This window comes from Ascaphus truei, chromosome 2 (genome assembly GCF_040206685.1).
Source record: "Ascaphus truei isolate aAscTru1 chromosome 2, aAscTru1.hap1, whole genome shotgun sequence".
Lineage (NCBI taxonomy): Eukaryota > Metazoa > Chordata > Amphibia > Anura > Ascaphidae > Ascaphus > Ascaphus truei.
Genome location: NC_134484.1, coordinates 427559384 through 427631472, shown reverse-complemented (window position 1 = coordinate 427631472; position 72089 = coordinate 427559384). Strand labels below are relative to the sequence as shown.

Below are 72089 nucleotides of genomic sequence, written 5' to 3'. Positions count from 1 at the left end.
AGGAGAAGAGGACTGCGTCCAGTGATGGCGGTGCTTCAAGAAAAGGGTATTCGATACCGGGGGGGCTTCCCGTTCCATTTGGTGGTAAACCATAGAGGCAGACAGGTCTCCCTTCGCTACCCAGAGGAATCGGCGTCTTTCTTGGCGGCTCTGGATCTGACTCCCAGAGGGGGCTCGGGACAACACAGAGGACCCCGTGAAGATAGTACGGATGACGAATGATTGGCTTAGGGTGCGGTGGCCCGGAGATAAAAGATTCAAGACTAATGGTGGTTTTGAGGGTCCCTCGGCGAGTCTGCGGCTATCTTCTTGATCGCCGACTCGGCAACCAACAGCAACTCAGGGAATGAGTTCCTGATACGCAGCTATATTTGTTTTCTTTTCTCTGTTCTCTCCGCTCCCTTTCCAGTCTCCCTCTATATTTTTTCCAATTTATTACAGGTTCAGCTTGATATACGGTTTGGAGTCGGCGGTCTGTTTTGCAAGGGCCGGTTGGCTAAAGCTGAGCGTCAGTCGAAACCGGAGAATACACGGAGTGAGACTTCCGGTGATGGGTGAAAGGCTTTTGACCCAAAGACTTAGAAGAGCTGTTTTTTTTTTTGCTTGATTATAGATTCAAAGGACATTAAAACTCAACAAGAAACCAAGAACAATTAACTAATCTGGAAAATTCTAGGGCTAAAAGACACTGAATATGTAAAGATAAAATGTGAAACTGGGGTTTGATATTTTTATATTTCCAGCCGGAAAGTCTATCCCCTAAGTATATATCAACACGATACGTTTTATACCTTTATTTGTCTCACGGGTAATAGGAATTGATGTGTTTTCTATTTAGAATATTTTTTTTATTATGTATACTCTAATTAAACTGTGATGAGAGCGCGATCGGGTGAGATAGAGTACATAGCGGCGGGGTGTGCAGGACGAGTGAAAGCTCTGTATGCCCGGCGTCAGGCCGCCCCCAGTAGGGCCATATGCCCGCCAGACCAGGCCACATAGGGTCTGGTCGCAAACCTGGAATGAGTGGCTGGTTTCACTCATCTTATCTTATAGTTTATTTTTTGTTTTTTCCCCAAGTTTCAGAGGTGGAAAATCCCTTTTTTTTGTTTTCCACCCTTTTTTGTTTGTTTACAACCATTGCAACTATTAAAGCATTTTATACACAACTATCACATGAGAGAGAGATATGATATAGGAAATGACTAATCAAACACCATTGAAGTTAGTATCCTTGAATGTCAAAGGCCTCAATAGTAAGCGTAGACTGGCATTAAAAGAATTTAAAAAGCTGAATGCAGATATTGATTTCCTACAAGAGACCCATTTCGACTCCCAAGAGCAACCAAATACTTTTAGCAGGACATATCCTACTGTATTCTACTCGTCTTTCATTAGTAAGAAAAGGGGGGTGCGATCTTGATAAGACAGGGCTTCCCGTTTCAGACGCTGGAGGTTAAGAGAGACCAAGGAGGGAGGTCACTGGTAGTACACGGTCTTCTCTCAGGCCAACATATTATATTAGTGAATATATATGCACCTAATGAGGGACAATTTGATTTTTTAAAGGAAAGATTGGAATCATATACAGTATATATATATATATAGTAGGAGGCGATTTTAATATGGCCCCAGACACAGATCCAGATTGGTAATTAAAGAATTCGGCCTGTTAGACGCCTGGCGCTGCTCGCACAAAGGGAGGAGAGATTATTCTTTCTATTTGCCCCCGCATGATTCATACTCTAGAATTGGTAATATTTTGGTATCTCCAAATATTCTAGAAGTATTGGTCCACTCAGAAATAGGCCCTTTCACCTGGTCGGACCACGCCCCGGTAACTATTCTGTTTGATCAACCATTCGCTAAGATTCAGCCATTTCATTGGAGGATGAGTGACACTATCCTGGTGATCGTGGATAGATTTTCCAAGCAGGCCCATTTTATTCCTCTCAAAGGGTTGCCCAATTCTGCCACCTTGACAGACGTCTTCATCAAGGAGATTTTCCGTATCCACGGGGTTCCACTGAACATTGTATCCGACCGCGGCTCGCAGTTTATCGCTACGTTTTGGCGAGCCTTCGCCCAAAGGATGGACATCCCCCTTCACTTTTCCTCAGGGTACCACCCTCAGACAAACGGTCAGACAGAGAGAACAAACCAAACACTGGAGCAATACCTGCGGTGCTTCGTCTCCGATAGTCAGGATAATTGGGTGGACCTCCTTCCTTGGGTGGAGTTTGCCCACAACTCCTTAAAAAACAGTTCCACGCAAGAATCTCCATTTTTTATAAACTACGGCTTCCATTCAGTACGACTTCCTATTTCTTCAATCCCACCGGGGATTCCGGCAGCAGACGACCGTATTAAAGTCCTACAGGAATCTTGCAGGAAGATCCAGAAGGCACTGAGAGAGGAGATTCACAGACAAAAGTCCCAGACGGACCGTTACCGCCGAGAGGCACCTGATTACAAGCCAGTGGACAAGGTATGGATCTCATCAAAAAACATTAGGCTGAAAGCTCCCAGCCTTAAACTGACCCACAGGTACCTGGGTCCTTTTACCATCTCGGATCAGATTAAACCTGCCGCATATCGACTCCAAATTCCTTCATTTATGAAGATTCCATCTGTCTTTCACACCTCCCTCCTGAAACCCGTATCCCAGAGCCCGTAATTTCATAAAACACCTATGAATCCCAAACCTGTGATGATACAGGGCCAAAAAGAATACAACGTCCAATCTATTATAGATTCTAGAAGGTCAAGGAAATCCGTTCAGGGGTCCATTGGTCTATTGGAGGAGTTTTGGACCTGAGGAGAGATCTTGGATACCTCATCACCAGATGATACACGCTTCCAGACTATTGAAACACTTTCATACCAGGCATCCCCACAAGCCATATTGGAGCCGTCCTGAGGCCGCTCCTCAAGGGGAGGGTACTGTAAGGGATCTGGTAAAGCCTCGCTCCAAGAGGCTTTTTCCCTTACCCGCTGCCGCTCTTCATCCAGCTGATTCCCCTCCAACTGCGCGGTCTTCACTCCTGCAGGACAGACCCTCGCGTCCGTTGCTAGGCGCGCGGGCACAGGCCAGGACTCTTCCGCATCCGTGCAGGGTTAGGCTCCGTCCCCCTTCGATGCCACACGGCTGCTCCTCCACACAGGACGCGCGCAGGGGATGCACGCTTTGTTCTCAAACTGTACTCCCACACAATCATCTCTACAGCTGATCCCCTGTGCCCTGAACTATCCCTGGTTCCCTGTGGTCTTCCCTCCATTCCGCCTCTTACCCTCATTGGACTCTGGCTCCTATAAATATTCTGCTCAGCCTCTCCTTCTTTGGCTGAGCATAGTTTCATGGTTCTCCTTGTTTCCTCATCTCTGCCTCACTTTGTGTCTTGTGCTTTGAACCTCTCGCTGTCTTCTCTCCTCTGTACCAACCCGGCTTGACTTTAGGACCCACCTCTGGAACTCGACCTCGGCTTGCCTCTGACCATCAGCTACTCTCCAACCCTCGACCTCGGCTCTCGGTCAACTACTTTCCTCCTGGCTCCAACCTTTGACCTCGGACAACTGCTTTCCTCCTGGCTCCAACCCTCGACCCCGGCTCTCGGATAACTACCTCTCTCCTGACTCCGCTCCACTACCCGGCAAGTACTATACTAACCCACCTTCTCCAACCAGCACTCGAAATTCTAGACTATCCGCCTACCAGGCCTGCACCCACTGCCGTGGGTGCATGGTGTCATATTCCCACCTCAGTACCAGGGTCCAATCTAGTTTGTTGTGAGCGCAGCCTAACAGGCTAGTTGCGCTGTACAGCGGCCTGGAATAAGATACTCTCGCCTCCAGAAGAGAGGTTATTAGAAGGGTTAATGATGTTCAATTGATGGAGGAACTTACCTCATTTCTGAACCACTCCACTAGGAAGTATGACAGGGTCTGGGAGCCCTGGGATGCTGGATAGGGGTGCGCCCCCAGAGGGAGAGAGGATTTGGGAGTGTTGTTTGTAAAATATGATGTTTACCAAAAGTTGTATGATTTGTAATGTGATTGTTGTTGTTTGTAATTTGATACAAAATGGTTGTTTCTCCCCCCCTTTTTATTTTTGTATCCCCCCATTTATCTGCAAAAACTAATAAAAATATAAGTTAGAAAAAATAATATATATATATATATATATATATATATATTTTATATATATATATATATATATATATATATATACATATATACATATATATATATATATATATATATATATATACACACTGTATTTAAAATACTTGTATTTATGTAATGTGTATTAAAATGACAAATAAATGTAGGCATCAGTGACCTGCACTTAAACTATAGGACATGCCACTGCCCTTAGTTCACTTTGGTCCTGGGCTCCTTTAAATGTTTGTAATGACCCGTTGCTGGCAACACAACATATTACAAAAGCAGAACACATAGAATGTATCAAATTGAATCCATGGGGTGCGGTTTGGCGCAGTCACATAGAACTAGTTGCAAACTACTTATGTAATAATGTGGCTAAAGTGGTAGCACAGTTTAATATCTCAGACAACAATAAGGCTTCGATTATATCAGCTCCGGATAGGCACGTGCGTTCTCGTGATGTCATCAATGCTTTCCGGCCGAGCGACATGTACACTGCAAGCAGCTGGAGGAGACAGGGAGGCGTGGCCGTGAGCAGTTCGACCCTCATTGGCTGAACCGGTCATGTGATGCGGCCGTCGCCTTCTGAAAACAAAATCCCAGGTCTGTTCTGTGGTCTGCCGCCCTGAAGTTCGTGTCTGAGCGCGTGTTGCGCTTGGTATATAAACCGCAATTGCATTCTAGCAATTTGTTATTGTGCCACGCGGCCCGTTGTTTTTGCTATAATCACGGCCAACGTAGCCAACCGCTGCTTAATGCTGCAACAGCACAATGATCTTTTTCATGCTGTCTGTTCATTAAAATATCAACCTGAATTTGTCCATAATCAGTAGAGTTGCAGGAAGGCCATGCACTGTATGATCGTGTGGTGTAACTGAAACCATGTGTTCCAGTGAGGTACTCCGCAGTGGTGACACCGAGAGGAAACCACAGGCATATATTTTAATAAGTTTCTGTTCGCATCATAATAATCATTTTTTTTAAATTAAGCCTGGATAACTACATTCAGGTTATTACAGGCTAGTTGAGGAAATAATGCTAAAATTGCAATAATGGGGGCTGAGAAATAAAGCAGTTTTTAGAAGTTCTGCAATTATACATATTTATTTAAGGTGCAATGGCAAAGAAAAAGAAGCAGCTATAAATATATTTTACCAGGACTATGCTGACTATTTTAAAGAAAAGGTAGAATCCATACGTCTGAACATTCCCTCTGTTTCTTCCTCCCATCCTACACTTCTTCCTAACTCTCCTCCTGCCTTCCTTGACTCTTTCTCACAGTCTCAGAGCAGGATGTGTCACTGCTGATCTCCTCTTCCCCTCTACCACTTGCTCTCTGGACCCAATTCCCTCCCATCTCCTAAAACCTCTTGGTCCTACTATAATCCCTACCCTCACACACATTTTTAACTCCTCCCTCTACTCTGGTACCTTCCCCTCCTCCTTCAAACATGCAACAGTTATACCATTATTCAAAAACAGCAAGCTTGACCCTACCTGTCTTTCTAACTATCGACCTGTCTCCCTCCTGACTTTTGCCTCCAAACTCCTTGAACGTCTTGTATTCTCTCGCTGCTCCACTTTCTCAAAACTTATTCTCTCCTAGACCCTCTACAATCTGGCTTCCGCACTGCTCACTCCACGGAAACAGCCCTCACTAAAATAACGGATGACCTCCATGCTGCCAAAGACAGAGATCATTACACACTGCTCATATTACTCAACCTCTCTGCCGCATTTGACACCGTGGACCACCCTCTTCTCCTTCACATTCTTCATACTCTTGGTATTCGTAACAAAGCTCTATCCTGGATCTCCTCTTACCTCTCCCATCGTACTTTCAGTGTCTCTTCTGCTAACAACTCCTCCTCTATTGATCTCTCTGTGGGGGTACCCCAGGGCTCTGTCCTGGGACCTCTTCTCTCTGTACACACTCTCTCTAGGGAACCTAATAACATCTGTTGGGTTTAAATATTACCTCTATGCTGACGACACACAAATTTACTTTTCAACGTCCGACCTTACACCTGCTGTACAAACCAAAGTTTCTGAATGTCTCTCTGCTATATCATCCTGGATGGCCCTCCGCCGACTTAAACTCAACATGGCAAAAACAGAGCTCCTCATACTTCCTCCCTAACCTGGCCCTATTCCCTCCTTCCACATTACTGTTGGAAGTACGATCATTCATCCAGTAGCCCAAGCACGCTGCTTAGGGGTCACACTCAACGCATCTCTCACATTCTCCTATGACATTCAGAACGTTTCTAAAACCTGACGCTTTTTCCTCCGCAATATCACTAAGATACACCTGTTTCTCTGTTGCTCGACTGCTAAAACTCTGACTCAGACCCTCATTCTCTCCCGTCTTGATTACTGTAACCTCCTGTTGTCCGGCCTTCCTGCCTCTCACATCTCACCCCAACAATCTATCCTAAACGCTGCTGCCAGAATCACTCTACTCTTTCCTAGATCTGTCTCCACGTCTCCCCTCCTGAAATCCCTCTCCTGGCTTCCGATCAAATCCCGTATCACACACTCAATTCTCCTCCTCACTTTTAAAGCTTTACACTCTTCTGCTCCTCCGTACATCTCAGCCCTAATTTCTCGTTATGCACCATCCCGACTCTTGCGTTCCTCTCAAGGATATCTTCTTTCTACCCCCTTTGTATCTAAAACCCTCTCCCGCCTTAAACTTTTCTCGCTTACTGCCCCGCACTTCTGGAATGCCCTTCCCCTCAATACCCGACTAGCACCCCCTCTATCACCTTTAAGACCCATCTTAAGACACACTTGCTTAAAGAAGCATATGAATAACACTGTGGAATATACTGGACACATGATACATATAGCTTGGCCCCCTGCAGACGCACTTACCAAAATGCCCTCCTACTGTCTCTGTACGTTCTCCCTACCTATCAATTAGACTGTAAGCTCCTTGGAGCAGGGACTCCTTTTCCATAATGTTACTTATATGTCTGAAGCACTTATTCCCATGACCTGTTCATATTATCTGTTATTTATATTATCTGTTATTTATTTGATTACCACATGTATTACTACTGTGAAGCACTATGTACATTAATGGCGCTATATAAATAAAGACATACAATACAATACTTTACAGTAATATTATTCCAAAATAGAAAATACTATAATTCAAACTAGTGAGACCCAGATCAGGCAGCTTTTCGTGGCCTCCCCTATTAACCAGAATGGTTGTATTATTTTTTTGTCATGCATACTGTATGTATGTTAGGAATGTGAGCACACAGTGCCACAGGCGGAGCTCACGGCTCTCTCCTTACACTGCTCAGACCCTTCCACTACAACCACGCAAGCCTCCTTCAGTTGCATCACTTACCCCTCGGCATGGTGGGACGCTCCACGAGGTACTTCCTCTACGCTCTGCGCCGCAGCCGTCGGCACAGAATCGCCGCCCCGCGCGCACGTGTGCACCCCACGTTGCTTCCTCTCATGCGCACGTTGGACTTACAGTGCACACACGACAGCCCCTGAACTTATCTTCACTCAGGCTCCGCCCCCAAACACCACACGGTTACAATCTGGCTCTTGCTGAGTGTCACCTGGGCTCTAAGAACAGCATCCAATGCGCTGAAGCTCCCTGGGCTACTCCGGCGTAACATTATGACGAGCCCACAAAACGCAGACCATGCCGAACTGAGGCAAGCAATCTCTACGCTGATACAGCAAAACCAGGCCATGGCCGATCAGATTGTCGCCCTAACACGCCAAATGGCCACACTTTCGGCTCAGGTACCGGAAGCACCTGTTCCTCTTTCTCCTCCACAGGCTGCAGAACCAGTCAGACCCAGCAGTCAGGACGTGAAGATATCGCTTCCCAAGCCGTACGCCGGCAACCCGCAGGAGTGCAGAGGTTTCCTTAACCAGTGCAAGGTTCAATTTGAAATGGCACCCCTTCAGTACGACACCGGCTGGAAGAAGGTAGCCTACGTGTACAACCTACTGACGGGCAGCGCACTGGCATGGGCCTCGCCAGTCTGGGAGTTGCGCCTGGACCTGACACAAGACTACCTAGTCTTCAAGGGTGAGTTCCGACAAGTCTTTGATTCCCCTGCACGCCGGGAGATGGCGTCTGTTTCCCTCCTCCAGATAACTCAGGGGCGAAGATCGGTGACACAGTATGCGGTGGAATTTCGCACGCTCGCCGCCGAGACGAACTGGGGACAAGAGCCGCTCGTCTCAGTCTTCTGGCAAGGTCTCTCGGAGTCCATCAAGGACTTGCTTGCTCAGCAACCCAGGCTAGACCAATTGGAGGCGCCCATCGACTTGGCCATATGCATTGATCAACGCATCCAGGTACGACGTTCGGAGCGTCAGCATGCCCGGCCACTAACCTTCCAAGCACCCTTACCCAACTCTCCTCTGGTTCCTAGACCGCCGCCTTCGCAGCAGCTGGCACTGGAGCCTCCCGAGCCAATGCAATTAGGGGTGCAACAGATCCGGAATCCACTACGACAACACCTCTACGCCGGCGGACTCTGTTTCTACTGTGGATCCCCTGAACATCTGGTCCATGCATGCCCTTTGCGTCCGGGAAATGGGAACACTCAGTGAGTATGGAGGGGCTCTCACTGGGTTTTATCCTCTTCTTGTCCCCTTCCCAAGGAGGTACTGCCTAAGAAACTTACGATTCCTATTTCTCTTGCAGGCGCTGAGTTTCGCACATCTACTGCTGCCTTTATCGACTCAGGTGCTGGAGGAAACTTTGTAGACCTCGATTTCGCCAAACAGAACCGGATACCTTTGGTGAAGAAGGCCCAACCTATTGCCTTGGTTGGGATTGAGGGACGTTCGCTGTCTCCAGCCTTTATCTCGCTACACACCGTACCTCTCCTCCTATCTACCTACTGCCACAGCGAGACCCTGGTCCTTGACGCCATCCAGGCCCCAGGTACACCGGTAACCTTCGGCCTACCTTGGTTGCAGAAGAACAACCCTCCAATTGACTGGGTCTCACCTACTCCCATCATCTGTAAACCGAGGTCTGGGAAGTCTCCCAAACTCTTGGCTAACACAATGACTCAGGATTCCATTCTTCCTCCCGTGTACCACCCTTTCCGCGAGGTCTTTAACAAGGTCCGCTCAGAACAATTGCCTCCTCATCGGTCCTACGATTGCCTCATCGATTTGGTCCCAGGATACACCTTGCCCAAGTCCAGGACTTACCCATTGTCGATACCTGAGTCTCAAGCCATGGAAGACTACATAAAGGAGAATCTTGAGAAAGGATTCATACGGCCCTCCAGTTCCCCGGCGGGAGCAGGGTTCTTCTTCGTAAAGAAAAAGGATGGTACTCTGAGACCTTGTATTGATTACCAGGACTTGAACGGTATCACCATCAAGAACCGCTATCCTCTCCCCGTGATCACGGAACTCTTCGATAAACTGCGTGGGGCTAAGATATTTTCCAAATTGGATCTCCGTGGGGCTTACAACTTGGTCCGCATCAGACAGGGCGATGAGTGGAAGACGACCTTCAACACCCGCTGTGGGCATTATGAGTACCTCGTCATGCCTTTTGGTTTATGTAACGCCCCGGCCGTCTTTCAGGACTTTATTAATAACGTATTTCGTGAGGTGCTCAACATTTTTGTTATTGTCTATTTAGAGGACATTTTGATCTTCTCCAAAAATCTCCAGGATCACATTCGTCACACCTCGTACGTCCTCTCACGTCTACTCAAACATCACCTGTACGCCAAACTAGAGAAGTGTACCTTCCATCAACGCTCTACCCAATTTCTGGGCTACATTATTTCGGACGAAGGCTTTTTGATGGATCCAGGTAAACTCCAGGCAGTTACGGAATGGCCCAGACCAGAAACTCTCAAGGCTATCCAGCGCTTTTTAGGATTTGCAAACTACTATCGGAAGTTCATTCGTAATTTCTCCACTCTAGTGGCCCCCATCACGGCGTTGACTAGAAAAGGGGCTGACCTTTCTGCCTGGTCCTGAGAAGCTATCTCCGCCTTCCAGGCCCTTAAAGAGGCATTCGTCACGGCACTGATCCTGCGCCATCCCAACACGGATCTTCCCTTTGTAATAGAAGTTGACGCATCGGACTGCAGTGCAAGGGCTGTACTATCACAGAAGTTCTCGCCCCATGAAAAACTTCACCCTTGTGCGTATTTCTCCAAGAAATTCTCCTCTGCCGAGAGGAATTACGACGTCGGCAACAGAGAGTTATTGGCCGTTAAAATGGCACTACAAGAGTGGAGACATCTGTTGGAAGGGTCAAGGGAGCCATTTTCTATCTTAACGGACCACAAAGATTTACTGTATATCGAAGGAGCACGTCGCCTTGGTCCTCGACAAGCTCGCTGGGCACTCTTCTTCTCTCGCTTCAACTATCACCTATCGTATATCCCTGGAACGAAGAATGTGAAGGCAGATGCGTTGTGCAGACAATACTCCGCGGAAGACAGTCCTGAGGCAACTTTGGAACCAATCCTACCTCCCGAAAGAATTTTGGCTACTTCCACCTTCAAATCGCTAGACAAGATCAAAAGGGACCAGCAACAGATCCCTTCAAACACGGCGATCCCCTCTAACAGGCTCTTCGTCTCGCCCAGATTCATTCCAGAGGTCCTAGATTGGGGACACTCTTCTAAACACGCAGGTCACCCGGGCTTCAGAAGGACGTTGGACTTAATTCGTCTGAACTTTTGGTGGCCCAGTATATCTAAACACATTGCGGAATACACTCACGCTTGTCCTGTATGCGCCCAGAACAAGACACTTCCACAGAGACCTCAGGGACTTCTCCTCCCATTGCCAGTGCCTGCTCGTCCATGGTCCCATATCTCCATGGATTTCATAGTCAACCTCCCTAGGTCTAGGGGCTACAACACCATTTTAGTTGTCGTAGATAGGTTTTCGAAGATGGCCCACTTCATCCCCCTCAAGGGACTGCCCTCCTCTCCAGCCCTAGCAGACATTTTCTCCGAGCATATCTTTAGGATCCATGGCATTCCATCTTCCATTGTCTCTGGCAGAGGATCCCAGTTCGTCTCCAAGTTCTGGAGGACCTTCACTCAAAGACTGGGAATTGTCTCTTCCTTCTCCTCTGCATACCACCCCCAGTTCAATGGACAGACAGAGAGAACTAACCAGTCGCTGATGAAATACCTCAGATGTTTCATCTCCAATTCCTAGGTCAATTGGTCTCAACTCCTCCCGTGGGCAGAGTACGCGGTCAATTCGGCCCGAAGCGAATCCACCCGAGAATCTCCATTTTTTGTCAATTATGGGTTTCACCCTCCCTGCCTACCTATTTCCAATGTTGCTTCTGGCGTCCCGGCGGTAGACGAACGGATTTCCACTCTCCAAGACATTTGGTCCAAGGTACAATCGTCTCTCCACAAGGCTGCCGATACTGCTAGACTTCAGGCCAATCGCCACCGTCGGCCGGCACCCAACTACAAGCCAGGGGATTTAGTATGGCTCTCGTCAAGAAACATCCGCTTAAGAGTCCCTTCCCCTAAATTGGCTGCTAGGTTTTTGGGACCCTTTCCCGTCATGGAGCAGATTAACCCAGTGGCGTTTCGCCTTAAACTACCACCCTCCTTGAGGATCCCAGACGTTTTTCATGCCTCGCTATTAAAACCCCACATTGCCAATCGTTTCTTTTCTAAACAGACCAGCAAGCCAGATCCAGTCACGGTACTCAATAACGAGGAATACGAGGTACAAGCCTTACTGGACTCCCACATCTCAAATGGGCAGCTTCAGTTTTTGGTCCACTGGAGGGGTTTCGGACCCGAGGAGAGGTCTTGGGTTCCGCTCAAAGACATCCATGCGCCCAGCCTCCTGAAGAAGCCGTTCTTGGATTGTCCTGGCGCGATCCTGAAGAGGGGGGTACTGTTAGGAATGTGAGCACACAGCGCCACAGGCGGAGCTCACAGCTCTCTCCTTACACTGCTCAGACCCTTCCACTACAACCACGCAAGCCTCCTTCAGCTGCATCACTTACCCCTCGGCATGGTGGGACGCTCCACGAGATACTTCCTCCACGGTCTGCGCCGCAGCCATCGGCGCAGAATCGCCGCCCCGCGTGCACATGCGCACCCCACGTTGCTTCCTCTCATGCGCACATCGGACTTACAGTGCACACACAAAAGCCCCTGAACTTATCCCCGCTCAGGCTCCGCCCCCAAACACCACACGGTTACAATCTGGCTCTTGCTGAGTGTCACCTGGGCTCTAAGAACAGCATCCAATGCGCTGAAGATCCCTGGGCTCCTCCAGGCACGCCCCCTCTCCTGGTTGGCTGTTCTAGCTTTATATACCCTCTCTGTTCTGTGCTTCCTCGCTCATCATAGTTTTTGTATGGGTGTTTCACAGTGCTTATTATTTGATTCTCTCAGTTTTGACGAGGCTTGGCAGACTACCCCCTTTAGCTCTAAACTTCGGATTGTTCCTGTTTACGTACCTTCTGGCTCCCTTCGACCACGGCACTCATCTCGATCCTTCCGTACTTCTCCTACCCCTGATCTCGGCAACGGCAACGACCATTCTTCTGGAAAAAACGGTACCGGCAAGTATCCACGCAATACTCCCCATCTGGCCTGGCACCATCTAATACCACAACCTGGACACGTCCCTCGCTCTGTCGGTGTGTGTATTCATACCTGCCACCTCAGTTCTAGGGACAGGTCTGGTCTGCGTAACAATGTAAGATCCAGTGCATGGAGTGCAATTCAAAGCAAAGCGTCCGCTTGCTACAAGGGGTTATTAAAATTATTAATTATATTTTATGAATGGTTATGTTCATTGCCAAAGGCAGAACCACAAAAAAAATAAAACTGAAGGGGTAAGTGCCAGGCAAGTAACAGTCCGAGGGCCACTTAAGGGTTCCGCCTGGGGCCGCTTAAATTTGGGTAAAATGTGATATACATACTTTTATATTTTGTATTACCCGAAGAGACAGGAAATAGAATACATGGGTTCATGAGCAAACAAAAGTCTGTGATATCATCACATGGGTGAAGAAATTAAAATAGCAGTGCGCCGGATATATCGCAAGATGAAATGATCATCGTCGGATAAAAAAATGATACTCAACTGGATTCCGATCAAAAGATGACAGACAAAAGTCAGATGGGAGGATGAATTCAGAAAATGTGTTGAAACGACCACGTGGAGAAAAGATGATTGCAACTGCAACATCTGAAAACATAATTCGGTAGGTCTGCAACCCGCTCTAAATCCACATAATTACGGGCTTATTATGATGATATACATATATTAAATATTAATATAATTATGTGAGTGCAGCAGGGTACCCTCCCTTGCCTCGTCCCTGGCAGTGGTCCTCGCTCGGAAGGGTTTGAGTGAGCTGTGTCGGCCATGTTGTGGTTGGCGCAGCCACATACATATGGACTGTGTAAGGCAGCGGCCATCCTGAGGTTGGCACTGCAGGAAGAGGAGGTCCTGTCATTCAGGATTTCCTCCGCAGACTGGAGGTGGTGCGCTTAGTCCTGACGGAGCCGGCGAAGTGAGAGGTAGTGTCTGGGGTGCTAGTCAAGCCCCCTGGACTAGGCCAGGCCCGTTCCCCTACACCATAGTGGAGTACTGTACGGCTGGCCAATATTAAAGGACTTGCCCCCTTAGTGTTTAGAAGATTCAGCTGAGCAGACGGAACCGCAGCGAAGGATTCCCCTTGTGGAACGGCCCCGCGGTGCTACCGGACATAAGGCGAGAGGGGATTGTGTGTGGGATCACGGATGCGGCCTGTCTGAGCATACCCTGGTGTAACAGAGTAACCAGGAAGGTACCCACGTGCACCAACAACATGGGGAGGGTAGCGTTGTCCTCACATATATCTTTGGGAGGGATTGTTCTGCTGGACATTAGGTTCTAGGTGGCCAGGGCACCCTCAGTACTTTGGGGGACAATTACTGTTATTGTTACCTGCTGGTTGTTATTGTGTGTGTATACTGAATTGCGGAGGAGGCTATGGGACTATAGTTAATAGCGTTGTATATACTTTGTGTGGATTGTGATTTTTGGAGGTATACTGGTTCCTGTGAAGGGCTATCCCACCAACGCAGGGATCCTCACGGGTGGAGGCGCTGCACCAGCCTCCCCAAGCGCGGAGGCTCAGGCCGAACCGGTTAGCATCATAACACCCGTATTAGCCAAAACTCCCGTAGGAGGAGGGAAAGGGTGTTACATTTTCATAATTAATATACAATATCAATTGTACATTGTTTTATTATAACAATCAGGTTACTACTCAAGTTTAATGATTTCCTACTAAGGGTCCTCTCCGTTGAAGCCATTATTATTTACATCACATCCACTACCCACTGCCCATGATGTAGGCACATCCACTCCCCACTGCCCATAATGTAGGCACATCCACTCCCCACTGCCCATGATGTAGGCACACCCACTCCCCATGATGTAGGCACACCCACTCCCCACGATGTAGGCACACCCACTCCCCACTGCCCATGATGTAGGCACACCCACTCCCCACTGCCCATGATGTAGACACATCCACTCCCCACTGCCCATGATGTAGGCACACCCACTCCCCATGATGTAGGCACATCCACTCCCCACTGCCCATGATGTAGGTACATCCACCCCCTACTGCCCATGATGTAGGTACATCCACTCCCCACTGCCCATGATGTAGGTACATCCACTCCCCACTGCCCATGATGTAGGTACATCCACTCCCCACTGCCCATGATGTAGGTACACCCACTCCCCATGATGTAGGCACATCCACTCCCCACTGCCCATGATGTAGGTACATCCACTCCCCACTGCCCATGATGTAGGTACATCCACTCCCCATGATGTAGGCACATGCACTCCCCACTGGCCATGGGTTACTGTAACTGACGAAAGAGAGTCGCAGCTGGAGCCTGGAGGTCGTTTCTCGGCCCTGCCCCCCTATCCCATGCATCACCCTGCACCCTCAGCGCAGACACACGTGAACTCCCAGCCCCGATCCACCCACGGAGTGACGTCACGAAGTTGGAATTCGTTTCCTGCGGCGCTGGACGCTTCGCGCAGCGGTTAGAGAAGGGGCGGGTTCAGTGATGCGTCACGGCATTCTACTCGGAGACCGTTAGCAGCGCGCTCTCTCCTCGGTGACCGGCTGGTGTCAGGGACGGAGGCCGCCCCCTCCTCCTGTGCTCCCTTTTCTAATCACGATACACGGGGGATTCGGCTTCTTCAGGTAGAAAGTAGAGACGCGGCACCCTCCCCCTCCGTTCGGGTGGTTGTACACACACACACACACACATACACACACAGAGAGCTGCTCCGACGCCGCGACTGTGAGGGCGTCATGCCGGAGGTGAGCGAATATTATTCCCGGTCATGGAAGGAGGGGGAGGGGGTCTTGTACCGAAGAGTGGACGGAGGCTGCATGGTAACCGCTGTAACGGAGGCTGCTGGTCCCCACCCTTTCTCAGTCACCCTTGGTTCAGCGACCCACGTACCCCATAGCAGCCTCAGGGTGTGTATCGCTGTATGTATGTGTGTGTGTATATACTGTATATATGTATGTGTGTGTGTATATATGAGTTAACTTCGCTAAGTACTTGAAGCGGTATCATGCCGTATGCACATTCGCAAGAGAAGGGGTTCATGGTGAGTTGTGTGCCACTTGCATACGACTGCTTGAAGATGGTAGATGACCGGGAGCATTTTAGTTTTTAATCACGTTGAGGGACCTAAGCTTAAAGCAGATGTCGACCCCCTCCCTCCCAGCGTAAACCTCCCCGAGCTACAGGGCGCCATCGGCTTTTCCGCGCAGCTTCACCTCCCTTCCCCCTGCATAGGACCCACCCTGCTGGGCCCGGACCATATCCCCGGTTTCTGAGAGCCTGGCGGTTCCTGACTTTGTTTTGTAGCCGGCCGAGTTGCAACGAATAGTTTGTGTAGGTGCTTTGTTGCGGCGCACAGCGAGAGAGTTGATGCACACAGGGTGTCTCCACAGGGAGGCTCCCTGCAGGAATGTGTTGTGGGAGGGGTATACTCCGGCCAGCTTCCTTGGGCCCTGAGCAGTGTTTATTTTTAACTGATCAGTACACAAAGCGCCCACATTGCTGCAGACTCAACTACCTTGACTTGTTGCTGGCAGGGCCTGACTACATTTTGACAAGATATGATCTGATCTCTCCCTCTTGAGGATGCGGTTCCCATAGACTTGTTTTTTGCGGGAATGTTGTTGTATTTTTCTTTTTAGCAATACAAAGATGTGATATCTATCCAGTACTTTGCGGACGAGTTCGTCTTCCCTGGGGGCTGCTGAATTCTCAAGGCTGCAGATTGTCAGACATTGGCATCTCTGTAGTCATATTAATAAACCATGGGCATTTTGCATTGTAGCCCACAATGCCACAGGTCCTCCTTTTAGTCTTCCTGCTGGAAGTGCAGTTTTTCATATGGCTTCTTGTTTGTGACTCTTGGAAGTCTGCCGAGGCTCTGGCTTCTCAGACTGATCTGTTCACACTTGCTTGAAGATTATATATATTTTTTTTTTCTCCCCTCGAGGTGTGTTTTTCTGCTTTCTTTTGGTACAAGAGCCACGTGACGCAAAGAGCCTCGTCAACAAATCTCCAGCTACCACTTTTTTAACTGCTTTAAAACATTTTATATATATATATATATATATATAAATATAAATAAATAAAAACCTTTAGTGGCTGCCCTGGTTATTAAATATCCATACTTTAATCTTATTTTGCTCGCTTAGTTTTTTTTATTGGTTTATGTATTTGTATATCACTGAGATGTGGAGTATTCAATGTGACTGACTGTGTGATGACATACAGAACAAAGTGTTTAAAAATATATATATTTCTGTTTTACTGCGCATGCATTTCATTGGGGCATTTTGTAGGTTCTGTTTGGGGTCATATAGATTAGATCTATTTTAAGAGTTAACATGGCCACCGTGGCAAATCTTCATGACTGCTTTAGAACGTAACTTTGTAAATTGCAGGTTTTGATTTGCTGCATCATTAATTGGGTCCCTATGGGACAGCTGTATGTGATGAATATTTTGTTTTATGTTTGGTGTTCAGACTTAAAAATCTGTATTATACAAAACATTGATATTTGAAATGGTCTAATTTCTGAGGCTTATCTTTGTAGCGATCAGAAGACAATTCTTAAATCTGGTTCTCAAACTGTATACCTGAACTATCAGCGGTCACCAAATATAGGTAGTCGTCCCTGAAACATGTCATAGTTCGTTCAAGATGATTCACGTTTGAGACCACCTGCTTTAATTACATTTCATTCTGCTACCTGTTTTATTTTTTCAGACATTCCCAAGTAGTAGGCCAGATTTTGGGGAGAATGTGTAATTTCTTAGATTTAATCACCCTTAAAAGTGCAGTTCCTCGTGTGTTTTTTCTCTCCCCTTTTCTCTTACATGTTTAGGGCAGGGCGCTGGGGGTCTCTTGAGCTAAACAGCATTCATTTCAGATCTGACAACTACCTGCATGCACCCTGAGATACTTGCATGGGAAGGTGCATCTTCCTATTGGTCCATGTGACGCAGGGGATTTAAACCTCAAGGAAGTACTGGCAATATTTTCTCCGGTAAGTATCTCAGGAAGCAGGGGGTTCCTAGGTCTGAAGGTATCACAGTTCAATTCTGGAAACCCCATGCTTCCTATACATGTTTACATAAAAAAACTATTCTGGGAGAAACGGCTCCTTTAACCATTTGAGTGCCAGAGGGGATGCAGGGCCATTGGTGATTAATAAAAAAAACAGAAGAGGAGTCATCTGCCATCACTTCAGATCATGTCATGAGTTCCATAAGGCTGAGTCCATGGTGACTTTCCCTGGCCTTAGTTCGCACGCCGTCTGGGAGCGTGTCGCGGGGCGGGCCAGTGACGCCACGTGACCGGCCCTGCGCTCCCGTGAGCGCCGAAACGAAAAAATGTTTACGTGCTACGCCTCCGCACACCTGCGGAAGCATGCGTGAGCCCTTGCTAAAGCCGCTCTTATTGCGGCTGAAGGGTCTCACTGACAAGCGTCAGCACGGGTCAGCGCCTAAGCGCTGACCATGGACTCGGCCTAAGAGTGGAAAACACAAACTCCCTTAAGAGAACAAGCATATTTTTTACGTTGTTACTGGGCTATATGAGGACCACGGCTGCCAGAATCCATGATGTAGTAGTTACATCATGGGGCACCTAAAGGGCTAAAGTAGCACCCATTTGTATCCTGTTAAATATTGGTGGTTCCCTTTTCTGAGTTTTATTATATTACAGTGACACCCTGCTTTTCGGCGTTCCGCTCATACGGCGGTAACGAGAAAGGGGCCGCCGTGTCTGCGCAGAATGCGGGCTGCCAAAAATCGTCAGTACCGCCTTCCGGCGGGCCATAGAACAGAACCCGCCATTAGTGGGGCCTGCCTGTACTTTCATAATTACTATGCAAACCATTGATTATCATTTATTTGTAACCACGCCAGCATATTTTGCGCTGCAGTACGATGGGGGTACAGTTATGTATATTACACAAATGGAAAACATTGAAACAAAAACGTCATTAATCTTTTCAGTGCCCTTATGATGTACCTGATATGACTAAAGGGTATTTTTCTCGGTGTGGTTTTTTTTGATAGTGGTCAGTCCAATCGAAACGTAAGTAGATCTCCCTTCACTTATATTTCCTGGCACGATCATATATTGCGAAAGTGCCGGGACCTTTAAGCTGCCAAACCCCCTCCCTCGCACCGAACAGGTTATTTAGTTTTGAGTATTGCGTCTTGCCACCAAAAGATACTAACTTAAAAAGCATCCAAAGCTTTTGTTTACCATAGAAAAGTAGTGTTCGTGTATTCGTGTCATTTTAAAGACTAAGTAATTTTGAAGTGACTGACAATACGTTTTGGAGGAGAAGTTATTGAAGGTGCCATCCTACTTGGTATTTGAACTAATGGCAATAAGATGCTTAATGGATCCTAGGTGTTTATGCTCTTTTAACTTATGCAGTGCGTCATGGGAAAATGCTAGTTTTCCAGGGGCTGATGGAGTGGTCGTCCCAATCAAAACAGCCCCCTTTTCTTTCTGCAGTTTGTCAGCTGGTGGTGGTTGTGATCGCTGCTGAAGTGATCACATGACTGCATATGCTAAAAGGCTCTGCACTGAAAGGGGTTCAAGAAGTAATTTTTTTTTAATATTTTTAAAATTGAAGTTAAAATATCTGAGCTTAAATTACTTTGAGATTCATTGCCACTCCTTCTGACATCTTTTTCCTGGAACAGACCACATCTGTTCCCTCCCTTTTAAAAAAAAAAAAACATTTTTTTTTTCATCACTGTTTTAATGGAGCAATCCAAGCAGGTTGTTTGTAAAAAAAAAAAAAAAAAAAAAAAAAAAAATTAAATACAGGATTGAAGCAGGGGTTTCTGGAGCTGAACACAATTAATTTCATCCCTGGGGGCTCCATGCTTCCAGAGATGCTTGCCAGCAAAGGGGGTGCCAGTATGACTCTGCAGTTGTCTGCCTTTTAAAACCCCCCCCCCCCGGTCACATGAGCCAATATGAAGCCAAATATAATGACGTCACAGCTTCCTATTGGCTTGCAGAGCCTGGGGGTTTTGAAAATCAGCCATTATGTGAACCTTGGAGTGGCTATTGGCACCCAATACGGAGGTAAGTATCTCTGAAATCAATGGTGTTTAGGAGACCCTCTCCTTCCACCATGTACTAAAAAAAATTTGAATGGAAAGAAAACTGCTTAGATTGCCTCTTTAATACAACACTACTGAATGATGCCAGCTTTGTGTTCCAAGGGAAGTAGAAGTCCATGATAAAGCCTGCAAATAAACTAGGAATATCTCCAGTTTTATTTTAGACTAGTTTTGTGTAGCTCATGTCATGTATACATGTAAAAAAATAAAATGTCAGGTTTTATGATGCACCTCTGAATGACCAGTGTATTAAGACCTTCCGTCAGAGAGAGATAAAGATCCTTTGCAGATAGTGTTTAGGACCTGTATAAAGGGTTTGCCTTTCCGTGGTTACAGGCTTACAAATACTTTGGCCAATGAATTTGACTAAATTACCATTATTTATGAAAAGACCAGTATTTAACTTTATAATTTGGTATATAATTATTGGTTGTAGCATTGGAGCTTTTTTTGTCTTATATTTTATTTTTTATTATTGGAGGCTGTATTTGAAGTGATAGTGCTTGCATTTCTTTTTGAAGGTGATATGCCCTTGTTGAAATCAAATTAGGAGACCACCTGCTCTGATCAATTTTTTTTCCTTACAGGAAGTCCTCTATTAACCCGTTCCATATAGGCAATGGTCAGTCATTCTGGAGTTGTTCTGTTGTGCAGTTACTGATTACTTCTCTAGAGAGTTTGCTTACTTGCAGCTTGTTTTAAGGGTGTTGGTACTAAGATGGGAGCTCCTCACAAATTAAATGCACATGTTTTTATTTAAAGGTTCTGATTGGCAAGCAATATATATTTTGGTTTCAGTTAAGGAAAGCAGTAATTTGGTATGTCATGTTAACTATTTTCACAGTCAGTGAGCAGAATGTCTAACTTATTACATTTAATGGTAGTAACACCCTGATTTATACGGATACAAATTCATAAAATAATCTAACCAAGGTATTACAGTTTTCATAGCAATTATTTATTGAGATTCAGTGACTGCATAATTTGCAATGTGAATTTTCTACCACAAAAGGATTTAATTTTAAAATGTGGCCTTTTTTTTTTTTTTTTTACATTGGACATGTCATTGCCATTTGGTCCATTTTTGGCCCAGGATACACTTCAGATTTCGGACCCTTGTAATCAATACAGCTGACAAAAAAGTAATGTTAATCTGCTTTAAAAGGGCATCACATTGAGCTCACTTTCAGGATAGGTCCAAAGCAGGTATTCAATCTGTAATTTCATTGCTACTTTCTGATGCTTCACATTTACAAATGTAAATTACTTTTACATTTATTAACATGTTTTTGTATATATCTCGGATCCAATTAAACCATCAATCATGTCAGACATTACTTATTTTATTCTAGTACTTTACATAATAATTTGTCTATCTTAACTTATAATTAATTTATGCGTTAAACTGAAAATATACAGCCCAGAATAGTTTGGCAGCATTCTGGCATGGTAGTAATGCTGTTATGAAACACTATTTATTAGAACATTATTAGTCTGCCTGCTGCTGGGCTAGCTAGCATGGACGACGTTTCTTTGAAAGCTGCCTGCGCTTGCTTCTGTCTGTGGCAGCATGGCCGGAAGATAGGGAGGAGGGGGGAGGGTGTCTGCAGCACAATGAAATCGTTCCATATTTAGCAACTTTAGAGCCATACCAAAATCCAGTCACAGCCATTCTCCCTCCATGTCTCCTCCTGGGAGCTGTAACTCTTGGTCACCTTAAAACTTCTATCTTCTCTCAATCTTTAAGTCTCCGAACCCTTTCCTCATATCTGAACTCTTCCCTCTTCCTTACCTCGAACATTTTCCTGTCTAGATCCCAGCCTCAATTCTTCTTGTAACCCGTCTCCTTTATTATGACTTGATATTATGACTTGATGTCTTCCACACCATTGTCTTTTCTTGAATTCCTCAAACACTTACTGCCATTGCAGTTTCCTCTGGAAGTGAAAGGGTTGATCCTTTCTATATTGTAACCCCTTCCATCTCACTACCGCCCTTCATACAGTTTCTTTTATACCTCACTTATTTTCCCAATTACGAGACGGCGTTCTAGAACATTAGGGGGAGTGAGCGGTTGTTAATGTGGTAGAAGAGAAAGGTTGCATACTTTTTAGTTACTTTATTGTAAAAGTAACATTTAGCATTTCATTTATGACATTTTCTTTAAGACTTTAATACTTTTTGTTATGAAATGTTTTATGATTTGGTATTTCATTGTCTTCCTTCATCCCCTATTATAATGAAATTATATTTGTCCAAAGCTGGAACTGTCTGATTTATGCATGATTACGCATCACAGAACCAAAATGTTTGATTGTCAGAATTTTCCTCACTCACCAAGTTGAATTTATCAAATCATCTGTAGTTAAACCTTTTTACCATATCCAAAGTTTATTCTTAAAATAGTGACACCCTTATTCCTTAGACCCAGTAGTTTTTCTTTATTTTTTTAAAGTAATTAATCTTATGTAATTCATTGGTTTCATTTTATATTTTTCAACCTTGGTATTTTGATCCTAGGATTTTACTTGGCACTAAGGTTAAGTAAGACTGCACATTAAGGTCCCAGTAAGGCAGTGGCGGCTGAGTGTAGTGTAGGGAGTGATGATTGACACCATAAAAAAAGAAAATAGAATAGTATTTTTAACTTTTTTAATGTATCCATAGTAATCCAATGTTTGAGAGATATATACAAAAGGTTCAGACAATTGTCAATTGGAATTTAAAGAATATATTGAAAATTGATGCAATACACAAATGCCCCCAATAGGGGCATGGAGAGTATGTCTCACAAAACAGAGCTAAACAGTGTAAAAAATATTGAGGGAGAGTGGAAGGAGGAGAAACAAAAAGGGGATTGGAGAACATACAAGGAAAAAATAAGACCGTGCAAAAGATGAGGTAACATAAACAAGGGGAGCAACGTTTCCGCCCCTTCATGCCCGTTCCCACAGACCTTTTGAGTCTGTGGTACTTCCCTTATGTACCTCCGTCCAAAAATCTTATCTAAATCTAGCATAAATGTTGAGATATGTTAAGTACATAAACTTGTGATAAACGTTTTTAAGGGCCCGCTCACACACCGCGCTACACGATGTGCGTGCGTTTATATGTGCGCGTTCGTGACAGACTCCTGGCAGCCAATGGTAGTGTTCAGGATTGAAACTACCATTGGCTGCAAAGTACGGCGTCGACGCTACTACAGTCGCGGGTGTCTTTTGAAACTGATCTCCGGCTGCAGCAGCGTGACATCAATTTCAGCAGCCAATCAATGTCCAGACGTTTACATTGATTGGCTGCTGAAATTGACCAGAGACTTGGCATTGGGGACGTGGGATCACACAGCCACAGGTCATACAAAGCATATTTAGGGCATTTTTAAACAGTGAATTTATGTATTCAGCGAAGTATAAACCTGAAATGCTGCATACCTGGTTGTCAATGTTAAAAAAAAATACATGTAGATATTAGGGAGTATTTTGGGTGTCTTTCAATGTTTTAATAGCCCATTGGCTCCTGGAGAATTGCATAATTGTGAGGCGGCCCCCCTCAGCTCGCACACACACAAAGCCACTCTGCGCCCCCGCTCGCCCCCCCCCCCCCACCTGCTCGCCCGCGTCTGCTGGGGATGATCACAGATCGCTGGGCTGCAGGAGCGCGCGGCTGAGGCGTGCATGGAAGCAGGTAGCAGGCAGTGTGAGCTCGGCCTAAGGCCCGGCGCATAGAGGGGGGGAGCCGGGCTGAACCGCACGGACGCTGAGGCTCGCCTGCAGAAGCTGTGCGATTCCACGCACATACAGGCGAGCCAGCGTCCGCGATCGGAGGTGGGGGGAGACTGAGGGAGGCGGGGCAGTGACGTCGCTGGGCCAATCGCCCGCGACGCACCGACGTGACGTTGACGCAGCCCCACTCTCATTGGAGGTTTTCAGCCGACAGCGCGCTGAAAAACAGCTTGGCGCTCGGCTGAAAACAACAAAGCCTCCGCACGCCTGCGGACGCTCGCGCGAACCCCCTCTCAAGGCATCCTCATTGAGGATGCAGGGGCTCAGCGCTGAGCGTCCGCACGCCTCAGCACGGCCTGTCCTTGTATGGACTCGGCCTAAGAGAGAACTGCAAGGAATATCTGGAGACTCGATCAAAGAAATGTAGCACCTAGTGATGCAATGTAATCTGAATCTTTTTGAGATTGTGTGCTGAGAACCCTTTGTATATACCTGTATTTGTAAAGTTTTTTTTTTTGTTTTTTTTGAGGTTCCTCCCTGTTCTCATGCACCACAACATCATTATATTTCTCAAAGTTATCGCTATCCTCTGGAGAGCTACCCGTAATTTTTAATGTTTTGGAGAGTTGTGATCTTTACTTCGGCCTTTGTGAGATTACTGTAAACTGTTGTACATGCAGGTATGTATGTCTTTATTTATATAGAGCCATTAATGTACATAGTGCTTCACAGTAGTAATATACGTGACAATCATATAAATAACAAATAATACAAGTAACAGATCATGGGAAAAAGTGCTTCAGACATAAAAGTAACATTTAGGAAAAGGAGTCCCTGCTCTGAAGAGCTTACAATCTAATTGGTAGGAGGAACATACAGATACAGTAAAGGGACATACTGGTAAGTGCGTCTGCAAGGGTCCAAGCTTTATGTATCGGGCGAATAGTGTTTGCCACGGAACTACTCATATGCTTCGTAAAGCAGGTGTGTTTTAAGGTGGATCTTAAAGGTGGATAGAGAGGGTACTAGTTGTGTATTGAAGAGAAGGGCATTCCAGAGGTGTGGGGCAGTTAGTGAGAGGTTTAAGGCCGCGCTTATAGTGTGCGCGACGCAACGGATTTGGGTGTCACCGCTAGCGAAAGTTGTAATTCGCTTTCTGGCGACGTCGCTGAGGACCAGGTCTTTGGTTCAGACTGTCACATGTGGCGACAGCCTCTGAAAAATCAAATTTGAACGGCTTCAGAAATTTGCGTCGCACTAACTATAAGCGCACGCGACGGCAGCAATACATTTGTTTTGCTGCGACGTCGCAGGTACTATAAGCGCAGTGAGGAGGAGAATTGAGTGCGGTATGCGGGATTTTATAGGAAGCCAGGAGAGTGATTTAAGTAGGGGAGACGCCGAGTCAGATTTAGGAAAGAGCAGAGTGATTCTGGCAGCAGCGTTTAGGATAGATTGTAGGGGAGACAGGTGAGAGACAGGAAGGCCGGACAGCAGGAGGTTGCAGTAATCGAGACTGGAGAGAATGATGGCCTGGGTCAGAGTTTTAACAGTCAAGCAACAGAGGAAAGGGTGTATCTTTGTAACATTGCGGAGGAAAAAGCGACAGATTTTAGATGCGTTTTGAATGTGAGATGAGTAGTGTGTGAACCCTAGGCAGTGTGCTTGGGCTACTGGGTGAATGATGATACTTCCAACATAAATGTGGAAGGAGGTAGTAGGGTCAGGTTTGGGAGGAAGTATGAGGAGCTCTGTTTTAGCCATGTTGAGTTTGTCGGTGGAGGGCCATCCAGGATGATATCGCAGAGACATTCAGAAACTTTGATCTGTGCAGCAGGTGTAAGGTCAGGGGTTGAAAAGTAAATTTGTGTGTCGTCAGCATAGAGGTGATATTTAGACCCAAGAGATGTCATTAGGTCACCTAGAGAAAGTGTATACAGGGAAAAGAGAAGAGGTCCCAGGACCGAGCCATGGGGTACCCCCACAGAGAGATCGATAGAGGAGGTGTTGGCAGAAGATACACTGAAAGTACGATGGGAGAGGTAAGAGGAGATCCAGGATAGAGCTTTGTTACGAATACCAAGAGTATGGAGAATGTAAAATAGAGGGTGGTCCACAGTGTCAAATGCTGCAGAGGTTGAGTAATATGAGCAGAGTGTATTGACCTCTTTGGCAGCATGGAGGTCATTATTTATTTTAGTGAGGTCTGTTTCAGTCGAGTGAGCAGTGCGAAGCCAGATTGTAGAGGGTCTAGAAGAGAATAGGTGTTGCGAAAGTAACTTGCTTTTGAATACTTTTTAACTTAAATGAAATATGTATGCTAAGCTCTGTTAAATCAGCAAATAGGGATGACCTAAAACTGGAATGGTTGTTATTTTCCTTGCGTTAACAGCTTATTCACTAAAGTAATCATGCAAAAAAAATTCTGTACTTCAGCTTATCAGCATAGTGTTCACGTCAAGTTAATTTAAAGAGACAATCCAAGCTGTTTTTTCTCTTTTTCATTTTAATACAGAATTGAAGCAGGGGGTCTGTGTAACTGAAATGAATGGGGTTCAGCTCCGGAGACTTCCTGCTTCCGAGAGGTACTTGCTTCTGTAAGGGCTGCCGGTAGCCACTCTGGGGTTCACTATATATGTTTGTATTTCAAAGCTGCCGGGCACTGTGGGCCAATAGAAAGCTGTGATGTCATCAGGTGTGGCTTCCTATTGATCCATGTGATGAGGAAGCTGAAAACTACAGAAAGCTGTAGGAGACACACCGGTAGGTCTCTCAGGAAGCAGATGGTCCCCAGAGCTGAAATGAATGAGGTTCAGCTCCGGAGACCCCTGCTTCAAACCTGTATTAAAAAATGAAGACAAAAACAGCATGGATTTGCTTCTAAGATAACACAGCATTAAAATACATCACACCCAGATCCAGGACTAGTGCTTTTGCTGGAGAGAGATGTCAAATTAGGAGGGTGTCCATTGATAAATATGCTAATTTAAACCGTTCCAATATAGTTAACATATTTCAATTTGCAGCTTTGCCAGGTGTATCTTACTACATTAAGTATTGGTTAATCTATTTACAACAATGGTTCTGAACTCCAGTCCTCAAGTACCCCTAACAAGCCAAGTTTTAATAATATGCTCACATAAGCACCGGTGGCTCAATTGTTTTGACCAAACCACCTGTGCTCAAGCAGGGATATCCTTGAAACCTGGACTGTTGTACCCACCCTTCCTTACCCCTCCTTCCCCTTTCTCCTCTTCCATCTCTAACCTGTTTCTGTCCTTTCTAAATTTCTTAAAGGGAGTTAAAAAATGGTTGGCAATGGCACAATACCAAATAAAAAATAAGTAGGATCCCCTCCATATGCAAGAATGTCGAAGTACAAAAAGTAATGTATTCCTCGTCCAGTATAAGTTTTCTGAACAATGTGAGACATACTTCACTGTGAAAATTTGATGACCAAAGTAATGTGATTAAGAAAATTGTTAAACCCTGCAAAAACCAATAAAGATTGAAATAATAATAAAAAAAATACCTGGAATGTTGGGGGTCCTTGAGGACTAGAGTTGGAAAAAACTGATTTTAAAAGTATATAGGTTAATGGGCACCCTCCTACCTTTGGCTGAGTCCATAGAGACTGCAGCCGTGCGGAGGCACGCTGAGGGAAAGTGGTGCTTTCCCTGGCCTTAGTTCGCACGCCGTGGGGGGGGCCTGTGACGTTATAGAGCTGGTTTGCCCTCATTGGGCGAACCGCTCACGTGACCGGCCCTGCGCTCCCGTGAGCGTGAAACTAAAATTGAAATGTCGGCTACACTTCTGCACGCCTACGGAAACGTGCGCGAGCCCCTGCTAAAGCCACTCTCATTGCGGCTACAGGGGCTCACTGCCGAGCGTAAGCGCACCTCAGCACGGGTCAGCGCTTCATGCCCGAGGCCTTGGTCTCACTCCCTTTGCTCAGTTACTATTGTAAACTTTTTTTTAGTGTGTGCCTGCCCTGTGTGAAATGTAAAAAATGAAATCTCTAATTTTTTGGATGTTTTGCAATGCTTTGTGCCGTTTGAATAGGCATTTTGTTTTTGTCATGCAGTTTATATTTGATGCTGGCTAAAAGCACAATTTTATTGTTTTTTCTGTTCAAATCACATGCCCATCCAAAAACGTTATAAAGCTGCAAAGTGCTGGATGCACTGCAATCTAACTCCTTTACTGCCAGCATTTCCTGCTGGTCATTATGGCAGCAAAAGTGCTTAACTGTTTTACTGGAGAGCAGTGATTATAGACTCCTTCAGCCAGCAGTTTAGTTAAATTGTGCCAGCACTGACATTTCATGGTGTCTTAGGCTTTGTCCATAAGTCAGGATACGTGCGAGCTACACTAGGACGCCAATGCATATGCGCATAGTGCGAGCACATGCGCTACATGGAGAGCGGCGCTTCGCAATGCAAACAAGTTTGTATTTGAATCGTGACGCCTGGAGGAGGAGGAAGCGCGGAAGCTAGCACTTTCCACTATGGACGCGGCCTTAGATTTTCTTCCGTTTTGTCACAGAAACCGGTTAATTAAGCTGAACTTCAACATATAAAAATAGATCACACTGAATTTCTAAGGCTGCGGCCCCGCTGTCGCTGAGCACGCTCATGTTTGAAAGCGGTGATGTCACCAACTCTCCATGCATGAGCGCTTGGCTGTCCTTCTGCAATTTGCACAGGGTGGCATTTAAGGGGGGTGTAATTGGCTGGACCGGGGCGTGTTATTGAAGGAACTATCGTGACATAATTTTGGGTCATGTAACCCTTCTGTTCGCTTGGAAATCAAGTTTCCATGTCGCCCCAAGCGCTGAGCATTGCCGAGCGCACGAAGCGTCAGCGTGGCCATGCTTATTAGATTGCATTAAAGTGAGCGTGCCAAGCACAAGCGCGCTCATCGGCAGCGTGGACGCAGCCTAAGTAACCAAGTTAGATATTAGATTATATGTTCTGCTTCAACATTTTTAGTTTGTTTTAAATGAAACTTTGTACAGATGTGGCCTATGTGAATGAGTGGAGGACCTCTCCGGCACGATGACGGTTACAACACAAATATCAATGCCAGAGGAAACTGAGTAATCAATGTAAAATGAGCTGGCCCAGACGAGTCTGTGCAGGGGAGGCAGTGGCCAGCCCATATATGGAAACATTGTGTAGTGTTTGAATCGCTGCCCAAGCCTCTACTCTCTTCTGAAAGATATGTTTGCATATGAATGTTATTGTTCCACGCTGTTAGTCAGTGTATTGGAGATTTAGAAGACATGTTTATATAATTTATTATGGACCTGCTACACATCTACTTTCAGCATTACCAAAAATGGTGCCCTGTTTGATTAGGGATTGTCCTGGTTAATTTTAACGTATACAATAAAGTTGAGCACGGTGATGTAATACCCACACTTAAAGGTGCTGGGGTTTTTTTTGTATTTTTAATTAGAAGCAACATTTGCATATTTTCTTTAAGACTTACTGTGGCTGTCATGATTTTCTAAAAACTGCCCAGTGGTGCGCTGGGAAACTATTTTTAATTCAGTACATTTTTCTTCACCTAATCGTTTTGGTGCTGAACTCTGCAGAATTGAAATGCATTGACTGCCCCAAACCTCTGGAATGCCCTTCCCCATAATATCCGACTAGCACCTTCCTCTATTCACCTTTTAAGATCCATCTTAAAGCTGCAGTTCAAGCTGCTGTTAATAATATATATATACCCTATTTCCTCAATTCTAAGACGCACCTTTTTTTCGATTTTCACATGGCTGAAATCGGGGTGCGTCTTAGAATCGATGTATTAAAAAAAGTGTCTACAGTACTAACCCCCTCTTTTCACTTAACAACATGTTTCAGGAGAGGTCCCACGTCTGCAGATGGTTGAAGATGGACAGCAGGCGGGAGTCCGGTGGCGGCGGCAGGACAGGTCCCAAGTCTGCAGGTGAATGAAGATAAGAAGACAGCGGGCGTGCGGTGGTGAAGGCGGCTAATAGATCATAATAGCAGGAGCAGAGCGGCATAGGGGAACAGCTTGGGAGGTGCACACTAACACCGGAAGTTGACCGGTGTCTGATTTTCGGTTACAGTGTGCACCTCCCAAGCCATTCCCCCTATGCCGCTCTGCTCCTGCTCAGCTCTCCTGCTATTATGATCTCCTGCTGCCCCCACCGCACATCCGCCTGCCATCTTCTTATCTTCATTCACCTGCCGATTTTTGACCTGTCCTGCTGCTGCACACACACCCGCTGCCCATCTTCAAACATCTGCAGACGTGGGACCTCTCCTGCTGCCGCCGCCCGCTTCATCCTCCGCTGACATGGGACCTCTCCTGAAACATGGAGAGTGAAAAAGTAATTTTCCTCGATTGTAAGGGCCAAATCGATGGTGCGTCTTACAATCGAAGGCGTCTTACAATCGAAGAAATACGGTATATATATTTTATTTCCATTCAATATATGCTTCAATACTATCTGCACACTGACAAGTGATTAGCTGCCAGTCAATAGAGGTGATTCAAAGTCCTCCACACAGAATCAATCAAAAGAAAAAAGGAGTCCTCTGGCACGTGGTTGTAGTCGTAGTCCACAAAACATGTAGGGAAAAGAATAAAACAAACCACAGAAAAAAAGGAGTGGTTAGAATTGATTTAATGCACAGCCTGGTGATGAGTCTTATTGAACAAAAAGACACTTGCATAAACTGCAGTTCATTGGAAGAAGGTTCCCACACTGCTTCTTAGATGTGCCTCAAAACATAAAGAAGGATATAGTGCAAAACATTTAATGAAGAAAATTAGGTTAAAAGAGTGCTCACTCACAAACGGCGATAACATATGGCATTGAAAGGATTCCCACTCCGGACTCAGCACGCCTCACCCTTTCCTCGCAGGGCAACAGCGCGGCGTCCATCTCAGCTTGGGAAATGACGTGAGCTGTCAGTGTCAGCAGATGACTCCCCACTCCCCATGGCTCGTGCACAGCCCTGGTTGCTCCCTTTACTGATCCTTGGCTGCGCACCCGTTCTTGCACATGCGCATCAGCAGCAGTCAAGTCCTAAAGCTGGGTAGAGAAGAGAGCTAAACATACAGGAACCCTATAAGCTCATATTGAACCCCCAAAATAACCAATATCTATATCTATAGAAAAGAACTTGACTAAGCCATCCTAGCTCGTAACAAATCCAACCAGAACTTTGAGCGTTTGCGCAACCAGGTTATGGAGATAGCAGAAAGGCAAGAGGACTCTGAAAATCGAGACATAAGAAACTAAGGGTCCCAGAGGTTCCGGAAGAGATTACAGACCCTGAGTCTTGGAAGGTGCAAATGAGGACTGTGGTCAGCTGAGCCCCTAATAGGGCCCACAGACTTTGTATCCTGAGGGTGGCCAGGTCAAGCGGACAACACTAGCTATAGTTAAAGTTTAAAAAAAAAAATCCATTTAATATGTGCATCAATACAATCTGCACATGGACGTGATTAGCTAAAATGCAGATCGATCCGATCTCTTGTGATCGATCAGAGAAGATTTGCGCAGTATATATTCTCAATATTTTGAGATCAGGTATATTTGTTTTATAGTGGATGGGTTTATTTTTATTTATAAAATATTTTACCAGGAAGTAATACATTGACTTACCTCTCGTTTTCAAGTATGTCCTGGGCATAGTTAATAGTTTATAAATGTCTTTGCTTTTGACCCCATTCTGTGTTCTCCCATAAACATTAAAACCAATTTCTGTTAATTATAGTCAAATGGTGTAATCAATTTTCAAACGCTTTATACGAATCTAGGTCATTGTACTACTTTTTATCTTATGTTACAATTACAAGCTTTCTACCATTGAAATAATCATTTATCGCAAATGGTAAACCTGTTTTTTGGGGGTTTTTTTTTTCAGATGGAGCCCAAAGTAATTTTCATTCTGGGACTGTTTATTTGCTCCCTTTGGCACACGAACGCTCAGCAAAGTAAGTCCTTGCCTGTATTTTTTCTATGTTCTTCCCAGAAAAAAGGGATTCCTTCCCATTTTCTTAAGTACAGTTTTTAACATCTGCATAAATCTATCTTGAGGTAACTTGGGTTTGCATTTCTGGAAAAAGTTGGATTTTAAAGCACAGGGAAAATGTAAATATCTGTTAGTGGAACATTTTTGTGTAAGACTGTGTTGAATTGGTGATTGTGATGACATACTAAGAGTCAGACTTCAATTCTGATATGTGCTAGAAGTAATAGAAAATGTCTCTGCCTGTAGTGGATCTTGGAGTAAAAGCACCATGGCTTGAGAAACCTGGCCTAAAAGATCATAGAAGTCAACATGTTTCTTCTAACTATAGGGCCTAATAATTAAACAGGGAGCTTTGCCATGCATATGCACTTGAACGCAGAATGCAGTTTATACCATAACGGAAATTATGTAAAGTCACGATTTTTAAGACTGATCTCTATCAAAATATTGGTAAAAAAAAAACCTTCTTTGCATGCAGTTTGCATGTTAAATGTCTCTTGCCTCTCCAGCTATGTGTGTTGTGGCTTTCAGAGGTGAGTCTCTTACATATCGTGGAAACAGTTCACCTATTTAGCTTGTGGTGAGATGTTTAAAGACAAATATATATGCAGAAGTATACATTACATATGCAACTATTTCACCAATTTGATTCCCACTTCCAGTTGAGTAGGTTTCGTGGTATGTAAGGAGAGGGAGATGAATATAATGTACACCATCGCCTTCTCGGAGTCTCACTTGCCTTTGGAAGGGAGATCCAAAATGCAACATTGTCTCAGCATGTGACCCTAATTTTGCAAGATTTTTTTTTATATTGCAATCATTTGCTAAATCAAAATAAATTAGCAAATAAGAAATGCACGTAAATTTGAAAATTAACTTTTTTTTTTTTTTTTGCTTTTGAAAATTATTTTATTTTTTAAAGCAAACGTAATGGTGGGGTCTCATTCAGCTGCTCTGCCCGGTTTGTCTACTTTTTTTTTATTTTTTCATTTCTATTTTGCATTGTTTAAAAATTAACTTGTTTTTTTTTACTTTTACAATCAAAGCAATAATGTAAAATAGAAATACAAACTTGCACATACCAAAAAAGGGCGAATGAGACCCCCAATGTCACAAGCTCAACGTCCTGTGTCAAGGAATAGTCCTATAGAGCAGGGTTGTGCAAAGTGGGAGATTTTGTGGTCTGGGCGCGGCTGTTAGAGGCCTCACGCTTTCCTGAAGGCATTTTAATTAAATGCCGGGGATCGTGCAAGGCCTCTGTAACGTCACTTACCTTGGCTTCCAGCAACGTGTCACCATGGCAACCCGGCATCAAATGCTGCTGCAGGGCTCACGTCACGTCTCCATGGCAACGTGATGTCACATGACCCCACGGCGTCATTTGCTGCAGGGTGAAAAGTTTGCGCACCGCTGATATAGAGCGTGTGACAACCTAATTTGCAGGACTTCTTAAATTGCAAGCACAATTTGCTTGCGGAATGGATTTGCTGTCAGAACCATGTGACCTAAAATGGAATTTCCTCATGGTTTAGACATGCTAGAATCATTTAATCAATACAAGGAGATACATTCATGTGCAGATATATTTTTCACATGGAAAAGTCTTTCTTGCAGTTTAAAGAATAGGCTCCTGAGTACTTTTTTTTTAATGTTCTGTAGACTAACCCATTATATATTTACCCACATCATTAGGTGTTTTTTAGTTGGTGTTTTTTTGTATATTGTGGTTATTTGAAGCTTAAAAATTTTAAGTTTAAAAATAAAACGGTATATCTGGACTTTAAAAAAGCATGCACGTTGCATGTAAAATACATATACAGTACTTCATTCTTATTTTGTATTGTTGCAAAAACTCTAAAACCATCGAAGTATAAAAGCAAGATGAGGTAGAATTCTATGTAGACTGCATAACATAAATTGTTGATTGTTTTGTTTCTCAAAATAGGTGGGACGGAATGTTTAAAAGCAAATGCCAAATCATGTGGAGAATGTATACAAGCTGGGTCAAACTGTGGTTGGTGCACCAAATTGGTAAGTCTAGATTTTAAATTGTGATTGAGATACAAAAAAGACACGTTGCATTCTGGAGATGTCTACTTGGTAATCTTTAGGTGGGGCAATGCTTTTCCTTTCCTGAGGTTGTTGGTTGAGTAGGACATGGTAACTTTGCAGATGGAAGATGGCCGTTGTGATTTACCCAGACATACTTGCCAAGGAAGGTAGCCATGGTACTTTCTGGGTATTTAAATTCCGTGTCATGCAGGGCCAATAAAATGTTGCAGCTTTCTATTGGCCTACAGGATGTGGGGAAATTAAACACCATTTGTTTCCCCAGAGGTGGTCTGCAATGTACTAGCTTCCCCTGTAAGTATCTTGGGAATTAGGTTGTACTTAGCGCTGAAAAATGCTTTTTAATCTTATGAAAGGGCTCACTAACACATGCATGTCTACTTGGTGCTAATAATATATTTTTATTTTAGGACTTTCTTCAAGAAGGTGAGCCAACATCTGCACGTTGTGATGATTTGAGTGCGCTTAAAAGTAAGGGCTGCCCTGAAAATGAGATTGAAAACCCCAGGGGTAGTCAAGAAGTAAGCAAAAATAAGAATGTAACAAATAGGAGCAAGGGGACTGCAGATAAGTTGAGACCTGAAGACATTACCCAGATCCAGCCTCAGCAATTGATACTGAAATTGCGATCAGGTATGTCACCTGTAGGCGGCTGCATTATTGATTTTAATGTTCCTAAAACGGTTTATTATAGCAGGCTTCTAACTTTTTTTTTATTTTATCAGGTGAACCACAGACCTTTCCTTTGAAGTTCAAGAGAGCTGAAGATTACCCCATTGATCTGTATTATCTTATGGACCTGTCTTATTCTATGAAGGATGATTTGGAAAATGTAAAAAGCCTTGGTACTGCTCTAATGAGAGAGATGAAGAAAATTACTTCAGATTTCAGGATAGGTAAGATCTGGCCATAAATCCTCCCTTTTATAGAAGTTGCGTTTAGTATATGTGCATCTGTCTCTTTGCTGTATGAATAAGGGTGCGGCCAGGCAGGGAACAGCTCGTGCGCTGCGCCCTGCTCGGCCAGGCAATTCGTGGCTGGCTAGGCGCGCTCGCCTGGGGGCGCGGCCACGACATCATGGAGCTGGTTTGCCCTCATTGGGCAAACCGCTCACGTGACGCGCTTGCGAGCGGCAAATTCAAATTTGCGGGCGCTTGCTCACGCTGGCCACACACATTGCTCGGCGCCACCCTGGACGAGTCCCCGCTGGCACTGACTGCGCTCATGCTTGAGGGGTGATGTCACCAACTCTTCAAGCATGAGCATTTTGCTGTCCTGCAAAAAACTTTAGAGCAGGGTTGGCGTGGCTATGAAGGGAGGGGGTGTGTCATTGACTCTCTGTCTGTCTCTGTCTGTCTCTGTCTGTCTGTCTCTGTCTGTCTGTCTGTCTCTGTCTGTCTCTCTCTCTCTCTCTCTCTGTCTGTCTCTCTCTCTCTTGTCTGTCTCTCTCTGTCTGTCTCTCTCTGTCTCTCTATTCAAATCAGCTTTATTGACATGACAAAAGAACATTTCAGTATTGCCAATGCAATGGTGTCGTCCGTCCGTCCAACCATCTTCAATGAAATTATAGAAGAAAATAATAACAATAGTGCCATACAGTATACACAATTTAAAGACAAATAAGAGTTTCTGTGACTGTTCCACTCACATGTTCCACGTATAAATCAGGCACTGGGGTAATAAAGACTAACCATCTACGAATTACATGTTGTAGATGAATTGGTTACTCTATATAACCCCACTGCCTGATTTTATATGTGGAACATTCACAGAAACTATTCGTATTTAATTTGTGTATACTGTATTGCACTATTGTTATTTTCTTTCTATGTCCCTGGATGAAATTTGCCTGTCCCAAACTTTTCTGCTACTCATTATTTCTACCAAATCCATATAAATATTGTGTTTGTAATCCAATCTCGAGCAATCTGCGTGCTTGCAATAGTAACTGGCTATTATCAACAAAAAAAGCAATGTACACCTCCATATTTCATGCAACTGATCCTTACATCTGCAAACTTCTCCATAGAAGCCATGTATTTATGAATATGCTCGTCAGATTATATTACTCCAAAACAATTGGTTTAAAAGGTTATACACATGTTTAATGTAATGCATGCCTTCTCTCACTACTCATTTGTGATGGGCTTAATTTGTTTCTGTTTTCTTGTGTTTAGGTTTTGGCTCTTTTGTGGAGAAAATGGTTATGCCTTACATTAGTACCACTCCTGCTAAACTTTTGAACCCTTGCACTGGTGACCAAAATTGTACAAGCCCTTTTAGCTATAAGAATGTTCTTAACCTTACAGAAGATGGAACTTTGTTCAATAACTTAGTAGGCAGGCAGCACATCTCTGGTAACTTGGATTCTCCTGAAGGTGGATTTGATGCAATAATGCAAGTAGCTGTCTGTGGTGTAAGTAATTTTTTTAAGCATAGATTAATATATGGATGTCTAATTCACCCAGTTTCCTCTTATTTAATCGTGATCATTTTGAGATTGTCATTGTGAAATAATTCTAAAGGTTTTGGTGTCTGTAATTGATTTAACTGTGCCATATTTATCGTGCACAATAAAAATTTAGTTTATTTTCACGTATATTCTTATCGGACATACAGCAAATAAAATTACTACTTGAGCACATTCACATGCCTCAGGCAGGTCTACAACCCTGCTTTTCACCATTATCCCTTAGCATACAATGCTTCTACTACAGCAAGGGTTCTGGGTAACGACATGCAAATAAATGAGCATTCCGTATCGGAAATAGAATTTGATCAGTTATATGGGGACTGACTAGATTTCAAACTTTCAGTGTTGATGCAATACATCATTTACATATATTAAAATCAGTGTTGAACCTAATATGGTTGATTTATGGTGCTACCAATTCGATCTAGTCCCTTCTCACATATACATTTTTACAGCTTGCTAAGAGATGTAAAAAATTGACATGGCTGCTATATAGTATCACCTTCTGGTCTCCCTCCTTATAGCCTAGTCTTTGTATTGTTTAGTTAATAAAGATTATATCTAAACATCCCATTTAAATCATAACATTACTGCTTCAAAATACATTTAACGAAGCAAATTAATAGTCTGGGCTTGATGTGTCCAATGGACTTTGATCTGTATTTTTCCCCTGTACTTTAGCACTAGATGAACAAAGCTTTATTCTATGTTTGTAGTAGTGCACAATTGTATAAATAAGTGTAATTTACTATTCATCTGCTGTTTACCCTATAATAGGTACATACTGTATGTATAGTTGATATGGAGCATTTAGGGTTCTACTTTTGTATTTGGTATAAATCACTTGCCAGCTAAAAGCTGCGCAAACTCCCTTTTCTACCAAATGTACTTCCGTCTGTTTTTTTTTTTTTTAAGACACCTGTCGCATAAATAATAATTCCTGGGTAACCTTATAAGACCTGTCGTGCATTTGCTGCTTTGTTGAAATACAAAGTATGGCCTCTTGTCTATTTCTACATTCTTAATGAAAATATGAGTCTGTTGGGTTTGGTTTCTGATACTATATTTTTCTGGTGTTGGCGTTTTATCTCTTATTAATATAGAACTCCAGCTTTTGTTTCTACTTCATCTAATCTCTGTATTTTTATTTAAGGAACAAATTGGTTGGAGAAATGTTACACGCTTGTTGGTCTTTTCAACTGATGCTGGATTCCATTTTGCTGGGGATGGTAAATTAGGTGGAATTGTTTTACCAAATGATGGAAAATGTCACCTGACCAACGACTCGTACTCAATGAGCCATTATTATGTAAGTTTGAGCTAATATAACTATCCACTAGATGGGAAAACTGCTAGCTCGTAGTGGATTCCTCTGGCACTCTTCTGATGCATTTCCTCTTGGCTGTTTTTTCCCCGTTTTTAAAGTTTTTTTCAATATATGCATCAGTTCTCTTCCACAATGCAATTATCAACGCTGAAGACAATCACTTCAGATTGATCTGAATCGGATGCTTATCAAAATGTGTTATCTGCCCCATCTGCTTTTCCAACACTGCTACATCATCGTTATGTAATCGAAGATGGAACAGAAGTGAGGTCTGTTCCACTTCCTCATTGATCTCGTTGTTTTCTACAGGACAGAACGAGGTCTCCACTAGAAAAGAGCAGGTACATTATGACGTAGCTAATACATCATGTGGCATATGGAGTATCAGACCACATGACGTGGTAGCTACATCTATAGAGCACACACGGTTAAAAGCTCCAGCTGAGAACTGGAATCAGCTTTCCTATTAATTTTTTTTCTTCTGAAAGGTATTTATGAAATTACCGATATTTATTTAAAATGACAGTCAGGAATAATTTATGTGGAACTTGCTTTCTGGACTGTGAGTAGGGATTACGTTTCTGATGGGACAGTCCTATGTTGTTTACAACCATCCTTTAGATTTCTGATCTATCTTTTTGACTATTCAGTAGCTGAAGATGTATGTGATTGTAAAAAATAAACAGGACTGTTGATATTAACTTCTGGGGTTTTTTTTCCCTACAGGATTATCCCTCAATTGCTCATCTTGTGCAAAAACTTAGTGAAAACAACATACAAACTATCTTTGCAGTTACTGAGGAATTTCAACCAGTTTACAAGGTATTTCAAGGATTTGCTATAATTATTCTCTAGGAAATAAAATGGGACTTGATTCTCAGTAGTCTTTATACAAGGTATGTGCATATAAATAGAGTGGGGAATCCATACATTTTTACTATTGTGTATATATAGCGCTGCAGTCAAACAGGAACATTTGTGCTTCTGTTTTTTTTTTGTTTGAAGACTTTTATTTATATATTTTTTGTTTTTAAAGGAACTAAAAAATTTGATACCAAAATCTGCAGTGGGGACCCTGTCTGCTAATTCCAGCAATGTCATTCAATTAATTATTGAATCGTACAATGTAAGTATGCACCTTGAGAGCCTTGCATTCAAATATTGTATATGTATTCTTTAGTATTGAAAAGCAAATGGCAACATTAAGTTTTTATTTATCTGTCTTGCTGCCAAAATGAAACACATCTTTATCTGCAGTCTAATTGGCTTTCTGTCAACATTTGTATCGTTTAATCAGGTTTTTATTCCTTAACTTGTAGACGTAAGATTTTGTCTTGCTCTTAAACAAATAACAAAAATGTTGTATTTATATGTAGTATTTTTCTTTTAGTCTCTTTCTTCTGAACTAATTTTGGAAAACAGCAAATTGCCAGAGGGAGTAACAATAAGCTATAAATCATACTGTAAGAATGGTGTCACCGGCACAGGGGAGAACGGAAGGAAATGTTCCAATATTTCTATAGGAGACGAGGTGAGTTCTTTCACAAGCTATCATGTATGTATGTATGTATGTATGTACAGCAAAAAAGGAAAAGCGAACGATGTATTACAAATGTAATAAACAATAGGACAACTTGCGTCCGCTAGCAGTATAAAAATACATACAATATAAAATACCTGAGCTAAAAGGTAGGACACCCGATAGCTGTAATCTCCCAGTGGAGATATTGGGTATGTTTTTCAGGGCTGAACTAAGTCTCCTGAGCTGAATAGATGATTGTCGAGCATTCATTAGCTTCCTATTTACAATCAATGTGTTGGCCAGAGTCATGTGATTACTCCAATTGAAATAAACCGGCTGTTTTAAGCAGAGCCAAGCATTTCTTGATGGTGTCTTCACTGACCACCTTGCTCCTGGAGGGGAAACTCCCAATTGTGCCGATTAGGGATGTCTGCCGGATAGCGCACCCGTCAGCTAGGACCTCCGTAAGCGCTGCAGTAATGAAGAGGCTTGAAAAATGAAGGCAATCTGCTGAGATGTAGATGAAACAAATTCAGATTTAGCCCCACCACCGGAGCAAGGTATAGCAGATATCGGGCAATGCCGTAGGCAATTGAATTCTGTGGCCGCAGTGAACTGTGTGATGAACACCCAGGGTCTGCAGATGTAGTATTTAACCACCGTGCTCCGCAGATCTTCGGTGGCCAGGTGAATTTGTATAGCTTCCAGCATATACCAGCCCATACAAAAATTGATGCTCCAGAAGAAACAATTCTTTGTCAGCCCTCTGTTCCTGTAGCAGGTAACTCCTCGAACAGCTGATCCGGTGTGATGACATTGTGTTATCAGTCTCCTACTTGGAGCTGTTTTAATGTAGTGCTTGTAGTCTCCTGGTGTATAGATCTCAGTATTTGGTTAGTTAATTCTATCTCCAGTCAGAGAGCTTGCTATCTCTGCTCTCCATGACATGTGTGCTCACAGAGTTTAGGCTGTGAACTCACCAGTTACATTACTGTGAGTGTGAGTTCCATCTAGTGTTAACTTACCAGTATTTTTACTGGGAGTGTTAATGTTATCACTCTGAGTACTTGTACTTCATCACACTGACTACCTGTCAATGGTAATAATTGCAGCAGGTTCACTGGATATTTACTCACTCAATCGCTCGCTGACTGGTATATACATACACATACCATTGAGTTTCACAGTTGTCCCAGAGGGGTTTAATGCCCTGGCTTAGAGCATCTTGTGTCGTCTACTTCCCATCATCATTAGGTTGTACTGGGATAGTATAATTATACATTTGATGAAATGGGTGCTTGATATTATTGATTTAATCCATTTTTAAATTCACTTTACACAATTCTTTGGTAATATATGTTTTAAGTAAATATATTAAAAGTTAACTTTTACACGTTGTAGGTGTGCAGTTTAGTGAATTCTTTTAGGGGCACAATCAATTTGTGTTTCCCTTCCCCTTTTTTCTGTGTATATTTGTATTATTTAAGTTATGGTGGGTGAAAGGGTGACTAAAAAGCCTCCACCATGTAGCATATATAAAAATATTACTTGTGAGCACATTCACATGTCTTAGACAGGTCTGCAACCCTGCTTTTCGCCATTATCACCTAGCATACAGTGCTTCCACTGCAGCAAGGGATTCTGGGAAATGACATGCAAATGAGCGCATGTGAATGTGCTCACAAGTGATATTCTTTGTGTGAGGGAGGGAGGAGGGAGGTATGTATGTGTTTTTATTTATTTCTCAAATGAACTAGCCTTGTAGATAAATTACATAAAAAATAAATAAAATGTAAAAAAAAAACACATTTTTAAGGGTTTGTATTTTGGTAACAAGAACATTTGTTTTTGTGATATGTATGGCCCACTGCCATTTTAATTACTTCACCCATGTGGTAGTAGACTTCTTTTCTACTTGGCTCATTATTTATTTATTTTCTCCAGGTAATACCCAGCATACATTTTTCCATACTTGAATTTTCTGAAGCTTCTAAATTATCTTCAAATGTAGGGTCCAAATTTCACATCCATACGTGTGAGGACAGAAAGAATAGTGGTCAAACTTTCCTTTTGATGCACAGTGGATGGTTCCCTATGAAAGATTGTCATCCTAATGCACTGCATCCCATCTTCATTCACCTATTGATTTAATTCAAAAGATTTCCATCTATTGTTCCCGGGCAAGATACAGTCTTCGACTTGTGGTTCTATTTTATTTTGATCTTTGCAGAGTTGACACGTTTGAACATTTTTGGTCTTGCTGAGATTCAGATCAGCCCCGCTTGCTTTGGCGAGTTCTTTGATTTGTTGCTGGAGTTCTTCTGAACTTGTGCCTAAAAATGTCCTCTGCAAATCGTAGGTGACTCGAATAGTCCTAGTTTATTTTTAATTCCATTTTCTTCCCAATTCAATGTCTTGAATAATTAGTGTTGCTTTAAAATGGTGTCTCTGTCGCACTCCCTTGTTCATCCATATATTGTAACATGTAATCTAATGGTTGATGGTGCATTCTCGTAAATGTTCTCTATAATATCAATGTATTATTCTTCAACGCGATCTTTATGCATTTAAAACCGTTGAGGTGTGGATGGAATCAAATGCTTTTTTGTAAGTTATGATTCCTAAGAGGAGTGGCAGATCATATTAATTACTTCAGGAAATCCCTTCTTGTATGACCTTGGATGTGGTCCATTGTGTTGTATCTCCTGCAAAATCCTGCTTTTTCCCATTCAATGTTCATGCAATGATATGTATAGGTAGCTCCGCCCATCAGTCTTGAGTAGGACAGGAAAAAGCTTCTACAGGTGTGCTATAAAAGGCTCCTCTCTGCTGTGGTTTTTGTTTCCCCCTGTCCTCTGTAGAGTAGGTTTGTTGTTTTTTTGGGCACTCGCCTCAGGACTACCCGTGTAGTTAAGCCGGCAGACAAATTCTCTCAGCGCGCCTCTCCTCCGTCTGCTCCAGTGTCGATTCATGGGACAGCTATCTGGAGGCCCATGGGCAGACCGCAATCTGAGCACAGGGAGAGACGGACCCCACAAGGTTGATGCACGCGCTTTTGCGCTAGAAATGTGGGCGAAAGTGGGAGCGTGCTGAAAACCTCCTTGGGAACTGTAAAACGCGTACCTGAGGCATTAGAATGCTGCTTGTGTGGTCTGAACGAGAGGAGTGTATGCTGCAAGCTATTGAGAGCAATACAGCCAAGGGATTGTTGCCCAAACTTTCGGGATGAGTACTAGCTAAAGTTTTATTCAGAGATACCAGAAGATGCATGAAACTTAATGTTTGTTTTATGTATACAGCACCTCTGGAATAACTGAGGGAACTTCAAAATAGTCTGCGGAGTCTTTGCATCACAAAAAGTAAAGCATTAAGAAATGAGTTGTGCAGCATGTGACAAACCAACTTTAGAAGGGAAGAAATTGTGAGGACTGCCTAAAAGCTGCAGCAGTCCGGATCAAATTATTTTCTAAAATGGATGAAGGACACAATGACGCAGACTGTGGAAATGGTAGTGTCAAGATCAAGGTCACAGAAGAGGGTCCTCCTCTGAGGAATCAGTTATTCAGATATTGTATTAGGGAGAACGCCTAGAGTCCTCTAAGGAAGAAGATGCTCTGTTTGATAGTGTCGCCACTGGTTTAAAGTGGTACGAGAGACATTGGAAATGGAAGATTCAGGGGAGGATTTACAAAGACTTCAGAGTCACAAGTGTTCCCACCATAAAGTTCTTAAGGATATGATTGAATCAGAGTGGATACAGCCAGTCAAAAAGATGCGTGTCGAAAATTTGAGTGACTCTTCTGGTTGACGCTATTTCATTTAAGGAGGTAATGGACAGAAGATTAGAATGTCCTAAGGAAAGAATTTATAATGGCAGGAGCAGCCTGTAAGCCAGCAGTGGCCACTGCTTCTGTAACCAGACTTTTGCGAGTCTTGGTAGCAAATATTTAGGATGTGCTGGAGAAGGGGCTAAAAGAACGGTGATCCTTTTTGAAGGATAATTTTTGGTAAGAACTTGCACTATTATTTTCAAAGATATTGGGAGGAAAAAGTTATTTCCTTCCACAAGAGGCGATTCAGACGTCTCTCAGGATATCCGCTTGATCTGATAAATTCTAGAAATGTATACAACAAAAAACAAAAATACCCAAAGCTACTTCCATTGTGACAAAAATACACAGTGCAATACCTATATATCTCTTGTAAAAATGGTCATTTAGTTTAACCCTTTGGCCAAAGCGTCTTAAGCCTACTGCCACTTACAAGACATGACCAAAGCAGGTCCTAACACCCATCTGGGTTAACATTCTTATTTACCTGTATAATTACAGGAAGAATGATCACATTGGATCTGTCGTAACCTGGCAAAATGAAAGTGACCTGCCAACTTGGAAAGTGGGGTGGGGCAAGCTTAAACCTTTGGGGGGGGGGGGCACTCCCCTCCCATAAGCAACTGAGACCAGCTGCACACAATTAATATACACAGATTCCCAACAAGCTCTGAGAAACCCTTCGGTCATGCCTCGTAAGTGGCAGCAGGCTTAAGACGCTTTGGCCAAAGGGTTAAACTAAATGACCCTTTTAACAAGAGATAGGTATTGCACTGTGTATTTTTGTCACAATGGAAGTAGCTTTGGGCATTTTTGTTTTTTGTATAAATTTAGCCACGCCTACTAGCACTCCTTTTGACACTTGTATGCATATATATATTATGTGGCAATGGTTGGGGTTTCTCAGAGCTTGTTCGGAATCTGTGAATTATAGAAATGCCAGATCATTTTGACCAGGAAGACCTTTTTCAAGAAAATATACTTGGAGAGCTCGGAATTTTTTTTTCTCTCTCCTCTCCTTCTCTGGACTCCAGAAGTAGAGGAACGCCAATAGGCAGGGCCTTCTGAAATAAGGCAAGCCCAACAGTCACAAGTAGCAGGAAATCTGGGAACATTCAGGATAAGGCTTTGTCCCCGCTGGCACTGAGCGCGCTCATTCTTGGAGAGCTCTCCAAGCATGAGCGCAGGGTGTCCTTTACATTTTCGGGGGCGGGGGGTGACGCTGCAGGGGAAGCTGAGCGCGCAAGAAAGTTGAAAATAGCGGGGACGCAGCCTTATGTGAGCTCAGACGATAAAGGACAGGTGGGTCCTTTAATTTCTTGCCACAGGATAGAGGGGAGGAACTTACCCGTGTGAGAGCTATCCATTGCCTAAACGAACCATCGTCAATGTCAGGTCTACACCGGGACACCTCGAACTAGGAGCAGAGTATACACGTTTACCAATTGTCAGCGTTTTTGTTATTTCATTAGTGCGTGTACGATCTGTACAACTGGGTTACACTAGAGGATAACCTTCCCCACCCAACCCGTCTTTTTACGGTATTCAATTAGGTTGTGTTTTTTATATATATTCTGAGACATTACGTCTGTAGGCTATAAGGATTTTACAGGGGCACCACCCTACCTGTCCTAACAGATTATCCCTATACATAGGGTTTTTCTAGGTGGATTCTCTGTACACACATTTTGGAGCAATCACATATTTAGCTTCAGGGACTTTGCAGAGAAACTCACCTACCTGTCCAGTCATGGATTATCCCTATACTTAGGGTTGATCTAGGTGATTGCTATATCAGTTTTTTAGGAACTATATTCACCTTCTGTCTCAAATTCTATTGTGATGGTTCTATCTCCTAAACACAACCTTGTGACATTTCTGAGACGTGTTCATGCACATTTGAATAAGATTCTGCCGTTGGCTTAAGGCTGCGGTCCCAGTCGTCACTGTGACACTCGCCCCCGGCGGGAGGGGCGGCGCGTGCACAGCACTAACCGCGATCTGTGGTCTTTTTAGGAGAGAGGGAGCTTGCGACGGGAGGGGGCGTGGCCATCACGTCACGCGGCTGGTTCGCCCTCATTGGGTGAACTGCCGACGGGGGCATGGCCACGCCTCCGTCGCAAGGTCTAAACTCCATTTCAATGAGTTGTAAAAAATCTTGCAGTAGGGCGCAGCTGCACCTTCAGCGGGAAGGCGAGTACTGGGCCCAGCACCATTCAGGGGCGGTGCTAACACGCTCCGTGTGCGCTGTGGCAGTTACTGGGACCGCAGCCGTAGTGTTGATTTTGTCAGTGATCTGTCCTTTCCCCTGTTGCCTGCAATTGCATGTTTTACTTTCCTGCTAGCAGCTTCGGAATCTAACTATCAGTAACTGTTACTATCGGCGGATTATTTGCAGAACAGCTGATTTTGCTGTGGTACTTTCTACCACCAGGGGGAGCAATTTGTTTTCATAGCCATTAGTCGGAATGCTTTCACACTGCATGACTCAGTTCTGTGTCTTTGTCATCTTACTGTTAGTTGCTGCATATTACCTTGCCACCACACAGTTGCACACAGCAAACAGCATTTCATGATCACTAATAACCTATCGTGATTGTCTTTTATTGGACAGTTGTCTGTTCCAGCAATATAGTTACCAGCCTTATTTTTATATTCTATCAATTAGCTGGATTTTTTCATTCATTGTCCTTTTTTGTGCCTTTCTGTGTCCCCTTATATTTTATATTGGTCCACAGACTCGTTAAATTTAGTTTTAACATCCACACACCCACGATCTGGTATCACCACTCATTGTCAGGTTCAACCTCATAACTAACTATAGGTTATACGCCTTACGTAATTAACCTTTAATCCACACATTAATATATACCATACTTATTCTACTGCATAGTGCGTGCATGCGATTTAGGGGGCTTTAGTCCCAGCCTACACCTTCTCTGGGAGGTCTAGGGTTGTTCGCTTTTGTCTACATATGCTTCCCCTAGTGCACCCTGCATCTTAATCCATCAATAGGAGGCTGAGCGGGTCCGCCTTTTTGGTTTTCACAGGGTACCACTTGGAATTCAGTTATATGCCACAGGCAGACCGATACTTAATTTCACGGCTCTCAAGAAGCAAAGACGCATTGAAGAATTTACAACAAAACAAGGTTATTGTAAAGGTTCCACCTGATGAAAGAAAAGGCGTTTACTCCATACCTTTTCTGATGGAAAAATGACCCCTGGAGCATACATAGCGGTCTAATATCTAATAAAAGATAAACACATTTCTAAAGGTGACAAGATTCAAGAAGGAGTTCTTAAGATCGATCAGGCGATTCAGAAGACTACTGGTTAGCCTCTAGATCTCAAAGATGTATATCTACACATTCCCGTGGCAGGAAAGCATCAACCATTCCTGAGATTTACTGTGGGAAACGAACATCTCCAATACACTGCCCTGCTTTTCGGACTAGCTGCATCACCAAGGACATTCACGAAGGTACTAATTACCCTTTTGGCAGAAGCAAGAAAATGGGGGATAGAGATCTATTCTTACCTGGACGGCCTGCTTTATAAGACCAGGGACAAAGATCAACTTCAGAGACCTATCAAAGCAGCCCTCAAAGTGGTAAAATGGTCGTGATTACATATGACCCTAATAGCGCAACTTCATAAGATTGCTGGAATGGAAAGGCAACAAGAGGTCAGACTGTATCAAGATGCCACAGAGAGCTAAGATGGTTGGCGCAACAAAGAAACCTGGAAACAGGTTTCACCATCATTCACCACTCTGGTTATGACAGACGCAAGTATGTCCGGCTGGGGAGCTCACTTAGGCGACGGGGCAGCACAAGGGAATTGTGGTCAGCCCAATACTAGACCTGCCATAGCAATTATTTGTAACTAAAGGCAGTAGAGGAAGCCTTAAGGACGTTTCAAGAGTGTGTGCAGGGTCAACATTTCTTAATATCTGTCGTATGGCACTAAAATATATACAAGGACAAGCTTGAACAAGAAGCAGAAAATCAGTGCAGTTAACGGCAGCCATTATGATTTGGGCCGACGTTTTTCTAGGCTGATGAACTGCAGTTAATCTCCTGTGACAGGAACTTGACCACCGATTTCCTGAGCCAACAGCCAATGCATCCAGGAGAATGGTCTTTGAACAGGACTGTTTTTCAACAGATTCAACAGCGCCGGGGTCAGCCTGAGGTTGATTTGATGGCCCCCATCTCCAACAAGGTTCTGTTCCAGGATAGACCACCCTTAAGCCTTCCAGGCAGCGTTGAGTCATCTTACCAAACTGGCCAAGACGAGCTTGATATGCTCAGGCAGTGCACTTGGCAATAGACAGACCATGGAAACTACCACAGTTATACTACAGTACCTGCTAGAACAAGGGCCAATAAAGCGACCAAAGCCACAGATGTTGGCACTAGTGGCCTGGCAATTTGAGCGGCAGTTGCTAAACAAAAGGGCCTTTCAGAGATGGGGATTGAGACACTGATCCGTGCCATAAAGTAAACATCCAGGGTATATTACCGGATTTGGTTGAGATTCTGTTGGAGGCAATGAAAAGGAGCAGAACTGCATTAATCTTTCAGCAGTACAAATCTAATTTCTTCAGGCAGATTTTGATGAACGGACATCGCCTCAGCTCCCTCAAAGTCTAGGCGTCGGCTTTAACAGCACTATTGAAAAGAGTTTGGCTCATTATCAGATTTTTACAAGCAGTAAAAAGACAGACCCCAAATGAGGAATGTAATACCTACATGGGTTCTGTCATTGGTACTACAAGCAATGGTGGAACCTCCATTCAAACTATTAACCATGCTAACACAAAAGTCGGTATTCCTTGTCACCATTATATCAGCGTGACGAGTGGGAAAGTTGCAGGCATTATCCTGTAAAGAACCGTTACTAATTCTACATCAGGACAAAATTTGTCCTGAGGCCTGTCGCCCATTTCCTACTGAAGGGATCTGCGTTTCATTTAATCGGCAGATTGTTCTGTCATCCTTTGTTCCTAAACCAAAAATTCAAAGGGAGGAAAATCTGCACAAGCTGGATGTAAAGAGATGTGTAAAACACTATCTGGAGCGGGTGCAGGACTTTAGGCCTTCTGAGACTATTCATGCTTCCACAAGGGTACAAGAAAGGGGCAGACAGCATTGAAGGCTGATATTGCTCGTTGGATTACCACCTGTATCCGTGACGCATACAGGGAGACAGATTCCTGAAGGATTAAAAGATATCAATGGCTACATCATAGGCTCTCAGACCACAAGCATCACCCACAGAATTGGATAAAGCAGCAGTGTGGTCATCCCTTCACACATTATATAAAGCATTGTAGACTTGACATTCAATCATCGGCTAATACAAGCTTTGGGCGGAGGGTGTTACAAGTAGTGATTACAATAAATTGGCATAAAAGAATCTGGGCATCTGTTTATTTGTCCCTTATATTCATATTATGTTAATTTTTGCACCCTCAACTTGACTGCTTAGATATGTCCCATATGTATTACCGCCACGAACGTTGAACGGGAAAATAGAAAATGTATTCCTTACCGTAATTTTCTTTTCCCGGAATAAGTTCCTGACAGGGAATATTCTCCCGTTCGTATTAATAGGAGATGGCAAGGGACGTTTAGATTAGGCAAATCCCAAAAGAGGAGGAGCCTTTTATAGCACACCTGTAGGAGCTTTTCTGTTCTACTCAAGACTGATGGGTGGAGCTACCCATATGCATCACCGCCATTAATTTATTCCGGGAAAAGAAAATTACGGTAAGGAATACATTTTCTATTTCCTCTAGGCTGGGTTCAATCCAGGGTAGCAGCTGCAGCAGCTGATTAGTGAGTATATCACTGTAAACATCTTGTAAGTGATTGGACGTCCTTCTCCTTTCTTGTGAATAAAGCCAACTGGCATTGCTCCATTGTTCTGGACTTTTCCTGTTCTTCAAGCAGAATTTATAAAGTTTTTTTTTAAAGAATTTTCTCTTCAGCTTCGTTCGAGATTGTAGTTGTAATTCCATCTTCCCATTCTTTTGTTTTTTTGTAAATTCTTTATAATCCACATTTTTATAACATTTAACATGTACAAAAAAATACAACACTGCTTAAAAACAAAACAAAGATGTATCAAGAGTTTTACACTTTTTCACTCTGCATTCTACAGTCAATAATACTCAGACCTATTGTCTAATATAGTTTAAAATAAGTTGTATATTAGAGTACAGGATGTACAATAACATTAACTGACAGCATTAATAATAAAAAACAACCAATCCAGAAAACTGACATAAAGAAAACGGCCGGGTCATGTGAGCGGTTCAGCCAATGCGTGCGAACCAGCTTCATGACATCACGGCCACGCCTCCCCATCGCAAGAGTCATAGAAATACCAAAAGCCACGGATTGCTTCTGCGACAGGTGCATGTGGCGCCATGCGCTCCGTCGTGCACACGCCTACTATATCCAAGGCCTTGACTTTTGTTACCTTTGATATAAAATGTAACTGTGATATGATAGACTTAACATTTTTAGTTATACTTTTCCAGATAGTCTTGCACCGCTGTGCATATTCAATTATTGTTCTTGCATTTTGGGATTGCTTCATTTCTCTGCTTGTCCGTAACGCCTTGTCTCATGTTTTTCTTATATTTTCCTGTTTTTTTACGACGGTCCTACCAATTTGTCCCCCTATTTATAACAAACTTCATAATTGTTTGTCCCATGCATTTTGAGCAAGCTACAGTTTTTTTGTTTTGTTTTTTGTTTTTTTGTTTTTAAATCTGTTTGAAATTCTCTGGTCTTGTTTTTATGGTTCTAGGTTTTTTTGTATTTAAAAAAAAAATCTGTTTATTCCATCTTTGATTCGCTGCAAATTACATCTGATTGCAATCAGTGATCACTCCTTGTGTCAAAACAGTGCAGTTTTTAACCATGGTTCTTGTTGGCTAGGATATAGACCATTTCATTGATTCCATTGTGTCCATTTTCCATTTGTATTATTTTTGAAGATTGAATTAATGAAGCATTTTCATTCTGCAAATTCTACCAACACAATATTCTACTATATTGTGTGTACAAGAACTGATGAACTGTGCTATTTGCAGCTCGGTCACCCTCTAGTTACTGAGATTACTTACACTACCCCCCCCCCCCCCAATCATGTCACATGGGCCTGTAGGAAGTTGTTGCAACGTGCTATTATCCTGCTTTAATTGGGGTATTTAGGGCCACCATTTTATTTTGCCTGGAGCGTACTGAATGTCTTTATCGTAATTGATTTGTATCTTTAGAATCCGGGGGTCACTGTCTGCCACTGAAAAGCTCTAAATCCCCCTGGTACCCATGCTTAAAAAATGAGGGGTGAAATAAAGATGAACATTGGGATTGCGGCTTTAAATTGATGCATTCCGTTTCCTTTCCAATTGTCAGAATGTAGTTTGTGGGACATATAGGACTAAACAATTAGTACCTAAAACTCCCTAATAGTGGGTTTTTGCATATGGTATACTAGAGATCAGTGTTAAAATATAATAAACCTCTCTCAACCCAATAGCAGGTGCTGTTCTCTGCTATGCTAATGAGAAGTGTACTTTAATATTGCCGTTGAGGGATCCATTTTTATGAAAGCTTCTAAAAAATGCGGCACACTTATTTCAAATCTATTACGAAATGTTATAGAACTAAAATGACCAGATCTTTGTTTCCTATTGTTAGATGTTGGCACACAGGCTGTGGTTGGCTTGTGAGGTATGGTACAGATTAATTGACTTAAATGCTTTTCAACCAGTGTTGTAAACTAAAGGTTTTTTTTCTCGCAGGTACAATTTGAGATAAGTGTGACCGCTGACAAGTGTACCAAAAAAGGTCAAGATGAAACCATTAAAATCAAACCACTGGGTTTCACTGAAGAAGTAGAAATTACTCTGCAGTTCATCTGTGAATGTGATTGTCAGGGAAGTGGAATTCCTGATAGCCAAAAATGTAATAATGGAAATGGAACCTTTGAATGTGGAGCCTGCAGGTATAAATGTTCACTTTTCAGTTTAACATATTTGTGAATTGTAGGCACATGTTCTTTAGCTAGCCAGTGATTCAAAAAAATACCTAATGCTATTGGGAAAAAATATTCTATATTCTGTGTGAAGTATAGTTTTATACTGGTATTCTACCAAAAAAAGTACATTGTAGAATTGAAGTGAAATTGTGAATTTAGATAGTAAGACCATATATGCCACGCCAAATGTATTATTTAAAAAAAATGACTCCATCCATTTTCTGCCCCCCCCACCCCCTCCCCTCAGATGCAATGAAGGCCGTATTGGAAAAGATTGTGAATGCAGAACCGATGAAGTTAATAGTGAAGATATGGATGCGTATTGTCGAAAGGAAAACATCTCTGAAATCTGTAGTAATAATGGGGAATGCATATGCGGTCAATGTGTATGCAGGAAGAGGGAGAATACTAATGAAGTCTACTCTGGCAAATACTGTGAATGCGACAACTTTAATTGCGATAGATCTAATGGACAGATTTGTGGAGGTAAGATACCGCTCATATACTAATGCTTTCCATTATTGTGTAGCTTTTTAGAAGATCAACTTTCTAATTACAATATTAAATATCTAGTGTTACGCTGATGTGTAGAGAACTTGCATTGCAAATTATTACAGTTGAATTAAAGTAGCATGAGAGTTCAGAAAACTGACCGTTTCCTAACTGTTGGGTATGTAAACCCTTTTCATATAAACAATGATGGGGTGACTGCACTCTGGTTGACTCAGTACTGCTACTTTTTAGCGGTATCGGAAGAGAAACTGTGCACATTAACCAAATCAGCAATTCTTCTCCTTCAACATTTGATTAATAATGGCTATTTGTGTGAAGATGTTCTACACCCTGGACTGGAATGAGCGAGTGGGTGGGAAAAAGACTGTTTCACTCGTATGTGTTTAAACCTTTAATATTTTCCTCAAAAGTTTCTCTTAAACAGCAGGAAAAATGGAGTGATAAAAACAAAAGCAGGCATCAAATGCAACACTACTCAGGCGGGGTGAGATGGCAGCAATACTACATTCCTTCTATTTTTTTATTTATTGCACATGTAAAGCATGTGGCAATGTGTAATTCTACATTCTTACCTAAACTGGCAATAGTTTGGTGCTCCTTTTATAAATCTGTAAACATCCTGATTGTGTGCCCAACATAATGACTTCTTCAGTCAAGGTAACTTGGCAGCTACAATGTATCTTATTACTACGGTAACAATTAGTTTACAGCTCAAACTCTTGGGAATATTGGCAACAAATGATCACAAATGGGAAAGTGTTGCAAAGATCTTGCATGGCTGGGGAGCTGGGTTTAAAACCTGCTATAGAAAGCAAAGGATGCTTTAATACTAATTAGAAATGACACAGAGTTAATAAGAAAATACAGTCAGTATTAACTAATACTAAAGAACATGTTTTTTTTAATCAGATTTCATGTTTTGCTGCCTTAATACACAATTCTAATGAAAAGCTCTGGATGAGATACTGGAAAGGGGCATAACAACAAAGGTGATAACAACCAAAGAACGTGAGTTTATGACACCAAAACAACCAACCATTGCCACGTTCTACAGCATCCCTAAAATACATAAGAACATCATTAAACCTCCAGGTAGACCGATAGTCTCTGGAATCGGTTCCCTCACCGAAAACTCCAGTATCTACATTGACAAAGTGTTGAGAAAATTTGTGACAGCTATGCCATCGTTTGTACAGGACACAAAGGATGTCCTGAATAGACTGGAAGGGATACAGGTTACACCTGACACCTTATTAGTGAGCTTCGATGTTGAATCCCTGTACACAAGTATAAAACATGACATTGGCCTAATGGCAGTCGAACATTTTCTCTCGTCCCGCAGCCGCCTCTTCTCTGATCATAATCAATTTGTTGTAGAGCTATTGGAATTTGTACTACGACACAATTACTTTTTATTCAACTCAAAGTACTACCTCCAAATACAAGGCACAGCCATGGGGACTACGTGTGCCCCTACGTATGCCAACCTGTATCTAGGTTGGTGGGAGGAGGTTAGTGTCTTCTCCGAAGGTATGTCACTATACACTGATCGTGTAGACCTGTGGATCCGCTACATAGATGACATCCTACTACTTTGGAGAGGCTCCAAAAAGGAGCTAGAAACCTTTCTGTGTGTACTAAATTCCAATGATCACAATCTAAAGCTCACTTCGGAGATAAGTGCTACAGAAATCACGTTCCTGGACCTGCGTATCACTGTAAATGATGATGGATATTTATCCACAAGCAATTTCGAGAGAAAAAACTGCCACTAACAGCTATTTAAAAGCTGACAGTTTTCATCCCCAACCTCTCATTAGAGGTATCCCCACAGGCCAATACTTGCGCCTCAGAAGGAATTGTTCAGACACTCAAACCTTTAAAAGGCAAAGTATGGAAATGAGGGACAATTTCCTTGCGAGGGGATACTCGAAACGACAATTGAAGACAGCGTACCATCGGGCCATCAGCACCACACGCCATGATCTCCTTAAAACTAAGTCACAAGAGAAATCAAATATGAAAGAAATTAGATGCATCACAACATACCACAATCAGTGGAGAGATATTAATAGTATCCTATCCAAGCATTGGCATATACTAACTAGTGACAACGACCTGAAATTGGTCCTAAAAAATCGTCCGTCAATCGTATGGAGACGATCAGCTAATATCAAGGACCAAGTGGTGCACAGTCATTTCTCTGTAAAAAATAAAAGAAGCAAAACGTGGCTTAGCATACAAGGATATTACAAATGTCATGGCTGCAAAGCCTGTACCTACATGAAGGAAAGTAAACAGTTTACAAACACTGGAGATACAAAGTCGTTCAAGATCAAACAATTCATGAATTGCAAAAGTTCGGGTATCATCTATCTGATCACCTGCACATGTGGCAAGAAATATGTTGGAAAAACCAAACGAGAACTGAGACGCAGGGTTTTGGAACACATTGGAGCCATAAGAAATTCACTGGACACCCCTGTCTCTCGCCACGTCAGAGAATTCCATGCAGGACAGATCAACACCCTGACATTCCAAGGAATAGACCACATACCACCCAGTATTCGCAGAGGAAACTGGGACAAAAAACTATTGCAATGTGAAGCCAGATGGATCTATCTCCTTAATACACACTATCCGTCTGGTATGAATGAGGGCTTTGTATTCACCCCCTTCCTCTAACACCTCTCAACTTAGTAGACAGGCTGTCTATGCTCTATGTTTTTGCATCATCTAGAGACAGTGTATGTGCTTCTCAAAATGTATTATCATGGTCAGGATGACTTTTAAATACATCTCACATGTGGGATGCAGTACCTCTGCACCACCACTATCAATCTCGGCAACTAAGCGTCCCGCGGCTACCATGGTAACCGCCGGGTATAAAGGGGCCGCCAGGGACGTAGACACGCCCACCCCGGAAGAAGTCGCAAGAAGCGACGAAACATGCCGCATGTCGGGTCTTTGCCGACATAGTACTACTTGTGCACCATATAGCACGATCTATTAACTAACTCATGGTATTAATACTGGCTACCTGTATGCTGAACAATGCTCATGGTTATTATCACTGATACACCCATTTAAAGAGGTGTTTGTAACTTGTTTATTGCTGTGCTCTTATCACTCGGTGAACAGAAGAGCTCTGGAGAGACTTACCACATTATTTGCAGCAAGCCTGCCCTGTGCAGCGTGACACTGCGGTTTTGTCCTGCATTACAGTTTTAATGTACACTACCAGTATATGCTAATACATAGAGGGAACCACCCCACAGTATATATATCCGCAGGAACAATCTGCCCCGTTTCTGGGTATATACCTGCAGTGAAAACCTGACCCGTTTTCAGCAGAGATACTCACTGTGCACTGAGGAAGCAGACACACCTCCTCTGCCTAAGAACTAGCATTTAACCATATGCAGCTGGACACTTGATCCACTCCAACGAGATTACACCGGGTTCAGGGCTAGAAACTTTCTCAGCAGAGATCTATACCTTACCTGTTCAAACTCTGCCCCGTTTGTGACAAAGTAACGATCTATTAACTAACTCATGGTACTGTATTAACACTTGCTACATGTATGCTAAACAATGTTCATGGTTACTATAACTGATACACCCACTTAAAGAGGTGTTTGTAACTTGTTTTTTTGCTGTGCCTATATCATCCGGTGAACAGAGGCGCTCTGGAGAGACTAACCACATTTTCAGCAATCCTGCCCTGTGCAGTGTGACACTGCGATTTTGTCCTGCATTACGGTTTAACTGTACTCTGCCAGTATATGCTAACATATAGAGAGAACCACCCCACAGTATATATTTATCTGCAGGAACAATTTACCCTGTCTCTGGGTATATACCTGCAGTGAAAACCTGACCCGTTTTTCAGCAGAAATACTTACTGCGTACTGAGGAAACAGACACACCTCCTCTGCCTAAGAACTAGCATTTAACCATATGCAGTTGGACATTTGATCTACTCCAGCGAAACTATACTGGGTTCAGACCTAGAAACTTTCTCAGCAGAGATCTATACCTTACCTGTTCAAACTCTGCCCCTTTTGTGACAAAGTAACATTATTTGTAGCAAGCTTGTCCTGTACAGTGTGACATCATGAACTCTGCCAGCACTGGAGTGTAATTGCACACTACAGATATGTGATGATACACAGAGGGGAATACCCCATACTGCATAATAAATACCTGATCCGTTTCTAGTGGAGCCTCTTAGGAAGAACATATACACATTCCCTGCCTAAGATCCAGCACTTAACTATATGCAGCTGGGTATCTGATTCATTTAAACAATATCTGGCAGTAACTATATATGTGCGAAGAGGTTAAACACTAGAACAGCTAATTTCACTTACCCTCTTTGGCTGTGTGTTTTGCCTTCAGAACCCAACAGGGACCACGTTAATGACACTAGTACAGTTTTTAGCCCATTGAGAGCCTTACTTACGGGCTATCCGCTGCCAGCAGCTATCCCCTGCCTATTCAGGTCTACAAAGTCTAGTTTAGCACCGATAACAACGGATGTACACTATTAAGTTTGGACTTAGGAATCAGCTGTAAGCAGTATCACTTTACATCCTGATAAGCTCTCATATGAGTGCAACCTGTGTGAAACCATCACTTTAGCATTGTTCACTACTGGTAGTGACTAGGAAAACAGAGTAGTACTATAGACTTAACCAGTCTATTTTTATCTGTGTCATACACATCACACTACACAACACGATTTTAACGAAGTTATTTAATAAACCTTTTTTATTTTATGTATATATCACTTCACCCCTGACCAAATTATATTATAAAGGTTTGCTGTGCGCCTCTTAGAAGGGATCTTTGGTGCCTCCTTTAGGCACATCTCTCTATTACAATTCTAATGAAAACAGATGCAGTTCCACTAGCAGACAATTGTTTCACATCACATGGTGCTTTCTTGAGACAGAGTACTACTTTTTAGAAACTTTCAAGGAAATAAGGTATTGGATTTTTAAATTCCTGTGAGTGCAAACGAGGGTGGGATAGGGAGTGATGAACTTAAACAATACTAATTAACAATAAATTAAATAAATTAATCCGATAATTGGGAAGTGGGTGCAGACTGAACTGAAAGTGAATCGGTAAAGTGAAGAGTACAAGGTGATTGTACCCCAAAGAAAATTCACTTAAATGCATACCACTATTTTAAAATATAACCTTTAATATTATTACTTAAAACATATATTACCAAGTGTTTATGTAACGGTGTTTAAAAAGAAATTAAACAATGCACCAAGATCCCTAGATGGATATATCTATATACAGCTCAACCCCCTTATAACGCTGTGCTTGAGATCCAAAGAATCATATCGCGTTATAAGCGGATCGCATCTTAATATATAAAATCGAAAGGTTGGTACTAGCTGCGGTGAATCTGATTGGTCCTCAGCCTCTGGCCAATCAGATTGGTGGGTCTGACATCACCCAACTGCCACTCTGTTCCCCCTCGGCCACACACACACACACACCTCTCTTCCCCCTCGGCCACACATACACTCTGTCCTCTCTCCCCTCCCCCTCCCCCCATCACACTCACCTCCCTCCCCGGCGCTCCACTCACCTCCCTCCCATTGCATAAAAGTTTTATGCCGCTTCTACTTAGGGGTAGGACTGCCTTTTGCCAATACTTTTTTAGTTTCCTTCCTTGGACATTTAATTTTCATCCTACCTGCATTCAGGATAAAATGTCCCCGTCAGGAGCTATTTAGGTCACTCGCAAAGCTACCTTACCTCTCTTTGAGCTGCTCTGTTCACCGCTTCTAGCCAAGGGAATGTAGGATGGGAGGTTGCCACCGCTTGCTGCAGGAAGTGGCAAAACGAGCCGGATCTTCATCTGCTTGAAAAACGCCAGCTTGTGGTGCGAAGCTACATGGCACCGGATTAGACCGAACCGGAACTTCAGGTCTCTGCCTGAAGTACTGCCAGTACATGCATCCAGATGCCTGTTTGCAGCCAATTATATGGTAGTAGTTAAAAGCTGGAATCAACAGACAACCTATTTTAACGTGCACACAATCCCTGACCTATTTGATGGAATTGATATCCACGGTGCTGGCAGTCTCCAAGAAAATCTTTATGGTTAAGATCATGGACCGCTGACTCTTCAAACAATAAGCTGGACTCGCTCCCTTCGCCATGACATTATTTGGAGATGCCTTCGATAATATTTCAAAGGTCTCCTGGAGGAAGTAGTTTATTCTTGCATCAAAAAAAAAAAAACCCGGGGTTTTGTTAGTGTAGTCGGTCTTTTCATAATGCAAGAGTCTTCTTGCCAGGTAGTGGATATCGGACATGAGTTTTCTTCAAATTGGCTAGTGCAGGCTGGAGTCAGGAATAAGCATGGACCAGTAGAGCCTTTCCTAAGAACCCCATTTTCTGAAGGTCAACAGGTCCTGTCTCTGAGTGACCTGAAGGATGAAGAATCTCACTTAGACCTGAAGCATGTCAATGAATTTTTTTTGACGCTGAAGTCTTTCGGAATGGAATTTCTAAGATCCATAGTTAAAATACCCTTTAGCCCGGAGATCTCGAGGATGCATACTTACATATTCATATCAGGCCTTCCCATCAGAATATTCTGTATAATGAAAAAGCATGATCAGTTTTCCATGCTTCCTTTCGGACTATCCACTGCTCCAATTACTTTTACCAAAGTCCTAGCCATTATTGCTCATCTTGGAAAACTGGCAAGATTACATGTGAATTGTTTCGTACACACTACAAAATGGCTTATAAATATAGAAAAAATATTGCTGCCCCTATTGAGGCTGCAGTTCCTGGAAACGCAATTTGATACAGAAGTATGCAAGTTGACCTGGGAAAAAAGTTGGTGCCAAAAGGCAACGTCGATGCTATCCAGCTTCAGCGGGCCAATGTCCATGAGATGTCTGTGAATTGACTGTTTAACCCTATTCATTTAATGTAAGCGTGTATTGTTATACCTCTGTGCCACTTGAAAACAATGGGTAACTCTCAATGTATTGCTTCCTGATAATGTAATGTGGGAAAATGTTGCACACCAAAAAGCAAAATAAATCTGAGATACTAATACCGACCGGTGCTCTCTAACTCGATGAGGGAAGGCCCACTGCAATCCAAGTACAGGATACTCATACTCACATCTGAGGCGAGTCTCCATTCAAATTTGTCTAGTGGCATCCCCAATGAGGCACAGAGGGGTGGAGTAACATTCACTCCCTTTTGGCCTTCAGGGAATATCTGTCTCATTGGTTAGGACATATCCAAGACTCCTCACTTCACACCATATTATTTTTGAAGATCGTTTAAATTTTCATCCCCCTTCCCCACAGTCTCTTAATTACTGCATTTCAAATATTTTTGATCTAGTACTTGAGCACCCAGAACCACTGCTTTTTGAAACCAAGTACAGGATACACAAGAAAGGAATAGTAGAGACTCCACGGATTTTATATAGGCAATAATTTAATTTATTGAAGCCAAATAGCGTTTCGGCTGTCACAGCAGCCTTTGTCACTCCTTAAATGCTGAATACTTTGGCTTCAATAAATTATTGCATTTATAAAATCAGTGGAGCATGTACGCTTCCTTTCTTGTGTATTACATCCTGGTAAAATATTTTATATAAAACAAAAATTATGTATACAAGGCCTACTCCTGCTATGGATGCAGTGCTATGGGCATTTTTGTCATACCACTTCAATTCATCTTTCTGATGAATAGGGACAATAATCTGCTAAATCATTCCCAGTGGATTCATTTATCTCACTTGAAAGTTTTTAAGATGGTGGGAAAGTCTCCCAAATCTCATAGAAAGGGATCTAACGATTGTGACATGGGACACTACCAATGCCAATTCTCTAGGGATGGGCTGATCAGCTGCAAGAATACTTTGTCTAAGGAAGATGTCTTGCAACAGATGTCTCAATGAATTGCTTTGAGATAAAGGCAATATTCAGTGCAATAACTAACTTCTCGCCTACAAATTATCAGACAATGCCACAGCTGTGGCTTACTTGAACAAACAAGGTGGTACAAGGAGTTAAAGTGTAGAGTGTAGTCTAAATAGTTGAGCAGACTTTTTTTTTATTCCAGACATCAAAACTTTGCATATCGCAGGGAAATTAAATCTGCGGATTTCTTTAGTAATCACAGAATCTATCCATTCGAAGGGTCTCTAAAGACTGAGATATACAACCACATGGTCTACAGATAAGGGTTACCTGCAATAAAGCTCATGGCAAATGCAAACACCTTATTTTATTTCTCCTGACGGTGACTTATACAGAAGCAATGCCATGTTGGAAACGTCTCTCATAACTCCATTTTGGCCAAGAAGGCCATGGTTTGCATCCCAATATGGCCCTTTAAAAAAAAAAAAAAAAAAAAAGTGGATACTGTATGTATGTAATGATCATGGAGAATCAAAGGCGCTTGCATCGTGTGGCTCAAACAAGGCTATGTACCAGGAAGCAATAAACCTCCAAATTATAAAAGCATGGGCAGTTTTTTGTTTGTTTTTTAACTGAGAAAAATCTGTTTTTGTTATTAAAAAGCGGATATGACTGGTTTTAGCCATAACTCTTAAGGTTCAGGTTATAGTCCATAGGAGGTTTTGTTCCATACACCATTAGCAAATGAAAAATAGTATCCTCAAAGCAGTAGAGAAACTAAGTCCTCGGATCCATCCTCTAGTATCTGCCTGGGACTTGAACGTTATCCTGGAGGCTTTATTGCCTGCTCCGTTTGAGCCCTTGCATCAGCTCTTTGAGAAGGGTTACCCTAAAAGCTGTAAGGAACACGACCATCACTTAATCTATGAAAATTGAGGCCTTGTCCTATAGGGCATCAGGATAAAATGGTCATGCGTCCAGTGCCACAGTTCCGCCCCAAAGTAGTTTCTAGTTTTCACATGAACCATGACATAATCATGCCTTCATTTGCCCAACCTCCAATGGGCAAAAGGAACTTTTTCAATGTTTTGGATGTAGTGACCGCTTTTTTTGACTTGTCTTTGTCACAGAATTACAGAAAACTAGAACATTGTTTTGTACTTTTGGTAACACATGGTCATGCTGCTTCAATGTCTTCTTTTGCAAGATGAATGAAGCTGTGTATACAACAAACCTATAAGATAAGCCTCTGAAATGTCCAATAGTGGTTAAGGCACATTCCACAACTCATAGCAACTTCTTCGGCCGACCAAGGTATTATCCAGGATCTATACAAAACAGCTACATTGTTCTCAACCTGATTGTTCAGCATTACAATTTGAATGCCAGCCTCAGAAGAGGAAACATACAATTTATGAAATTTGGTGCAAACAATCATTCAAGATACTTCCCATACAAAATAAGTCAACTGCTTTGGGACATACCCATTGTGTGCACTTTCATGGGGGAGAATGGAATATATTTTCTACCATGTATTTTTCCAAGTGCCTCCATGACGTGCACAATTTTCCATCCTGAAGAGATTGTCTTTTTTACTCTGTAATCGTTTTTTGGAAAGCCTATGCAACTTGGCAAGACCTATAACCGTGTCTAAAGGAGGCTTTTTAATGCCTTGGCAAAAAGGTCATGCCCTGCAGTAAGAGGGGCATAAACCCCATCGTGTTAACTGTCATCCAAATGCAATATTCTGGTTTTAAACTGCGTACTTAAGGTAATTATTGCAGGCTGCATTTATATATGTTTATTGTATATTTAAAAATGTATTTGTGAAAAGTAGCCGTTCAAGTATCTCCTTGTAATAAAAAAATAATTTCTTACAGGCAAAGGTACTTGCAAGTGTAGAGTGTGCGAGTGCTTCCCCAATTACTCTGGTAGTGCTTGTGACTGCTCTGAGGATACATCAACCTGTGTGGCAACAAATGGTCAAATATGTAACGGAAGAGGAATCTGTGACTGTGGAAGGTGTAAATGTACAGACCCCAAATTCCAAGGAGCCACTTGTGAGATGTGTCAGACCTGCCCTGGTGTTTGTACAGAGCACAAGTAAGTGATCTGGTATATTTCTAAGACCGGGATGGGTGGGGGGTGGTGTGAGGGATACGGAAACAGTAAGACCGAGCCGGTGGACAGGAGTAGCTGGAACACCAACCAATCTCTCCCCCCCCCCCCCCCCCCCCCCCCCACCCCTGTTAGCAAACAAGATCTGAGACACTGAATCCTTTAATTTAAGTTCCTGAAACACACCTTTTCTCTGCCCAAGTAGCATGGGTATGGACTTATAGAACTTATAACGTAATATTGGGATATGTTTTAATATGCTGTAGTATACTTGGCCAGAAATGACATGGAAGACAATTCCTTGGGATTTGTTATCTCAATGCGTCAAAGGTTACGTGTGAGGTTTCCAGCACCTCGGCAGACAGTGATCCTTGTTGAAGGGACTTTAACCCTTTGCTTCAGCGACTTTAACCCTAGTACTCGCCCAGGGAGATTTTTACCATTGGCACTGCTATTGTTTGTTCCTGCTATCACGAACTGCAGATGTCTGGGAGAACGCCAAGAAAGACGCAGGACAAGTTAATCTATTCAAGCGTTCGCCGTTTATTGCTATTCAGGCAGCAGTTTTATAGACTAAAGAAAGCATTACCCTTTTAGGGGTGTACACTGTTCGGTTAGAGGCGTTACACTGTCCTTTTAGAGGCGTTACAGACTTTTGGCAAAAGCGACCTGGGTTATGGAACTGGTTTAAACAAGAATACATATAACTGATGAAGCAATGGATTTTTTTCTATCAGAAGCCGTATGCTGTTGGGAGATTTGCATGGAGGCTTCTCAGTAGGGAGCAGGAATTATGTACTTCTGTGGTTTGGCAAATGTCACATTTACCTTTTTGAGGATCACTTAATATGACACATACTAATGGTCTCAATACCATTTTTGTTTGTGTTTAGGAATCAATGCCCTGAGAGCCTCGGTTGCAAAGTGTATGATGAATTAAAAAATAGGTGGACAGAAGTTAGATTGTTTAACTTTATTTTCTTTAAAGGGAATGTGTCCAGTGTAGAGCTTTCAAGAAAGGAGAGAAGCAAGCAACCTGTGCCCAGCAGTGTATGTACTTTAATTATACTATGGTGGAGAATCGGGAGAAGTTGCCACAACCAGGCCAAGCTGATCCAATTAGTCACTGCAAAGAAAAGGATGCTGATGACTGTTGGTTTTACTACACGTATTCAGTGAATGCGAAAAGTGAAGTCCTTGTCCATGTTGTAAAGGACCCAGGTAAAAGAGTTCTAATCGGTTACACACCATCTCAGGCTCATGGGCTGCAGTCACTATGGCAGCACACTCGCTTAGATACGCTCAAAGGATCCTGTGGACTTGTCCATGCAGGTTCAAGCATGGCAGATATCAAAGTGCCCCGTCTAGGGACTCTACATTATATGTATTGCGTTATAATAAACGCTATTTGTTCTCCAGTGCTGGTATGGACCTATTTCAGGTTATGGCAGAGTAACTACTGCTACTACTACTGGCTGTAGATATGGAGGCACTTATTAAATATCTTTATGTACAGTAATGTTGATGGGAAGCCTGGTCATGACAATTTTAAATTATTTTCCTATTTTAGCAATATTGGCACACTTGGTTTTTTAAAAAAAAAAATGTATTACTGGTTTCTGATTTGCAAGCAATTAGTTAATGTTGGTTTCCTCAGACTACCTTAGTGGAGCAGGTTTATCTGCTCCCATCACACATTGATACCTACACTGAAACTCTTTAAAGTTTAAATGACGTAATGCGCATTGTGTAGGCACAGCTTATTATAGATGTTTTTCTGCATTACTTGGAATTTGATTGCAGTATCTGTAGAAAACTGTCTGGGTTTATTTGGCCTTGCACCACTGGAAAAATGGAAATATCACAAAACACGACTGTTGTAATAAAATTTGTACATTTGTTAATAGTTTAGCAACCGCTTCCCTACATTTTAGCTCAATACTAAAACATTTTAACTGGTTGCTTGAATTGGAAGCAACTCTTCCTCAGACCAATGTAAACTGAAGAGTGATTGTTTGCATTGTGCCCCACTCCTCCCCCATCAAAGTTTTTTTTTTTTTTTTTGTTTGTTTGTTTTCAGAAAGTGCTTGTTTAACCCCTCCCGCTGACTGATTTTTCCTTAACTTTACTGGTTCTCTAATTTGGACTGTAGCTAGTGTTTTCTTTACTCTTCTCCTAAACACTTACCCATTCAGAAGCCCCTTAGAAAATCCAACTTGTAACTAATTTCCAAAACAAAGCAGGTGTTGTTGAGTTTCTTTAGGGAAGTTGCATTTTTGTTTTCTGGCTGATCTGTGTGCCTCATAAAAAGGTGCAATCCCATAAACAAATATTTTAGCGACTACCATTCTCTTAGACTCACTTATTATGCACTTTCATTACACTCTATGTTCAGTTGATGGCTTTTTAGTTACAGGTGATTCATTTTTTTAACCCTTTTGCAGAGTGTCCTAGTGGCCCCGACATAATTCCAATAGTCGCTGGTGTGGTTGCTGGGATTGTTCTCATTGGTCTTGCTTTGCTCCTGATATGGAAGCTACTTATGATCATTCATGATAGGAGAGAGTTTGCCAAATTTGAGAAGGAGAAGATGAATGCCAAATGGGACACAGTAAGTTTCCTTTCATTTTATGGAAAGTATGTACTTTTTGTTGTGTTAATATTTAATGACATGTTTTTTTCATTGTGACAATCGATACACAATGTTACATTTTGGTTAACATTTCTAAATACATTTCACAGGGAGTCCTTTTTCTGTGATTTAATCATGTTGATGTTTTCCTTGTTAAAATAAATAAATCTGGTTGACTAGATGGTACTATCTTCCAAATATTTCTATGTGGCAAACTTTACACATGGGTTAATAGAATGTATTTTTATGATCTGTTGGGTCCAAGCACAGTTGGTGTAGTACTTTTTGTTCTGATTTTATGAGCTCTACATTGGAACTTGTCTCCTGTGTTACAAAGTCACCAAATGGTACTTGTAAAAATAAATTTACAGTGTAAAACATATTGAATTTGTTTTCGTACACAAAAATTTCTGTTAGCTGATATTCATTTTTCTCTAAATTTCACTGTGTATGGCCAAACTTTTCTAAACAATATATTCTCTACATGTTTATGGCAATCTTTACTTCATACTATTTTGTTTTCTATGAATCGTTTCATTCATTTCTCCAGCAAGAGAATCCAATTTACAAGAGTCCTATAAATAATTTCAAGAATCCAAACTATGGACGTAAAGCTGCTCTCTAAATCTCCGTTTGTATATTCTTTTCAATATTCTGCCTCTTCTAATGCATGTTGTTCGTCACTTTGCTACTTTTCAAACTCACTGTGTGCCTCCTTTCTGATCTGTCAGCTTGTCCATTGCTTGATGTTTTAACGAGTGAGATATTTTGGTTTACTGTGTGCTTAGAATAGGAAAAGTGATGGTGTTTCCTATATTAGCAACAGACATCAGCATGCCACACTAAAATGAATACAAGTGATTATGTAGCAAATGAAAGTATATCAAAAATGGTTTTGGTGATTATTCATGAAGGTGTGATTGTACAGATCGGGCACTATTGCATTGAAGGACCCATTGAAGGCAATGGCAGTTTCTCTGGATACTGCCTGATTGGCAGTATTACAGCCTAATAAATACACCCTGTGACAGACAAACCTTTTCTTTCACTTAATCTGAAAGTGACTTTGCTTCATTGTGAACAATGGATAACTTGTTTCACATTTCTTTTATCTGCTGTGCATTAAATCGTGTGTGTGTGTGTGTGTGTGTGTGTGTGTGTGTGTGTGTGTGTGTGTGTGTGTGTGTGTGTGTGTGTGTGTGTGTGTGTGTGTGTGTGTGTGTGTGTGTGTGTGTGTGTGTGTGTGTTCAATAGCAAATTCCTCTTGATTCACCTTAGACTTCCTGCTCATCAACAATTTAGTCCAGCTAATTGTAATGGAAGTTAAGTACAACTCATTTCAAACTCAATGTAGACGAGTGTTTAAATGGGTAGAGCGAAACTGGCCTTTGACCCTTTTTAAATCTTGCAATTATAGACGTGTAGCTAAAGTTTTGGACTGGATTTTGAACAAAAGTAGCTAGTGGTTACCTGGACTTTTCAGATCAGCAGACTTGCAGTTTATAGTCATGCTGCCGCTTAATCATTTCTCCCCCCCCTCCCCCCCCCCTCTTCCTTCCCTCCTTACTACCTTTGCTTCTATTAGCTACTCGGTTATCTGTCAGTTTATTTATGCAGCAACAATTTCAAATTGCTCAAATGAACTATTTGGAAATGTCTTGGTTACATTATATAACTGTAGTACTAATATAATACCCTCTCGATCTTGATACAATTTCTTGGCATGTCATTGTTTACAAACTCACAAGCACAGGTTCGTAGATAATGAGTAGTTTATTGCCTGTACAGCATTGAGTATGATCATGCGCATTCAAAAGTCAATGAGACTCTGCTACGGGAAGGCCCAAGCAGGTCTTGTATACACATTTGTTTGTTTTTTTTGTCTACCAGAAGTTGCTAAGCAGAATATAAATGGCTACTCCCTATTCTAAAGCCTATCATCTGAGAGGTCACTAAACCAATTAGAAATTGGATTAAGAAAGCTCAGTAGAAATAACAAAATAAAATACAAAAGATACATTTTATCCAATTATTTTGTATAATTGAAGACTTGATACTTCTGGGTGTTGAGCCAAACACCTAGCTTTATGGGTCTACTGATAACGAAACTAGCAACAAGCTCATTCTTCCACACAGATAATGAGTTCTGGAACACAGCATGAAGAAATGCACGAGACACACAACAAAACAAACAAAATGGATTCCGAACACTGCTACCAATTTCCTCTCCATAGACACATTCTTCCTCCCCCTCCCCCCCCCCCCCCCCCCCCCCACTCAATTTCAATATCTCAATTCCAACATTATTTCAACACGTGACTTCTAGGCTGTGACATTATAAAATGCTTTATTTGAAGCGATCCTAAATGCTATATAGATTCCCAAACTGGGTGGGTGCAACACCTTTGCAGAGATGCGCTAGGTGTGGGTCAGAGGAGGGTTAAGGACCGATCAGGGTGGGACAAATGACATGGAGATCAGAAGACAGGCAAGAGGTGGAAATGGGCGTGGAAGCGTTGCAGGAGACGAGGCGGGTGGAGGAAAACGAGCAGAAAGAAAATTGTGTGTATAGAAAGGTGTGGAAGCAAAATACTTTTAAATACGTCATTTGTATCATTTGACATGGTAGAGAAGTTTCCTTTAATGGGATTTTATGTTGATCTTCTAGCTGCAAAATAAGGCAACATTTTGCACAAATTTGAATCTGATGCCTTGATGCAGCTGTGAGCAGATGTCGCATTCGCCTGGTTGCAAATCTACAGCTAAAAAGTGCACTATGCAATATGTAACAAAGAATATTTTTGCTCTCTATAGGATTTCTCGCTTTTATCAGGTGCAAAATATTGCTTTATTGGCAATAAACTTGCTTTAAGGGGGCGGGCGGGTTGCATTTGCTATATATAATTATTTTATACACACACACACACACCTACCTGTGAAGTTTATATGATTGTAAGCTTTGTGGAGCAGGGACTGCTTTTCCTAAATGTTACTTTTGTCAGAAGCACTTCTTCCCATGATCCGGTATTTGTATTTGTCATTTATGATTGTCACATGTATTACTGCTGTGAAGCGCTATGTACATTAATGGTGCTATATAAATAGACATACATACATTACATATCATTACTCTGTACCAATAACTGCAAGATTAATAGAAGATAACTTGTATACAATTTTGTTAAGCCACTAATTTGATTATAATATCAATGCTTTGTGAATTGGAAGTTTTTATGTTGGTTCTAACAATATTGCCAAGTGTGATGTGTTCCCCTCACCTCCTTATTTGATGTATGTAATAACAGTTGAAATGATGTATTTCTTGAGAATCTTTTTGCTTCCTTTAACCATTTCCTGAAGAACCTTCTTTTAATAATGTAATGGTGTTCTAAGTGTTCACGCAATGTCTTGCACCAGCAATGGTTTTATATCCCAAAAACAAAAGGTTCATGTAATAATTTTTTTGCAGCGTAGTTAAAATATTAATACTTTTGTTTCTTATCTTTACATTAAATCTTTGCAAATACTAAAATGAGCATTTATTTTCTTTCTGTAGGGCGAAAACCCCATCTACAAGAGTGCAGTGACAACCGTGGTTAATCCTAAATATGAGGGAAAATGAACAAGACTGTGTAAATTTCAAAACACTGTATGCAAAGCAGCATTATAATTTTTTTTGTAGTCGCAGGAAGGTAGCGTAAGGGCAATACTGTAGTGATTTTACTAACGCATTATGTTGAAAGTGTTTTTTTTTTTTTGTTTGTTTGTTTTTTTGTTTTTTACATGCAAGTTTTGAAAATGTACCGTTTATTTGCAAGAAAGTGGAATTGGTGCCATGGGACTGTCAGAACATTTTAGACTGCATAGCTTTTCAGTTACTTAGTCACACTGTGCCTTTTTGACCTTCCTCTGCTTAGGCAGATTTTGTTATTTTTTGGAGGGAGAAGATTTTATCACCGAGGGCTTTGCCAATCTGAGTATTAAGTTTATGTAGCTGCTTTACAGGGCAAATCAGGGCTGGAATTTACAGACAAGCCACAGCCAATGTAATGCATACCTCAGACTTCTCAATAGCACGTTAAGCAGGTTTGGTATGTGGAGTAGTGTAGGAAGTAGTGTAGAATACTTAATAAAGAAATAGGTGTGTGAGAGTGAGTAGCAAAGTATATTAAAATGTGTATAATGGTCCGGTAGCATGCCTCCTTTTTATATAGTAAATTCCAGCTCTGACTGACTGGCTCCCTGACTCTAGTACCTTGCCAAAAAAAAATAATCGTGCATTATTTCTATAAAAGCCTTAAATCATGTCATGTCCTAATTAATTTTTTGTTTTGAGATATGGTGCCTTTCTAATCATTTTATGTCTGCCATCAGGCCGTTCATTTACATTTGCAATCTTAGCTGTAACTTTATAGCTGCCTTACAGTTGAGATTTCTATTGTGACGTGCAGAAAATGTACAACCTAACATCTGGCTTGTCAGAGTACTTATTTTTAATTTGTGCCATACGGTAGGGGAGCATAATACTTTTCTCTCATTTTTTTTTTTTTTTCCTTCCCCTCTTACCTTGGCTCCGGCGTCTGGGTGTCATGTTGCCATGGCAACGTGACGTCACATCAAATGCTGCCGCGTTGCCATGACGACACGTGTCCAGAAGCCGTCAGCCAAGGTAAGTGCAGTTTACAGAGGCTTCCGCCGCTTCCCTGGCAATACTCATTATATTTAATAACAAAGCGCCATTTAAGTGCCTTCGGGAAGCACGCAAGGCCTCTGTAAACGCTGCGCCCCCCGCATAAAATCTCGCACACCCCAGTTTGCTCTCCCCTGCCATACAGAATCATTGTATATTGGCCTTGGACAATTTGCATTACCTCTGTTTAAATTTTGTCACAATCTTATTTTCAAGTGCCTTTTATTTTAGCAGGTGTTCACTTTTTACAATACTGTTAACTGAAGTTATTTATTAAATAAAACTACCCAAAAGTCTATTTTTTATCTGTGGTTATTTCGTTTCAAAATACTGAATCGTGTAAAAATGTTTTGTTTTTCAAATATTCTCTTTATTTAAATGTCAGTATTGATGATCACTTAATATAGTTACAAGCTGATATCTCATTTATTCAATATATTGTTCAAGATGGTGTAATAAAAATATTGTATATGGATTATTGAATAAAATATCACCATTTAAGGATCTTAAGTGATAATCATTTATGAAGTTTGTGGACTGGGTTTGCTGATTGAGATGAATATATATTTTATTTACATCTTTTTATCTAGAGTTAAATGGCACGCTACTGTGTCTCAAAACGGCAAATGGAATGATTGCCCTTAGAATTGAGAGTTGACATCCACTGGTTTAAAGAATATTTTACTAATCACTTTTTTCGATTTAGACAAAAGTTTAAAAAGTTAATTTCATTAGCATGATATCCCCCACTTAACATTGTTTCTATAATTGGAATTGAGAATAGGCTTCCAATTAATTTTCAGAGCCAGAGCAAATAATAAGCATATAAATTGCATGATTTTATCATTTATAAATTCCTTAAAAGGACTAACATCCCAAATATGGTAACACTCCCAGAATGGCATGAAAAGCCCAGAATAATTAGGGGGAAATGAGTGCCCATGGATCTGGAATTGGTGCTCAAAAAGAAAATTAGTATGACTTCAAAAGAAATTAAATACTATCAAATTGTTGTAGTGTTACAGCAAAGGCAATACGTGACTGCTTCAGTACCATGTGCATCTTTAATACAAATGTATAGTGATGCATCTAAAGTGACCCATCTATAACGATCAATCCAAACAAAAGTTTGTAAAGTGTTAAAAACATCTATCTTGAAGATAGGAAGGTAGTTTGACAGGAAGTTGAGACAAAACCACCAAGATATTCAGACAAATTAGAATTGATTTAGAATCTAATCCAGAATCCTTTCTACCATACAATACAATGTTGAAAGAGGCAGGAGAAAACACTTATGCCAGACTTAACTGTATATATGTACTTGTGGAGGATTTAGCATTGAACTGCGGTCAAATGACCATATGTGTATTCAAACGCATAGACATCACCTCCAGTACTGGATACAAGTCCAACAACAATTGGAGTAATACTCAGTTGAATGATTATTGATTCTTTGTCACTCCCTAGTGAGAAGCACAACCGTAGGAGTTTACTCACTTGCAGGGTAAATAATCCTTAAAAGCGGAGTCTTCCAAGTGCCTCTGTGTGCAAATTGTTCGATGAATAGCAATAGAACAGACAAGGCACATAGCACAGAAAAATGTTGCACCACAAAATACAAAAAGCAGCAAAAGAGAGAATAAAAAACAAGTTAATGTGACAAAAAAGAGGTTTTCACTGACATGTTTCACCAAGTGGCTTTATCAAAGTGCATGATATTCCTATCTCCTACATAGGTATTTGTATGTTAGTCAAACCAGGAAGTGAATCACCAGTTTTCCCGCCATACAAAGTGATGACGTCATCAGCATCATCAGATAAGCCCATGTTTAAAATGTAAACAAAACCAACTTTATTGAAACAAACTTACTTAACACAAACAGAAATGAATTTAAAAGGTAAACGAACATTTAAACATAACGTAAAAGAGTCACGGATAACTATAGCTATTGCTGTTTTAAAGAACTGTTTAAAATATTAAATTTAACCTAACAGTTATAATCATGATATAATCTACATTACAACTGAGTTGACTAAAATCCATGAGAAAAAAAACCCATAAAATAATGTATCAAAAAAATATATAAAATATAGACATCAACAAATATGATCAGAGGTATGAATTACTCTAGAACATGAATAGAACCTTAGTATCTCATACTGCCCAAGATATAAATAATAAAAAATACTTATATGTAACATGTAATAATAGATGGCAGGAGGAAAATACTACTGCACAAAATACCCCCAAATATGGATGAAAAGGCAATCAAAAATCATTAATGACCTTAAGATATTTCTAGGTGAAGTATTATAAGAATATAATGTAAACAAAAATGTATGCTAACATCAAATCTTTGGTCTTTGATTGCACAATTCATTTACCAAATTGAGGTCACATGTCCATTATAGATATCTAAGGAAATTATGAATTCATTGTATATATAAATCTAAATACATTCACACAAATACCATATCTTACTAATAAATAAAGCAAGACAATATATATAGGTTTATTACCTACTAATAGAGTTAAACAATTATACATCATAGACTATAATTTAATTAGACTGGATGCATTGTTTGGATATAGGATAAATCACTATATCAATAAATGGTAAAGTCTGTGGAAAAAGTCAAGGAAAAACCAACTAAACTAAACTAAACTAAATCCTTAACTAAAAAATTAGGTTTTTCTTGAATCCAAGATAATATATCTAACCTTGGTTAAACATCAATAAAGGAGGATTAAAAAAATGCAGATGGAATACGTATTGTGTAACATACCAAATTACTAATGGCCAGAAACACAAGACACAAAAGAGGTTAAACAGAACAGAAAAATAGTATCACAGAAGTGAGCGCACTGGACAATTCACAAAAAACTACTTCTGTCCCAATCCACGTTGAGACCCAATGGTATTCGGGTACATAGTGTGAAAATCCAGTGCGTCTCCCTTCTGTCAAGTCTCCTCAATCTGTCTCCCCCTCTTACATGTGGTGGAACATGCTCAATACCTTTGAACGTAAACAATTCCGCTCTGCCCCTAAGGCAAGTTGCAGCATGCTTTGAGGCAGGATGATTTAAATCTCCTTTTTTGATTAGTCTAAGGTGTTCCTGAATATGCTGCTTAAGTAGACGTATCGTACGACCTACGTATTGTTTGCCACAGCCACAGGTAAGAAGGTACACCACATATTTGGTTTCAAAATTGATAAAAGAATAAATACCATAACTTTTACCTGTGACTGTGGAAACAAAACAGGACGATACCTGCATAGCAGGACAAGTAATGCAACG

The 72089-nt window shown here is 42.1% G+C and overlaps 1 protein-coding gene across 7 annotated transcripts; it reads left to right on the top strand.

Annotated features, from left to right (window-relative positions):
• Nucleotides 1-15235: 15235 nt before the first annotated feature.
• ITGB1 (integrin subunit beta 1) lies at nucleotides 15236-69084 on the top strand. 7 transcript variants are annotated; one of them, XM_075587733.1, is made up of 18 exons: nucleotides 15236-15406; nucleotides 24143-24293; nucleotides 31524-31593; nucleotides 33577-33662; nucleotides 34112-34334; nucleotides 34427-34597; nucleotides 35879-36117; nucleotides 37328-37483; nucleotides 38228-38323; nucleotides 38538-38627; nucleotides 38892-39032; nucleotides 50678-50880; nucleotides 51161-51399; nucleotides 61229-61451; nucleotides 62455-62687; nucleotides 63911-64077; nucleotides 64649-64729; nucleotides 67655-69084. In XM_075587733.1, the coding sequence occupies exons 2-17, from the start codon at nucleotides 24288-24290 to the stop codon at nucleotides 64721-64723; spliced, it is 2418 nt and encodes an 805-aa protein (XP_075443848.1). In that variant the 5' UTR covers nucleotides 15236-15406; nucleotides 24143-24287; the 3' UTR covers nucleotides 64724-64729; nucleotides 67655-69084. The 7 variants fall into 7 exon arrangements, with proteins under 7 accessions (XP_075443848.1, XP_075443847.1, XP_075443849.1 ...); XM_075587732.1 differs by having other exon boundaries at nucleotides 15236-15526; XM_075587734.1 differs by lacking the exon at nucleotides 24143-24293 and having other exon boundaries at nucleotides 15237-15406.
• Nucleotides 69085-72089: the final 3005 nt, after the last annotated feature.

Excerpts from the sequence above, each read along its gene's own strand:
- ITGB1 (XM_075587729.1), top strand. The coding sequence starts at position 15,599 with ATGGTAACCGCTGTAACGGAGGCTGCTGGTCCCCACCCTTTCTCAGTC. Across the intron at positions 34,335-34,426 it reads GATACTGAAATTGCGATCAG|GTGAACCACAGACCTTTCCT; the intron begins GTATGTCACCTG and ends TTATTTTATCAG. Across the intron at positions 39,033-50,677 it reads ATATTTCTATAGGAGACGAG|GTACAATTTGAGATAAGTGT; the intron begins GTGAGTTCTTTC and ends TTTTTCTCGCAG.